The following is a 72089-nucleotide window of genomic DNA, read 5'->3' as shown; positions in this document are numbered from 1 at the left end:
AGAACTTGGTCTAAATTTGTTTCATAAGCCTGTTTTTTATCCTGAAACTATCTAATATAGCCTATTAACCTATAGGTCTATTATAGTCAGCGCACAAAAATGTTAGAATAAGATTAGTAGCTATTTCCACTTTCTTTCTTAGGTATTTTCGTGTACATTAGCCAAATATTATGTAATAAACACAAAATAACAAAGACTTCTTTGTCTCACAATTGGACTCCTTCATCCTCAATATCATACAGAAAGCTGGGGACAACAGGTGTTTCATAATTACCCAGCCGGTGTCTCATAATTACCATTTTGGAGGGAAATCGTGAGACAGCACAAATTTGACATTTACTCATCAACTTACGAGATGACAGGAAATTTCTTGGCAGCAAATTGTTACTCTATTGGCACCATAAATTGCTGCCTAGGTTAACTGCTTTCAAAACTAATGTGAGCTGAGTAGCGTAGAAAAGTTGTGAAATCTGTCTCATAATTACCATCACTGACCTTATATTTCTTGCATCAACCTATTGAAGCGTAGGAGTAACAGCGCGCGAGAAATTAAAGGCCAGACTCGCTATGTACTACCCATAAAAGACATTCCGCACTCTGTGTAGTAAAGGGTTGCCAATCTAGTTTATTTTAAGCTAAATTTGTAAGTGCCAGAAGCAGACCGCTGTTTCTTGTCACTTTTTTTTTTCAGAAGGGAAAAAAATGTGGTAATTTCAGAACCTGTAAGTAGAAGATGTAATACTAAAGACGACCACAGGAAAGTGAGTGCTTGAAATATATATATCCATTTACTATTCACGCAAATAAGACTCAACATAAGATCCATGCTAATATCAAAAATGCAAAAGTTCGGTTTAATGTAAAAATGTGGCCTATGTGCCTAACACTACTCAGTGAAAAACTAGCTCTCTAGTATTCACTATGGAAGTAGTTCAAATAATCCCCAGAAGAATGAGCGTGCCTGTATGTCCCATCAGTTCTGAAGTAACATCTGGCCTGTTTAATATTTTCGTCTTGGCACTTAGGACTGATTTTATATTCAGGCTACAATTTACAAAATATTAAATCAGTTATATTTTAAGAAACTAACTTCTTTTTATTCTAAGATGCAAAATTTCTACTGATAATCTTAACTACTTATGCTACTCATCAATGGAACATAAGAATAGAACAAAGGATAAGATATTTTAAGTACAACAATGGTCTAGACGTACCCATACCAAATTAAGATGATTATTTCTACATTAATATTTTACACCTACAAACATTGTAAGTAAACACCATGAGTAGCAAATTTGAAGTAAATAACTACCAGCACTATAGAGTTAGTAATTTGCAATATTATAATATGGTACTTCAATTTTCTGAGAAGTTAAGCTTCTTTGCATTCACTTTGCGACCGCTATTAATCAATAACGGAGACAGCGTCCAAATTTTGCATAGTGATAGTGGACATTGATGCTAAGGTTTATGAATAAAGATATACAATGGTGTCTTCGGGAAATAATGGTCCAAAAACACGTCCATGTAATTAACATTGAAAATAATAAATACGTAGCAGATAAGAAGTGGCAGCACTCCCTTTAATTTTTGTGGCCTGCCACAACACGGCATTTGTGTTACAGAACGCCCATGATTCCACTACAAGTTTTATTGGGTAATCTGTTAACTTCATGAGATGAGATTTTATTTTATTTATTTTTTCGTACGTCTACCCAATATCTTTTTTATACGAGGAAGGCCAAAAAAGGTCTTACCTTTGCCATGATAGAGATGAGATAGGGATCTGCAAGTTGGTCCACGATTGCATCCTTCTTTACATATTCATCTCGTATTATCTTATAGTTTTCATCTATGGATCAGTCCGTTAATACCAGCGGCATAAAAGTATGCGGAGTTGGAGGAAAAAGAAGTTTTCACCGTGTTAGTGACCTTCGCAAAACGCCTATCACCCATATATTTCTTCATATTTGGATAGAAGTAGTAATCAGCCGGAGACATATTGGGTGAATATGGTGAATGAGGCAAAGGTTCGTCGGCACATTGGCGCACAAATGTTTCTGCTGCTCGATGTACCGTTCTTTGGCGCTAGCATCAATACATCTTTCAAGAGCAAATCCCGTCTCTTTACTTTGATAGCTTCCTTTAATCTCTGAAGTAGATTTCTGTGATTGTAGCCACTTTCTGTAAGAAATTAGTCATGATTACACCTTTATGATCCCAAACCACGTACAAGAGTTGCTGGATATGTAGTGCAACTTAGTGTTTCGGGGTGTATGTTTTCATGTTTTACTCATGTCTTTGGTTTCAGAAGAAAATAAAAATACACTTAGTCATTAATCTGTTTACAGGAGCATCCTTGTGGTATAGGTTCAAAATGTTTTGTGCACATTAAACACGTTGCTGTTTTTGAGAATGTGTCAATAATCGGGTAATCCATCTTGCTGCCACTTTGCTCATATACAGAATGTTATGTAGGAACTTGCATATAATGATATCCTGCAGAATGGGGACTTGGAACATGTGATCACTGCTACAATGCGGAAAACTGAAGTGCCTGAAGAAAGAAATCCAAAGAATGAAGATAGATGTACTAGACATCACCGAAGTTCGGTTGGGTCTGTGGATGGAAGACTTTAGAATGATTATTTTGGAGCTGTAAGCGGAATGGCAGGACTTGGCTTTCTCATAAACATGAAAATGAGACATGAAGTAATAGAAATTGGACATTTAACGAAAGAGTAGCAATGGTCAAGCTAAGAGCAGAATCAAGAAACATGACATAATACGAGTGTACATGCCCACAACAAGCTACGCAGATAATGAAGTAGAAAAAATGTAGGAGCAACTAGAAGCTGCTAAGCTGCTAGACAAGGACAACCTAATCATCATGGAAGACTGGAGTGCGGTAGTCGGCAAAGAGAAAGAAGACTAGGGAAGTTTGGACTAGAGAAAAAAATGCAGGGGCACGCGGTAAATATAATTCTGCAAAAGCCATAATCTTACCGTAACGAGCACACTCTTCAACCAGCCATGTCGAAGGTTTATGTGGACCAAACCAGAAGATATTAAATGGACTACATATTGGTTCGACAAGTATTCAAAAATCAAGTGAAGAACAGCAAGAGCTGCCCAGCAGCAGATGTGGATTCAGACCATAATTTAGTTCTAGTGAAGAGTTAGTTGAGGTTAAAGAAAAGAATATCAATGGCACACAGAAGATGGAACATAAATTAAGAAGAGACATTAACCTACAGAAAGAATTCCAAGAAGCAACGGATAAAAAGAAACCCTTGGAGCATGCCACCGAAACAAAATGGAAAGTAATGAAGAGAGGGAACAAAAAATGCTGACGAATGTATAGGGAAAAACGTAAATTACAGTATAAAGTTTGGATAACCGACAAACTAATAGAACTAATGAAGTAAAGAAGGCAGTACAAAACCATAAAGAAAGAAGATGAATATAAGAAGTGCAGAAATCATATTAATAGGGAAGTAAAAAAAAAAAAAAAAAGCAAGAGAAGACTGAATACACAAACTGTGTAAAGATGTTGAAGAAAACTTGATAAAAGGTAATACAAGAACGGCGTACAGAGAAGTAAGGAAACAGAGGGGAAACAATCAGACATATATTGGACAAAGACGGGAGAACACTAATACAAGAAGATGGAAGAAATATATAGAAGAGATTCATAGAAGGGACATACTGAACGAAATAGCGGTAGAGAAAAATGAAGTAGACGAAAATGAGTAGGCACATCGATTTGACAATGTGAAGTCGACAACGCACAGAACAAAATGGGAAAGCTCCAGGAGTAAATGAAATACGGTCCGATATGCTAATGGGAAAGCTCCAGGAGTAAATGAAATACGGTCCGATATGCTCACAATTTTGGAAAAGACAAGAAGAAGAGTTTATTTCATCTTATTAACGAAATGTATTGAACCGGAAAAGTGCCAAGAGACTTCGAGAAAAGTGTGATGATCTCTATACCGAAGAAGAACGGAATAATAAAATGCGGAGAACATCGAACACTCAGCATACTGTCATATGCCTCAATTATGTTGTGTAGAATTATCGCAAAAAACTTGCAGAAGAAAGCAGAAGGTATAGTGATCTTTATTATGAACTAATTTGGAGAACATTCATTTTATTTTGTGCAGTGGACTTAAAGTGATTTCATCTCATTTTCTGTCGTTTTACATTATAGTAAATTCTTTGTTCACGTTTAATCGTTATCCGTGAGAATTACTGTGATCATGTTTTCTCACGAACTCTACTAATACGGCATGATAAAGCTCCAACCGATGAGAGTATATGTGCAAACGAAATGAGTAAAAATTTGTATGTTATGAGGGGTCTGAGACTTCATTGTGCGCCTGGGTTCTAGACTCATGGGCGGGACTTTGTCTGAAAAGAATGATGCGGCACCGGTAGTGTCAAACATGGACACGATTTAGTGAGATCTGCAATTACCTTGTGCTCAAGTATTTAAGGAGTAATTGGACTTGTATCACGTTTGTATTTACGTGCTACGCAATAACGCTTATTTTTTTTATTTTTTATTAACCAAGAACAACATAAGTATGTAGATGTATAACTTGTTAAATATACTCAAATTAAATTGCGGATGCATTCGATTCATTGATTCCTTCGTCGTCTCTTGTGTGCATAGTCTACTTAATAGTTTCTTTACACTATACTTTCTATAATAGAATGAATTGCTGAAATACATCGTTCTCAATATAACCTATACTATAGTGGTTTATTGTGGTTGTTTGTGGTGAGCTTGGAACAAAACTCCATTTTGTTTGAATCACATCACGGATTGCAGGAAAACAGCATTTGTGTATAGATAGCTTTGTATCCATTCAGGTTGACATTAGCGAAGCTGTCAGTGCACGAGTGTTGAACGGATTCCCAGTTCGATTCCCGAGCGTGGTTATCACGTTGGTTTCTTTTGTCATGCGTACTAATCATTCTAAAGAAAGACTATCGGAGGTTCACTTTGGATTCAGAATAGGATTCCACAAATTTTTGTAAACTGTTTTCCTCTCTCATAAATGTTTATATATTTCCCTCACAAAAGTTTAATTTTTCGCCTTTTTCGTAACCTCATTAGTTTAGTTAGAGCACTAAAGATAGGGCACTAACTTCATATAAAATGCGTCGGTCTAGAAAACATGCGTGATCATATGTATATATATTTTTTAATTGGTCTACGCAATACAGAATTATAGGTGAACATACAGTATTGCATACATACAACTATCAACCGTTGAGGAGTGTCAGGGTCCAACTCGAAAGACTGTCATTAGATCATAATGACATTTATATGGAACCTGCGAGTAAGTATACTCTTTAAAGTTAGAAAAGGATAATCAAAACCAGTAGATTTGTGTTGAAATTATGCGTGAGCATGCACACCATGAAATCGGTTAATTATGATATTAACACTATCAACAGTTGAGAAGTTTCGTGGTCTAGCTCAGATGACTATCATCAGATTCGAATTAAATTTATATTAAATCACCACGAGAACATACTTTTTCAAATAAAAAGTTAAACCAACAAAATTAGCTGACCTACACAGAGCGGCAATTTCAAATCGAGACTGATTTTTTTTCTCAACATGTGGCGCAACCGTGCAACTGAGCTGTGAAGTAAACAAAAGAGGAGTAACTGATACTAAGTACATTGATCTTTACTGACAGTTAGGCTAGTTTTAGTCGGAAGCATTTATCGTAGTAAAAATCGTATCATCGATATCCTACCGTGTAAAGTAGCAAATACTATAGCATTTCCCATACCATGGCATTTCTTGTCGATAGAACCTGGTCTATTTCGTAGCATTTCTGGTCCAATTGCAGCGCCGTGATAGGTTAAAAGGAAGCGAAAGATTTTGTGCCAAATATCCATGCACTTTATTTTGTGTGGGAAATTGAATTGTAGTAGAGATGCTATTATTATGCTGATTGAAAAATACGAGTATCCTTGTTTGTACAAAGTTAAAAGTCCTTTCTATCATAATAAGGATATGCGACAAAGGGCTTTAGAAGAAATAGCGACTGAAATCTGTTTTTAGTTTCGGAGCTATTATTGCGCTCTTCTCCAGTGATTTGTTTGCTATGTCACGACAAGATGCTTATCAAAATGCTACCGTGTAAAAGCACCATATACTTTTGATGCCATAGAATATTATACGAGATTTTTGACAGCACATCTGCTAGGAGAAATGTTAAGGTAAATGCTTCCGTCTAAAACTAGCCTTACGTGTGTTGGTGTGGTGAGTATAGACTACGTCATGAGTTAAACGTGGAACAAAGACCGAACATCAAGTTTTGTGCGCGTCTGGGTAAGACTGCTACAGAAACTTGCCAAATGTTGCAACAAGTGTATGGGACCACTTATTATTTGCATGACACAGGCGTTTCAGGGAGGAATGGGAGTCAACTGAAGACGTTGAACATCCGAGTGCAACAAGCACCGTGACAACACAAAAATTGGTGGAGAAAGGGAGCACACTGATCACAGAAAACAGAAATGCGACACTGCGAATCCTTGCTGAGGAGTTGGGCGTGTATAAAGAAACTGTGCGGCAAATATTAACTCACGATCTCAACCCAGAGGAAGGTCTGTGTCCATTTCGTACCTCGTTCCTTAAACGACTAACAAAGGGACAGAGTTGATCACTGCAAAGAACTTATTGCTACATCCAATAGAAACCCCAACTTCCTCCTGAACATCGTTACTGGGAATAAGACATGAGGTTTTGTATATGACCCATCGACAAAACATCAGATTGCAGAGTGGAAATCCTAACTTACCACAAATTGCGCCAGTCAAAATCCAAAATCAAAGTTTTGAACTTTTTTTTAATGTTAGTAATGGTATTGTGCATAAAGAATTGGTCCCTACAGGACAAACAGTAAATGCCTCATTTTACCATGAGGTACTGAAGAGGTACTCAACGTATCACATGTGTGAAGCCCAAGTATCGGGGTGATGTTCAGTGACGTCTGCTCCATGACAAATGTTTCGTCACAAGGCTGTGATTGCGCAAGACTTTTTGTTCCAAAAGGGGATCTGTTTTGTCCCACCCTCTCTATTTACCAGATCTGACCCTGTGCGATTATTTTCTATTTCCTAAACTCAGGTCTCCACTCAAAAGTTCGTACTTTGATGACGTAACGGCCGGGCTATGACAAGGGTTTTCAACAGCATTCCACAAAAGGACTTCCAGCAATCCTTCTATGCACTGATGGGCAGGGCACAACGATGTATGAATGCAGGAGAGTCGTACTTGAATGATCCAAGGTAAGAGACTTTCTGTGTTCACCCTCTGTTTTCCTACTAATCCCAAATAATCTTATTACTTCAAAGTTACCTTCATTATCGAATACGAATACCTGTTTTCCTTGACATTAAAGAAGTTTTCAACAATTTCCCTGACAAAAATCAAATTATCTGACTTTCCAGGTCTGTAGGAATCATACAGAAGGAAAAGAGGAACAAGAAAAGCAATATACTGAGCTTAAATTTAATTGTTGCTTTCATAGATATTGAGAAACCATTTGATAATGTGAATTTGACTATCGTGTTAAGGACACTGAAGAATCTGAAGATGGACTGTAGGGACAGAATAATAAAATATCAACTACGGAAGAACCAAACAGCCGTCATAGGAAGAGAACAGAAATATTTAATTTGGTTTGATTTGTTTAGCCGTCTCTTTCAACAGCGAGGCTATATGACATGTGGACCTACAGATTAACATGGGATCCGAACCCCATGAGCTCCCGCCTGAACAGTTAATATTTAAAATACGAAATTTTCAGAAAACAAACTGAATTGAATGTCACAAACTTGATTCACAGATCAAACTTTTCACAAACTATTCATAACTTTTTTGAGATATCAAAATCTCTTTCGGGTCAAATAGACGCAGACAGAACAGCAGAATTAAAGGAAATTATATTTTTACCTCAAAATAATGAAAAAAAAAATCAATCATTGAATATTGTCACAATCATCTAATCTTGGAGGCTGCTATGTTGACTATTTCGCTTGGGACTGATGAATATGTACGAACACACCGAAAGCATTTAGTCCAGAAGGTTGTTTGGTTTATATCGGACCGATTTTGAAGGTATTTACCTTACAAGAAACCTCGTCATCACAGATATTATTTTATTGGATTCCCAGAACTGTGGATTATCCTCGACATCCAAGTTTCCATTGGAGCAAACTCCAGCGAAGCACGGGTAAGAGAATTTGTTTCCATTCCTTCTTGCAAGATTTTGGAAGACAAGCGAGGGTGTGCGGATGTTAGTGTTGGAGTCATCTTTTCAAAACTAAAACCGCAGAAAATTATAGCTATGAATGCTTCCTATTTTCTTAAAGCTTCAAATTTGATTCCTAATATCCTAATCTTGATCACACAAAATCAGGGAAGAAATCATTTTACTTCATCAATCTTTAGTATTATATGCATGGATCAAGCTGACACCACAATGGAGATCACACATGAAGCACCCGAAACGTGACGACAAGCCTGGAAAATAAGGAAATGTCAGGAAACTTGAAAAAACAAGGAAAAGTCAGGAAATTATGCTAACGGTCAGGAATTTCTATTTGAAACGAAAATTTTAAGACGATTTCAGATGTGGTTGAATACTTGCTATTTGATTGGTAATTTCAAACTTATTTTCTGCAGCTGTGCACATAATCTTTTGATTTTCGCTTGTGCAGTGGAATGTTATATTGGTGAATCATCTACAAAAGCCAGTTGGATCAAAGAGTAAATTCATTTTCGACGTACGCCATCGTTTTTTTCTTTTTCGGGCTCTACTAGTTTCGATTTTATTGCAGTTACCTTTCCTGTATTAAGTGAAGGTAGTTTATTACACAAATGAAAGGATTCTGGAATACGGTTACTCGTATTTGAGCTTCTGTTTTTCCATTGTAATTTTTAATTCGCGAAGAGGTTTACTTCGTAAGTTTTAAATATGGATATGCACTCGTTCAAAATTCAGTGGATAGCAGGACTAGTTCACCAGACTCTTGATCCTTAAATATGGAATACGTCTACGATAGCAAAGTATACTTCTACTTCGTGCTTATAATGCAATATTTGTTAATTATATATATGTAGGCGTATATTTAATAATTCTCCATCAATAGTTATACATTTGTCACGATTTATTAAGGATATGTCTCAGAAGTTTATATATATATATATATATATATATATATATATATATATATATATATAGTTTATTCTTATTTTAACATTATTCTGATTTTAACAATGATGTAGCAGTTTGTGATCAATATTTATGGTACATAATTCATAATTCAAATGAAGTTTTTCTCTCTCTCTCTCTCTCTAATCATCCTTTGAGCCAAATTTTTGTAGTTTTATAAAACAAGATTATTTCAGACAAGACGTGTGGAAAATATAGTTTGCAACCGGCATCTCAAAAGATAGACAAAAACTGTTCTGGGATTGCATGCCGTTTCATGAACACCCCTAGTAACACATCTCTTCAAAATATGTAACAGACTGGATTTCTTTATTTAGCAAATGCAATGAAATGAAAGAAAAGAGGGAGGGTTAGAATTTGTGATCCTAGTTATCGTAAAATAGCATTCATTTCTTTCCGGTACATTGTGAAAGTAAAAATGTTTCATAATATGCAATTCCTGTTTAATGTTGACATCTTCATACCTTTACTGTAGAAACAAATCGTAAATGGAATCTCCATCATGTTCGTACGTTGCTGTTCTCTACTTTCTTTATCGCCAAAATCATTGGGTTTTGGAACTAGGGATGCAAACATATTCTTTCTTGCTAACGGTTCATTTTCACATGTTGCCTAACGGAAATGATCCAAGTGATCGATTTTGTTTAAGATGATATGCGGGTTTGAAATATTCCAAATGTAGCAATCGGAGAATGAGTGTACACGCTTTATTGTCGTCTATTAAACGCGCGATAATGTTTAATTCTTTCCGGGTTTTAGCTCAGTATTTTCATTTCTTCTCTCAGAAACTTGACAATGCTGAAACACCTAGACCAGCGTTTCCCAACCTTTTTCAACTTGCGGCACACTACAGGTGTAACTTGAATTCTTGCGGCACACCCATATATATATATAACTACCATATAACCACCCATATAGCCACCCATATATTACTATTATTATTTGTAAATATAAAATACCGTGGTATTTTTCTGTGATTACTGATCTCCTTCTTACAGAGTAGAAAGCTCGATCACGGGTTTTCCCCCATGGTAAATCATTATGCTTATTTTTCATTCTAATTTTAAAATAGAAAACAATTGCAATGAAATATAGGACTCGGGTTTTCAAAAAATCCACTTTCTCTTTCGAAAACTGTATCTAACCTTTCACTAAATAACGAGCAAATAAGTCTCCTGTACTTTTAAAACACAAATGTAGGTAATTTGTATGCATGTTTGCTTTGTTGAATTTATTGAATGATGTGTTAAAATTTCAAGTTACGAAATAGTCTGCAACAATAAAGAATCAATAATGGTTATGACAATGATAAATACGTTTTTCAACATTAGGAATGTACAGAAAAGTAACACAGTATGAAACTTAAAATTGTAGATTTATAGTAGAAGTTCATAGTAATGTGAAATACAAATATACATTTTCCCCTATGTCTTACAATTTGGTACCTATAGAATTAATAATTTGTTTCGATTTCCTCGCGGCACACCAGGGGACCATTCGCGGCACACCGGTTGGGAAACGCTGACCTAGACTATACAAAAACTGGCTGGCAAAACGGAAGTAGCTGATACAAATTCATTTAATGCAGTGGGTCGGGCTGTTGTACGAGGTAAAAGAAAAATATTTTGTACAATTGTCCAGAACAAGCTTTTATTTACGACAGCATATTGCTGTATATAAAGGCGGAGGAGAACGGAGGGAGGGGGTATAGTAACAGCTTTCTGATAAATTTATTGTGCATTTCTTAAACATCACTGCTGGTTTAGCGTGGTGGTTCAATAAGAAACAAGATCGAAAGTGAAGAAGTGTTGTAATTGTGATGTTCGGTGTATCCTGTATAGATAGCAAGTATGTCAGTTTCCAAGTATTCCAAGACCACGTTTAATCCTTCCTGGTTGTTAGATAATTTTTGATCATGGATTCGAGAAATATCAGACGATAAATTTTCTGCTTGCTCTAACAACTGCACTCTTTTCACTGAGTCATTCGGGAGGCAAGCGTTAAGAAGTTACGTGAAAGGCAAAAGTTCCATCCATATGAATATCAGGAACAGTTAGCGCCTTTGTGAATCAAAAAAACAAGTCAGTACCTTCTAGCTTGGAGTGTCGTCCTATTTGTACCTCATCTATACAGAATTTAGAGGTTTCTGGTGATATTTCGTGCTCAAGTGTGGATTCTACTATGCAAGTGAATTCGAATTTGGGGACGGAATAAAGTAGTTTATAGGGGGTTCTTACAAGAAACGGACACGAACGTGTCATCCGGACATCCGAATCAATCTTAGTCCATTCGATAAACACAACAAAGATATGTTCATACACAAAAAATTAGGTACCATGAACAACGGAGTAAGTCCCTGAGGCCCATTAACCCTGCTAGTATAAAGAAAATCGTAGACTCGCAATGAAATAGTTATTGCATGAACACTGTTCATTGGAAAGTCATGGTTTATAGTTAATTCTCTTCAGCATGAAACAAGCTTTTCAGAGGTACTATGTATTAGGGCCCATAACACACTTGAACTGGGGAAATTGGTAGAATGTCAGGAATATTCCCTCCAAAAATCCCTCGCATCAACTTTGGCCCCCACTCGAAAAAATTCTATACGGGATAAATGAGTGTACCCAGTTTTGTTTTAATAGACGGAATAGGTGTGAGGGGAAAGGTTATATACCAATACGCTCTATACATACAAAACCGAACCTATGATCTGACCAATAAAGAGAACAATCAAGAGTTGTTCACTTTTATTTTTATTTGCAAAACGAGACAATTGAAGAGAGAAACCAATGTGACATGAATAGCATACCCAAATATTCTGATATAAGTTCTTTATCAAAACAAACCTGAAATTTGGCGCTGCTCTGTTTTAGAACCGAAGAAAACCTAGAAGATTGAAAAAAGGATTTTCCTGTTTAAAATGAGGCAGCTTCAAGCTAGAAAAAAAGCTATTTTTAAGGGTTCAAAATGTGAGTTTTTTTTTTTTTTTAATATAGCCTCGCTGCTGAAAGGGGCGTTAAACTTTTTTTTTTTTATTATTATTATAAGTAAAAGATCAGGCATTTACTGAAAGGATCTCGCCATTCCATCCGGTAAGACGTATGTTACCGGAAACTTAGGGTTGCCGATTACTATTCAATGTACACCATGCAGCAACACACATTTCGTTCGGAATACTGTTCCGACTGTGACCGTTGTCATTGGTAAGAAACAATTTATTCTTCGAAATATATATATATATTTTTTTTCAGTTAGCTGGGGCTTTTCGAATCGCTGTCCTCTATCTGTTTCTATCATGTGTCATACGCTGTGACATCACACTGCACCGTTTCGTTCTTAACATAATCTTTCCTTTTCTTTAGCCGGCCTCGGGCTCGATTCCCATTCTGTTCTGGAGCATCCACTAGGTGAGCTTCATATTCCAAAGGTCTTCTTACATGATCAAACTTTCTCAGTCTACTTTCTTGCAGTTTTTCTACTACAGGTCTCACCTTTACTGTTCCTCGTTTCATTTCATTCTTAATTTTGTCCTTCCGCGTCACTCCATACATTCAACACATCATCTTCATCTCGACAACACGCAACCTCTATTCCTCTCTCCTCTTCGTCATCCAACACTCCGCTCCCTATAAATGGCAGATTTCACTACTGTGTTTTGTAAACTTTTTTGTTTTAAATATAAATTGGAGGGAAGCGGCAGGAGTATTGGGTGACTAGGGTACTAATGCCCCTTAAAGGAAAAGTTTACAAAACATAGTAAGACTTGCCTTATTATATGGCGCGAGATGTTGGAGGACGAAGGGAGAGAAATAGAAGTTGCATGCTGCAGAGATGAAGATGCTGCGGTGGGTGTGTGAAGTGACGCGGAACGAAAAAATTAATGAAGTAATCTGGGGAACAGTAAAAGTGAGCCCAGTAGTAGAAAACCTGCAAGAAAGTACACTGAGATTGTTTAATCATGTAAGAAGGAGACCTTTGGAATACGTAGCTCACCGAGTGGATGCTATAGAACTGAAAGCAAAACGAGCTCGAGGCCGGCCAAAAAGAAGTGGTGAGATTGTGTTAAGAACAATATGGCAGTGTAGTGTCACAGCGTATATGACACAAAATAGTAACAAATGCAGGACAGCGATCCGAAAAGCCAACCCTAGCTAACTGAAAAGGCTTAAAAGAATATTAATTTCTTCTTAAGAATCTCTAAATATTTTGAAGATGATTCATAAATAATATGTTTTAGGAAAGAAATATTGAAAATAAGAGTGTCTGATTATATTTTGATAAAGAAATCTTCGGGGAAGAACACTTTTACACAAGATCGGCAACACATTTTGATCAAGTTGTGTTCCTTTCACTTGAGGAAGAGGAAAAGGAATTTCCGCCCCGACCCGGGAGGAGCACTACTGAAGGCGAATCTGAGACATTTTGCTATTATTATTATTATTAATTTTCATCTCCTTTATTCTGTTACGTTGTCTACTTTTCACACTTCTTAAAATTGTGAGTTCAGTAATTTCAGAAATAATTTCCTGACTTTCAGTAGTAGTTCGGTAACTTTCAGTAGTAGACCAGTAAATTTAGTAGCAGTTTGTAACTTTTAGTAGTAGTTTTTGGTAATTTTAGCAGTAGTTTGGTAAAGTTTAGTAGTAGTAGTACTTTCAAATTAGAGAAGAACCCCGACAGAAAATCCTGGTCCTCCAAGTGGGAATTGACGACAGGTAGGCACCTGGTTGTGAAAACATTTACCAAAACAAATACTAATCGAGAAAGATAAGGAACAAATTGGTTCCACTAATCTTTCGTTAATTGTCCGTCGAATGCTGAAACTTCACTGGACCTCAAGCACATACATACAATATTAATAAAAAAGATAAACAGGTTCCGTAGAATTTTCTCAAAGTTGGAATCCCTCTCTCAGACCTGATAATTTTTTTTTTTCCCTCAGGAAAAGGCACCTGGGAATCAGAAAGCATTTCCAGATGCGTCTATGATCCCTGCGCCCCATTCAATCAACTTTTACTCATGTATGTTACCAAAGTTACTATTTTGTGAAATTCTAAAGCTTAATACCAGTGGTTTCCCGTTGCAGGAGAGATTTGTTTCGGATGCATAATAATATATATAAGTGATAGTTCCTGTTGTAATTGTGGCAATAAATCTAGATATTGGAATACGCCTATCACGCAACTAGTTGCATTTTTTAACATATGTGTTGGCAACACTACTTGCAATCAAGTCGAAAGGATAAGCTGTCTGCTGGCCAGGTATACAAGAGACTTTCTCAACTTATATACATCCATCTTTTTTCGGTGAATGTCTCATTGTGAATTTTTCCTCTCATATACGACGACATTTTCAACATGTGACAGAAGTTACAAATTAAAGTTTCGGGAAGATGTTTAATTACTTGCTTTGTGCAGGAATTTTTATTAGGAGTGTGTTCTGTAATTTCATAACAAAATACGTTGTATTTGTGTTTTATAGTATTCATTGTTCTAGTTGATTAGGGAAAAATATATTATTTATGTATCATTGTTGTCATGTTTCCTTGGTGTTGGTTTTTCCATCAACATGAAAAAGTTTATGTGGCTAATTACATAGCAGAGAAAACCGGGAAAAGTCTCAGAGTTCTTTCCTGCAATTTTTGTAGCCACCCTAAGGACGTATTTCCAGAATTATTTGTTCCCGGTTGATTTCAAACATATAAGCTACATATGAAACTTATAATGGTTACACTTTACGTTGACTCATAAATATGTATTATAATGAAAGAGAAAACTGCAATTTTTCTTGAAATTTCCGAAAGATCTTTAAAGAGGAAATGGATCAAATATAACTAAGGTAAGAGAACGTATTTATATGAAAATAAAGTGGAACACACAACAGCTTATCCTTTCTTTAGCTAGCAGACGTATTGTTTGGACCAGACAAATGAGTTTTGTAACCTTGCTCTCAGGTTAAAAGCAAAAGTGACCTCGTTACTTGACTCATCCATAGACCGAAAGACGACTCACTCTGTGTCAACAATTGGTATAAAATCTTCGTGGCGATAGGTTTTAGTGTCGGATCGTCACAGGTGATACAAAATAAATCTTTCTGTGGTATTCTGCCGATAGTCGTCAGTGAGTATGACCAGGCCAAGATACACTACCAACTGTCAAAAGAATGGAGTATGAGAACGAAGTTCATGTTGTGCATGGATGTTCTGTTCTTTTGTTCTGGAAACTCATTCTAGACGGTTGTGCTGTGGAAGGGAACTTTTATGTTGAACAATTACAGCGAGTCCCTTTTGTTATGCGACAGAAATACCTGGCTTCGATCAACAGAAAGACGGTTCTGTTTCAAGTCGATACGGACATTTACTCAAACTCTACGAACTGTAAGGATTTTAATAAGTATAACATTCCATATGTGCGTAACAGACATTGTTCCTTCGTATTCTCATTAGTCTTCCTCGCATTTTTTCTACAGGGACGACAATTTGAAGCATTAATGAAGTAAGAAAATGGGGTGCGCGAGATTTTGGCCTCTAAATTCGCTGAATGGTATCGCTGTAAGATCGTGCCTCTCATGGAACATTGGCAGAGGATAATCGAACCATACACCTTATTTTGAAAAATAAGGTAAGCCTTCACGCTTTTTACATAGTACCATTCTTTAACACCAAGTAAAGAAACATATCTATAACTCACCTTCGTATATATTGAACCACTTGCTTTTTCCAAGAAGTTATCCACGAGAACTACCTACCAACACACTACTTTTAACGTAACCTCAGTAACAATTAATGTGCTCTTATTTATATATATCTATAAAACATTTAATGGTATATAACTGGAAAACACTAACAAACATTTTAAAAACAAGATAGGTCAATTTTATATTACAAACAACTGCTTAATACATGGGTAATCCCTGCCAATTGTTTCGAAAGAATTAAACACCTTTCGTTACACAAAACCCAATCAGATTTAAAAGCTTAAAAAATGTACTAATAATGATTACCATAAAGGATAAATAATACTCAAACTATACTGAACAATCTTACTTAAATTATATAATACAACATACCACAGAACTATTGGATTTGACGTAAAGTAATTACAAACACATAAAAACAACTTGAAATGTAGCCACACTTCACAATACTTGATATACAAGTAGAATGTCAATAGAAATAATTAATAGCGAAAGAATTGTTTACGAAATGCAATAACATGTATGAATACTTGGTTAAAAAGACAGCGACAGAGATACAGACAGGCAGACTCCTGAACAACAGAGTCGCAAGAGTTTGAAATGCCAGGTTATGAACAAACAAACATGTATAAAGGTGAATAGGATTCTTTACAAGACTCGGTAACCCTGTGTGAAAATGTAATTCTAATGAATTATATACAAGAAAAAAAGTCAACATTTTGAAAAGAAAAATAACTTCCACATTTAAATTAGTTTTGATCACTGTTTAATATTTTTTTTATGTATTTCTTTGATTGTTGTTGTTGTCCCCTGTCTGTGTTTGCAATTGAGTCATATCTTGTGATATGATGCATGATTAGTTGTGCTCTGTTATAAACTTAAGAATTTACAACAAAAATAGTAACAAAACAATTCAACCTTTCCATAATATAATAATTATTAAATTCATATATAATGTTAGAATTAACATACTTAGCTCTATTATATTAATATAAGCGAATTAGGACGACTCAAAACTCAGGAATGAAATACAGCTTTACCACTAATAACAACATGTGGTAGTAGGAAAGTACTAAAGATACTTTATGCGCCTGAGGGGGGATTTGTCACCACACTAATTTTTATAAGAAATATTCCAAATACTTTATAATTTCTTTTTACAATTTAAATCTAAAAATTAAACTTTGAAACCTAAGGAATCGCGTGAGTGATTTATTAATCATCTGTGGTAATTTATCTCTTTACATAAATTTTGTAAAAGCTTACTTGTAGCAACGCTTAACACGGGATGTTGGATGAACAGAAAGAACAATTGCTGTCTATATATATATATATTGTGCCGCATAATATATATATGATTTTAAAACTAACGCATTGAAGTTTGCTACACAAAATCACAGAAATGCGATGCAAACGAGAGACTGATAATATAATGTGATACATCAATTACAGATGGGCCATAATTCATGAAGGGACTGCAACAATATTTTCCATGAGAATAAGATTAATGTGAGTGTTACTTATGATCGCCATAGTAGAAATATGGGGTAAATGTTCTTACCACCATTTTATTCTCCTCTTATTTTTCAGATTACATAGTTAAAGTATACAACCAGGTGCAAGAAAGCAAAATTCAGTTGCGCAGAGAACGAATATTATTGAATTGTATTTTGAATACCAGATGTTGACTGTCTTAACACAAAGAGCGTATCGTCACCAGTTTCGTGTCAGGTATGCACCTTCTGACTCAATGATTCGTCGTTTGATTGGACGTCTCAGAGAGCATGGTTCCGTACTTGATTTGCCACAATCGGAGAAATCACGCTCGACAAGAACACATGCAACAATTGAACGGATTTGGAAAAGTGTCGAAGCACCGGAGGTTTCTATCACAAGAGATTGAGTCAAATGACAGTGCGTCATATTTTAAAATATGATTAGCACCTGTCTATCTACAAAGTGCAATTGGTGCAACAACTGCAACAAACAAATTTCGGGCAACGCTCAGATTTGCTACGCGCATTCAGAAGTTGGTCCACGAGAACGCAGATTTTCTTGCCAATTTAATTATGAGTGACTTCCACCTCCATGGATACGTAAACAAACAAAATTGTAGAATCCATAGTTATCCACCAACGTCCGCCACCCTGTGAAGTGTACGGTATGGTTTGGTATTACGTCCCAGAGAATCACTAAGCCTTAATTCTTCGAAGATGACAATAGCAATGCAATACTCATCACCGGGCGAAGATTCCCAGGAAGTTTTGTGCCCTACAGTACAGAACATGCCAGACGTTTGGTTGCATCAAGATGAGCTAGAGTGCACACATTCAAAGATACAATCGCACTTCTGCGATCCATTTTTGAGCATCGAATCAAATCACGAAATGTAGACATTCCTTAGCTACCACGATCGCCAAATCTACCCGCACCATATTTTTAGATTTGGGGCCACCTCAAAGAACGGATATATAACAATAAACCTCAAAAAATACACTAGATCAAGAACATCTGCACGGAAATCCAAGCAGCAAGAGGAAGCAGTAGCACAGAAACTGCAGCAACTTTGAGAAATGTAATGACGAATTTTGTGGCAAGAGCTTATGTGTGCGAACTACATCATGGGAGACATTTATGTGAAATTATTTTTCACACGTACGTAACAAATCTCCCATATGTAATATATGTTATACCTAGGGATGGGCAAAACCGTTTTTTTATAAAAACCGGAAACCGGTTTCTACAAAAAAACCGAAATTTCGGTTTTCTCCAAAACCGGTTTCGGTTTTCTTCAAAACCGGTTCGGTTTTCACCGAAACTGGTTTCGGGCAAAACTTTTGGAAAACACACAAAACTATTTCTGTAGAAACGGATTCGGTTTTCGGAGAACAACGAAACACTATTCTGGTCAGAAATAGACAAATTTTGGAAAAAACCGGAACCGGTTTTGAAGAAAACCAAAACTGGATCCGGTGAAAAACTGAACCGGTTTTGGAGAAAACCGATATTCGGTTTCGGTGAAAACCGAATCGGCTTTGAAGAAAACCGAAAGCGGTTTTGGAGAAAACAGAAACCGGTTTTTTGAACATTTTCAAAACCCGGTTTCGGTTTTTCTAAAAAACGAAAAACCGTTTTTTTGTGACCACCACTAGTTATACCAGCATTTCACTACATATTGCTAACATGCGCGAGGAGTTATGCTGTTTTGAAACCCCTTTGTGACTTATGACCTATCATGTATAATTTATTACCAAATTGAGCAATCTTTGAGATAAAAAATTCCTATATAATTGTCTTTTATGATAGAAGAGTTTTCTTTCGATCTCACATACAAGTAAGAGTCAATAATAAATGTTCCCTCGAAACCCCGAAGTGTTTGCCTTTTATGTTCTCAGTAACACAAACTAATCCACTACAGACTCTTAGAACAGACAACAAGGAGATCATATGCATTTTGACATTTTATTGCATCTAAAAATAAAGCGCCTCAGAGATACAAGACCCGAGTTTACTCTTCAGAAGATAAATCAAAACCGGAAATCAACTAGTACTTTTTCTTTTCTTTTTTTTTTAAATTATCCTGCTATGTTTCTGTAGTTGTTTCAAGCTCTGGGAAATGACACATCTAGCTGTTCCATGATTGGTCTAAAAATATTCCTTTTACCACGCTCTCTCATATTTTTTTATTCAAATGGTGAAAGAAAAATAGTGATTGATTTAGAACGGTTAAAAATGAAGAAAGGATCTGGATCTGAGTAGTATTTAACTACACTATGAGCTAGGAAATGAACATTTGTGTATGAAATGCAGTTACTGTGCTTTTGTCGGAAAAACGAAGGTAAACTTCGTGAACTATGTAATTTCAATTCTTCGTTCCTTGACGCAATTATGGATTCAGCACTTAAAAGTTACATACAGACACATTCAAAACCAGCGACCAGCTTAGACAATGACTAAGTTAGTAGCTTTGAAAAAGAATATTTTCTTACCATACTTGTATGATATACAATAAACAGAAAATAAATATCAAGTCCACATAAAACAATAAAATATATATAAAAATATTTTCCCTTCCTAGAGAAAATGTTATACAAAACAGATATACAATATTTTTCCATAGAAAAACCCAATTATTCATTCTGATACTACTTTATTCATTATGAATCCTGTTTGCTGCAAATATTTCAAAAGACAGTTGTATGTAAATAAAATAACAATCTAAATAACTTATTCTGCAGTAATAAATTAACAAGAAAAAAAAGAACTGTTCTCATCAAATAATGTTTTGTAATGGAAATATAAACGCCTTAGAATACACATTTAAAAAAAATCGTACATATTTCGAAGGCATAATATGTCATTTAACCTACCTATTGATAGCCAGAGTTGGCAAATCTGCTTTTTATTTTTTAAAAAAGCAGTTTTTGGTTTAAATTAACTTTTCGGTTCAAACAGATTTCCTTTACTTATTCAGATTACATGTGGATACAAATAAGTTTGTTTGGCGTTAACGTCCTTACAGTCAACGAGGTTATGAAGAACGATACCTACAGCTTATATATAGGGTTGCCAGATCTGACCTTTTCCCGTAAATTTTACGTTATACGTTTTCATTTTCCCCGTAAAAATACTCTTCCGATTTTTTAATAAGCAAAAGAAATCATAGTCCTGGACATTTTCAAAATGTATTTATACGATTAGCGCGATTTTATTTTTTATTTACTTTTTTTTTAATTAGAGTAAAGACTTCTTACACACTATTAACAATCCAACCGAACGACGTAACTTAGTATTCAGACAGGAAATACAACAGGTTGTGTTTTTACTTCCCATCTAGCCGGCACATCAACCTTATGATTAATAATAATAATTTGGTTTTAGCATTTTAGCCTTCGTCTGTCAACCTTATCTCGATCATACCGCAATTTCGATAGATCATAATATATTGATTTCCAGAAACGACATTCAAGAGGAAGTTAGGGTCTCTATTGGCGGTGGCATCAGTTCTTTGCAGTCATCAACCCTGTCTCTTTGTTGGTCAACTGTTAAAGGACGAGGCATAAAACAGACACAGACCTTCCTCTTTTTGAGATCGTGCGTTATTATTTGCGCACAGTTTCTTTATTCACGAGCAACTCCGCAGCATTGTCTCATTTCGGCTTTCCGTCATCAGTGTCCTCAATTTTTCTATCAATTCCTATGTTCTCACTGTCCTTGCTGCACCCGATGTTCGTCGTCTTCAACGGACTCCTGTCCCTCCCTGAAACGCATGTGCCAAGCAAATACACGCGCACGGGATAGACACGTGGCCCCAAACATTTGTTGCAACATTTGATAAATTTCTGTAGCAGTCTTACCCAGACGCGCACAAAATTTGATGTTCGCTCTTTGTTCCATGTTGAACTGACGACGCAGCTTAGCAACACCTGTCTACACTCGCCACGCCTACACATTTAACTGTCAGTCAAGATCAACTGTTTGCAGCACAGCTGTGCCACATGTTGACAAAAAAAATCAGTCTCGGTGTCAAAGATCTTTTCTCATACATTGAAGTTTCCTAAGTTTGTAATGTATGAGAAAACATATTCTAGATGGTTTGATATATGAAGAAATTTCACCATGAAGTTTACAAGATTTGTGGCAGTTTTGCTATTATTATTATTATTATTATTATTATTATTATTATTATTTTAAATCAATTGCTTTAAAAAAATTGGTTTAAACCAGCCAACTCTGTTGACAGATATTCCAGAAATTCTTGTCCGATATCTCCATACTTCAAGCCAAATACATTACACTCTATTCTATCACACTTTTTACATATTGCTATGAATCTTGGTCCATCCTACATATTACTCGAACTTTGAGCCAATGTATTGAGTTATATCGTGTACATCGTTCTATTGAAAGTCATAAAGACTTTCATGACTACCAACTAGAACTCGTACGGACACTTTCTACATCATAAACTTTTCAATCATCATTACACATACTTATGAAATCCAACTAATTACTTTGCATTTTTTGTTTACTTCATTTCTAAACATGTACAAAATTCCTAAGCAGGGACCATATTGCGACCTATCCATACAAAGGTAAGTAAAAGGTACAAACAATCGATTCCTAATGGTATTCGTTACATTCTTCGTCATTCTTATAACTATTATTGTCAATACCACTCGCTTCATATGACAATTTGCAATAAGTTATCCATAAAAACTAATTTATGTTCTGTGGCTAACGCGCAATAATATCATGTTTTGTGTTTTGTTAGTTCCTTCTTTAATAAAGTTGTACATTAGTCTTCCTTGCTTTCAATGCTTTTGAGAAGTTTAGAAACTCTGGAGTTAACACGCATAACTAACAACATACTTAGAACAACAGATGGAATAGTTACAAACAATCCAAGACCTTCAAAAATAAATTTTGGAGCAAATATTTTCCACACCATTAAATGCCGGCAGTGAACTGCAGCAGCTAACATACAGGAAAACACCTGAAATGAGAACATAAAAATAAAAAAGTTGATTATTTCCTAATTATATTAAGACTAGGAGAATGCTAATCTGTTCCTACCTCGAATGCCGGCAGGGGGTCATTCTGACCCATACCTTTCTTTGATTCATTTACGGTCTCTACATCGTGATTGTTTATGTTTAAAGAATTACTTGGTTAGTATAAGAAGAAGAAGAGAACGAAGAATGGGAAGCTATCACATTTCAGAACATAAACTGATTTTATTTCAAACTTAGCTACGCTCATATTCTAATTTAGTTACTTTATCATTTGTTATTATATATTCATAATACTTAGCTTCAGAGCACTTTTTCACGAAAAAATAAATCTAGCCTAATTATCTTCTCTACTTTGCTGTTTTTTCTGTACATAAAGAAGCTTTTTATTTTCAAAATAGCACATTTCTTTTCTAGCATAGATATTTTTTAGAATAGAACAAACATAATTTTATATCTACATTATTTGCATTTTACTATTATTTCCTTATAAGATTGAAGCATGCATCCATTTTCTTTCACATACGAGACAATGCATTGAATAGCTTTTAGAGATAAAATATTTTACATAAAGTGCAAAATAGTAATGATTTGTTGGTGTATTCTGGCATCCATTATTATATTTAGTCTCTTCCCTTCGTTCCTCCTGGGAAAAATAATGTAGTATTCCCATTTCCTTTCCACATCTCCATGCCCTTAACCACCTAAGAGTTCATCCGCCTTTAAGGACATTTTCCCTTCCTAAGGTCAAGACGGTGCCCTGATTTGTACCCGCTCATCCGCTCTCTGAGGAAGCCGTTGGCACTTTGTAGAAGTTGACACCTTATCCCAGGATTCAATCAGTCCCCTGCCACCTAACGCATTGCCCGCTTTCACCTACGAGGAGGTGTAGGTTGAGATTTTCCCTCCAATCAAATGAGACTCGAAGGCATTAATCAAACTCGGGGGTGTGAAAACCCGATTTTTTTTTCAAGAATAAAACAGCCCAGTGGGTTTTATTGGGCAAAACTGGGTTTTATTAAATTTTGTACGTACACTTAAATCCATATTTCTACTTAAAATACCATTTAAGTATTCATGTTCCATTGTTTCTATGAAACTATGGAAATCCACTGTGGGGTCACGGTGGCTTACCTCTGGCACGGATTCTTGGTACAGTCCAAGCTCCCACTAAGTGGGATTTGTGGTGGTTAGACACCGTGTACATGGGTTTTCTCGGGATTCTCCCGTATCCTCCCACTTTCGTCATGCTACAATCATAATCCATTTCATCATCACAGTCACCTCTTGACTCTGTACATAATCATCAGTCATTGAACCACACTTAATTAAAAAAGTGTCGCATATGTGAGTCTCTCAAGCCCCATCCGCGTTTTGATGCACACACTTGCGATTTCTAGAAAGAAGTAGACAATTTTGTAGAGTAACAAAGAGCTGGGTAATTCTATATAATATAAAACAGGAACAAAATCCCTCATTACACCAAGGGTTCAACACCCCCCCTTCACCCCCGAGCCAGTTATCCTGACTTAAGATTCCTTCAGTTTTCCTCAAAACACGCCAGGAAAGTACTGGGATATTACCTGAAGTTTAGAAGCCAGAGGTAAAAAACGGCTTATTAAATACATTTTTGTTAATAAAGTAAAAAGAGTTTTTTTGGAAGAACTGAAATGTTGAAATATTTTTTCTAAATTCTCATTTCCAGTTGTCAATTTACTTTCTTACAATAGATTTATGAATAAATGTCCTTTGTAACATACGATAATCATACTCTACATCACAAACTCTACTAAATACGCCTGAAGAATTCGGGAGTTTCACGATATGACTACCGTTAGTGTTGAGAAGATAGAGTATATCTTTAGTAATTTCCTGTTTCTACGTGAAGTATTAGCAATGTAATTAACTGATACATGGAGAAAAATATTATTTGTTTGCACTAAGACACGAGTATGCATTACAAAACAAACGGAATGTAGTCACATTGCTTTTTTATTCCAGACTAGTAGAAATGTTCGTTCCTTGCAAGCGGAAAATTAGGTTCATGGAAAATATTTTAGCCTCCTCTTCCCCCCCCCCCTTAGGATAGGCATGTCAATGAAAGTGTAGTCATAAAAACTCCATAAATATTCTATTTTTGGCATAGATTTTGAACCCTCTTTTTCCTTATGATACATCCTTTAAGCAAAGTTACATAATAAAATTCGTTTGAGGTAAGTACTAACTATGTTCGAAAACTCATTTCAAACTGTTCAACTATTTCCCTGTGATGCGGTCACAAACAACAGGCAACATCGCTTTCAATGTGGAGAAAAAAAAAAAAAAAAAGATTGCGGAAAATGACCCCTTGAAATGGGAATGCTCAAAAACGCTGGGATACAGGTCCACTTATTTTTAATGATGAGTTTGTATGCCAAGTTTCATCTTGCCGTTTTTTCCCGTCTCATTAGTCATGCGTCCACAGAGAGGAAACAAAAGACCACACCGCACGCCTCTGCTAAGCGATTGGGAGTTAGTCTGACCATCGACCTCCTATAATACAGGCACGTTGCGCACATACAGCAGTCATAGTTCGTTCAGTATCGAAGAGAAATAGAGATATCAAAGTACTTTGCTCGAGTGTGTTTGCTGTATGACTTTAAAGTGGGCATGTCAGGCATTTATGTATTAAGTGTGCCGCACATGTCAGGCATTTGAGGAGAAAGTCGTGAACGAACGCACCGCCAGGCATTGGTTCCAGAAATTCCGTCCGGGAGATGTGAGATTTTCGGATGGACCTTGCAGTGGACGACCACATGTGTTGGATGACGAGAACCCTGAAAAGAGCCATCGAGGAGGACAGTGGTCTAACGTGTGATGAACTTGCTGAAAGGTTCCATGTTTCCGCTGAAACAGTCAGACTGCACCTGCATGGGATAGGGAAATCATACAAGTTAAGCATGTAGGTACCCCACACACTGTCTGCCGACAAACAAGTAACAAGTGGTAGCCTGTTTGTTCTTGCTCATTCGGCACCTAAACGCACTCATCTTTGATCGCTTGCTCAATGACGAAAAGTAGGTCCTCTATCACACACCCACGCGTACCAGACATTGGGTGTCGCCACGTGACCCTGTTCCTCACACCTCAAGACCACCTATGCACCCATGAAAGGTTATGCTCTCTGTATGGTGAAATTGTCGACCATGGTGCATTACGGCGAGCTCCTTTCACCCGGTCAGATCATCACTGCTGACCTCTATTCTCATGGGTGCACCGTGCATTGCTGCAGAAGGAGCCACCATCGGTGAATCGCAAGGGTGTGTTGTTCCTACACGATAATGCCAGGTTATATGTGGTAAACAGGACTCGGGAGATCCTTCAGCAACATGGCTGAGAGAGACTGCCATGCACCAAATTCACCGGAACTTGCGCCAACAGATTACCAACCGTACAGTTTAATCTTCCCTTTCAGCACCAATGAGACTATTACTCAAAGTGCACGTGAACCAGTACTTGGGTTTTATCCGAGAACTTCTACCTTCACTAGAGATCGAACCCGGGCCTCCACGTTTTATTCTTTTTGCCACGTATCAGGCTCTACTGAGACAATTGATACGTTCAGTCAAAACAAAGAATTCATAGAGAATAAGGAGCGGCTAACAATAAAACACATCAACCACCAGCCCGAGAATTTAGATGATATTTTAGTAAAACACAAATGCTTTGCTTACACATACATATGCAATTACTGTTAACGGCAAAAAGTATGAAGGATAATAAGAACAATGTAGGTAAAGAAAGGAATTGCGCATTAAAAATCACGCTGATCTATATAATCTATTACAATATTTATCACACATTATTGGAATAATCGGAGATAAACACTACTTAATACTACTACTAATAATATATATACGTACCCTGATGGCATGAAATATTAAATATTTCAAGCAAACATCAAATAAGCTGTAATTAAAGTGGTCTTCTTTTTCGTACAATAAGATTTCACCTCTTTTGTAATCATCTTTTAAGTTATCTTTTGTTATCAGTTTTGGAAACATGACCATTAACGTGAACGGCACAATAACAATACAAGGCAGTAGAAGGCCTGCGCTAATATGAGATCCAAACGTATTGATTCCAATCAAGATAGCTGGAACGATGTGCGTTGAAAACTCTCCTCCTGTGCCCACAAAGGCAGCATCCCATTGGATTGAAGGAAACGTGGGCTGATGACTCGTTCCATAGAAAAAGTATAAGGCCAAGAAACCCCAGCAGATGGTAGCAGACCATGGTATATTAAGAAGTTGTTCTAGACAGAAAAAGAATAATAACGATAATAAACTTAAGTAATAGACCTTTTCGTAAGGAGAAATTTACATTACTAGTTAAAAGATAAGACAACAAGCGTTTTCCTGCTCGTGTTGATTTTTGCATATAAAAGCTGAATATTAATTCATTTAATAATAATAATAATAATAATAATAATAATAATAATAATAATAATAATAATAATAATAATAATAATAATAATAATGAAGAAGAAGAAGAAGAAGAAGAATCGGGCAAAGTACCATTTGGAAAATACAAATTTATGTTGAACTGGCAACACTTGTTAATTTGGAGACGTTGTGGAGTATGCCAAACATTTCTCCCGGGTACTTTTTTTTTTTTTTTTTAATTACACTAGTCAATAAGATTTTGGCACAGTCAGAACTTTTCACCTAGAATTAAAATATGTAATCAGTTCTTCTCCATCACCCACTATTTTCCCGTGATACCCACGTGACCCTGAAAAATGTTTTTTTTTTTTTTTTCAGAAATTTAATATTTACCTGCAGATAATCACATGTAACTTCCACGGTAATTATAATATATGCACGGTTTATACTGCATTGGATTCGCAATGAAACACACTTTACAATTATGTATACCGTGTCGCCATTTTTATATGAGAGAAATTCTAGAGAGATTTTGTTGGAAATTCCCTCCGAAAAGTAGTTTATAAGATTTTTGTTGTTGTTGTTGTTGTTGTCTCATGTCACTATTCATATAGTGATACAGAAACGGGAATTGCACCAAAACATAGATTTAAGTCTGCTTAATAAATACCGGTATTAATTTCAGTGAATCACGTTATTCTATCTAGAGATATCAATAGTTGTTTCTATTTACATGTTTAAATGCAAGGCGTTCAGTAAAGATAGAAAACAAACATTGATGTATTGTCGACAGTGTACACGGACACGCAGGTACAAACACAAATACACAGAAGCACACATAAGGCACGCATACTTTCTGTGGAAAATTAGTTGATTTTTACGATTTTGATCTCCCAATAATGAATAAAAAATCTGGAGAGAACAACGAAAAAATTAAATTGCTGAATTCCATTATCATTTTCAAGACAAGACAGTTAGTGTTGCGTGGTGAGGCACTGAGTTAGATTGCGTTCTGTGCTGCTTTGTGATTTATGAAGTGTAGGTTCGTGTGTGTGATACCGTATAGGATACAAGATGCCGAAGTAGTGTGTACATCACCCGGACAATTTCTGTTATGTATGTGAGGAATTGGCATTTAAATCGCGACGTTGACGTTTCACTCCACTTGTGATGAAGTGTTATCATTTATATTTTGGTAGCAGCGTAGGAAACCAACGTAAGAACTGAGCTCTTCCCTACTTTGTTGTACGTCGTGAAACGTTTGACTGGGTGGGAAAATGGTGTCCGGAACATGAACTTCGGCGTACCCATGGTCTGGAGGGAACAAAAAGATCATTCTTCAGACTGCTACTTTTGTATGACACAGATGAAAGAAATAACCAGTAAATCTAAGCACACAATGCAGTACCTCAATTTGCTATCAGCAATTAGGCCAGTTCTACACAATGCAGAATTACCAGTATCACAACCTCCAGCTCATCTTACTGTAGATGAAGATTACGTACTTGAGGCAACCACTGAAGTACAACATGAAGAGGAAGATGATCCTACACATGTAGGAAGTACACCTACATTCGAGGTCCATCCGATAACTCAGGGTGAACTAAATGACTTCGTTCGAGATTTAAAATTCTCCAAAATAGAGGCAGAACTTCTTGCTTCTAGACTGAAATGCTAAAATCTGGTCCACTGTGACACTAAAGTGTGTGTTTTCGGAAACCTTCATGCAGTTTCAGAACTACTACTCTAAAGAAAATGATTTAGTTTATTGTAACAATGTTTATACTGCCATGGATACACTCGGATATGAAAATGTAAGTATAGAGTGGAGATTGTTTATTGACTCTTCAAAAACTAGTTTGAAGACAGTCCTTTTGCACAGTGGCAACGAATTTCCTTCAGTGCCTTTGACTTATGCAACTAACGTGAAGGAAATTTATGAAAACATCAAAATATTGTTAGAAAGAATTCAGTACGAGAAATACACGTGGATCGTTTGCTGTGATTTGAGTCATTTCTTTGTTAATTCAAAAGTTTTTTTTTTTTTTTTTTTTCAGGAAACCATAAAGCCTCAAACTACCGTGAAATTTAAAGTTCATTACCTAGACTCCTACCTGGATCTCGTTGCCACTAGTGATAAAAGTGGGTAACGTTTTCATCAGGACATTTCCGTCATGCAGAAGAAGTACCAAGGACAGTGGAATTCACAAATGCTAGCAGGTTAGTGTTGGACACTCAAGAGAAAATCTTTCAGTTTTACATACCACGGTTATGCCTGCTAGGCTAAAGGAGACGGTGTTGATGAAAAATGAACGAAATGGTGGAATGAAGAAAGTGGGAGGAAACGGGAGAACGCCGAGAAAACCCATGCACACGGTGTTTGTCTACCACAAAGTTCACTTGGCGCGAGCTGGGATCAATCCAGGACCCCATGCACCAGAGGTGAACGCTCTATCACTGAGCCACCGCGGTGCCTGACGCTCAAGAAAGATGTTCCAGAAGCCAAACACACAAGACAGTAATCGACAACTAAAACATTTTAGTTAATGTTAGTGTTCATTTGTTAACACTTAAAACTTCTTTGGTCAAGTATATATGTGGCAAGCTTAGTTTAATTTAGTTTCCTTTAGCAATAGAAATAACTACTTATATCTCTAGATAAAATAATGTGATTCACATGAAATTAACACGATTTATTGAGTAGACATATATGTATATTTTGGTCCAATTCACGTTTCTGTATCACTATATGAATAGTGATATGAGACAAAAAATTCTTATAAACTACTATTTGGAAGAAATTTCCAACAAAATCCCTCTAGAATTTTCCTCATAAAAAATGCCAACACGGTGTATACACCATTGTAAAATGTTTCATTGCAAATCCAATGAGATATAAACTGTGCTTATATTGTAATTACCGTAGAAGTTGCATGTGATTATCTGCACGTAAATAACGAATTTCTGAAAATAACCCATTTTTCAAGGTCACGTAGGTGTCACGGGGAAAATCGTGGGTGGTGGAGACTCTACGTGAAAAGTTCTATTAGAATCAGATATTTTCTCCCATGTGCAAGAGATATTTTTAGTAGTGTTATTATTATTCACAACACAACTAAGTTACAACTGTGTTTTAACATAGGGGACCCACTTTCGTACATTTAAGAAGGCCGAAAAACTGCCTTCTATAATTTCAATAATTAATTAATCAATTATTGATATGAAAGGCAGTTTTCAGGATCTGAGAAGTTTCTACATATGGGTCCAAATTATATTTATACACCTCACTGATCTGGCTAATGTTTAAATGTGATCATGGTGAGAACTCTGACAACAATTTTAAAATTGCAGTGTAAAATATGACCGGACTCCAGGACTAAGAAGATAGTGAGAGTTTACAGCGATTGGTTTCTTTTTTGATATTTTGGGTTAAGTATTTATTTTCCTTTTAAAAAAATTATAAACATTTATTTTATAATCACTGAAGAAGATGCATGTGTAATTAAGTATGTAATTTTGTTTTTGCAGAAAAGTGAGTGATCAGATTGGGTTTCAACTACTAACAGCCCTCAATGTCTCTAAAAATTATTTAAAAAATTGACGTATCAACTGTAAAAGAATCAGTAACCTTCTCCAACTTTTCAATAGCCTTTATATATTCTTATAATTACTCATACAGTAAATTAATGAGGTAGATGCTTTACACGTTACTTTGGAACAATTTCTAAACTGATATTATTCACAACAGGTAGACAAAAGTAAATAAAGCTAACTATTCTTTGATAGAAAGTGGCAGCGTATGAATTTCAATAAACTGAAAAACTGAAAAACTGTTTTTAATAAGCTGCATAATGAAACTTCGGACAATTACTTTTGTAAGTTTGTTACTATTATTAAGGGTTTGTATTCAATTATGGAAGTCAAAACCACCTCGAAAAATACAAAACAATATTACGCCTTCTCAAACGTGCGACATGAATGCGTTTCTTGTAATCTTGGAAACCATTAATAATACAAAGAAATTACACAGAAAATTTTGATTGTTAAGAAAAAACAAAAAGGTTAATAGTGAAGTTTATATTTGAAGGGTAAGGGGAAAAAAGAAGGAATGTCAAAAAACTGCATTTTCGAGAAAACTGCTATTTAATATTGAAAACGCGTAAGAAGAATAGGGTTAATTACATCTTTTGCCCCTTTTTACATGGACATTTTTTCATCTACGTATGCATGGCATATACAGTCAAATAGTACCAAGAGTCACCAATAGATAGGACAAAGCACCCGAAAAAGCACATACATAGACATTCATTGTTTTTTCCCCCTTACCCTTCATTTCATCTGTTGGAGTGAAGTTTATCTGCCACAACCTTAACTATTATGGTATAGAATTGTAGCGCACTTTCAGATAGGAACGTAACTTACTGTTAGACAAAAGAAGTTATGCATGGAAAAGTCAATCTAATACGATGTATAAAACGGATGTGTAAAAAATTTGGATGCTAAAAAGCCTGGGCATGTTTAGTACAACAGAATCGATAGAAAAATATGAATATAACGATCGTCGCCACGAAAACAATGAAAAACGGATCTACTACATATTACAAGTGAGCGGTGGCAGAATAACTTGCTAATAATTACAAAACGAAAAAGGTACACAAAGGCAACTCTCACTACAGTTAACTATAATGTACTTACCTACATTAGTATTGCAATCCAAACGTGTGATTGCAAATATTGAGGCAAGTGTTACACTGGAAACGAACATAAGAACCGCTGATGGTGCCAGCACATCACCCAACAAAAGTGTCACTAACAACACAAACATCACACTAATAATTAGCAATGCAGCACTGTAAGCTGTAGCTAACCCGTAAACAACAGGATACTGCTTCTGTCCACGGTTTTGATTATGCATTGATTCTTTCAGTTGATTGAATATATGAGGGATTATGTTCTCTTGTCCGTAATAAATTGTTACATCGTCTTTTTGTTTAGGAACTACAAAAACACACAAAGGACTTATAAAAACACTCCCCACGGTAAGAGTCACAAAGCCGTATATAATCCAAGCTACAAGCTGCTGATGCCACACTTCCAGGTTTGATTTCATATACTTAGGAAGTCCAAGAAGTGCCCAAAATACACAAATACACACCACTATTACTGTAGGCATGTATCTAGTCAATGTAACCGTAGCCGAAAAACCGACAAGATTTCCACAACTTCTGAGCCACATTCGACATATTGTCACAAATAATGCTAAAGAAATTAAGGTTACAACATACTGCACATTCCCGAATCGTCCGTGAGATGTAGAAAACGATGATTTTTGTGTCACAGAAGAATCACACCATGATTGCTCTTCCCGGCACCTCCAGTAGTAATGAGATAATCGTAAAAATACATTAAATACAATAACAAGAAAAAGTAACTTCAATTTTCTAGGAGATGATTGCACTGACCACCACTTGTGTTTATTTTTCAGTAAATCTTTCTCAGGTTTAAAATTAAATACATGAAGCACTGTTGCAGTAGTAAGAAAATATGACAACACACTAGATTCTTCCACCACGTAACTATTGGAAAATACACCACACGCTGAAATCAACACTAAAGTTCTAATTGCAACACTAAACCAATCTTGCCTAACTCGTTCATGAATATGATGCATAATTTCTTTACAGTTTTGTAAAAAAATCAAAGAAAGTATACCTAAAGAAACTGAATTGGTGAAAATATAACTTGTTGTTTCATAATTACTAATAATGTCTGACTTGTAAAGAATTACATTTACTCCTACAATGAGCAACATGATTGCGTTAACGCCAATCAACAATTTTGTGCTTATTAAGTCAAGTAGTTTAGTTCTAGGTATTCCTTCAATAAGAACAAAAGAGAAAAGAATAGCTGAACCCATAAAAATTAATCCCCATGACATCACTGAAGAATCGAACTTCACCCATACTTCATTACACATTTCCTTAACTTTCAACATATATTTCCGTGCTGCAACAGAACTCTCTCTGAAACCTTGTTCCGTTGATACGTTGTTCATTTGAAGTTGAATATCTTCATATAGACGTCCAACTTCATGCAGTGTAGTTACAGGTAATTGCCCACTAGTCTTTGAATATTCCTGTATATAGTTGTGCACCTGCTTGATATTATTATACATAGCACCTAATCCGTACCTCCAGTCTTCACCACTTGTCTCTGAGGATGGAAGTGATTCTACTATTAGGGTGCCAAGGTTAGAAAACGGTATGGGAACTCCAAGAATAGTAGCTAAAGTAGGCACTAAATCTACTTGATAAACAGTATCAGCGGACTGACCAAGTCTTCTCGACAAAAGAGGTTTGGGGAAGTAGACGAACATGGCAGCTGTCACCTCTGCTTCACTATCTCCTCCATGATCACCTTCAAGTAAACAAGAAATAAATTCACTATTTCAGACTTCCAAAAAATTAAAAGTTACTAACTTTTACGATCTTAATAAATTTGAGGAAACTAATAGCTTTATAATAATAATAATAATAATAATAATAATAATAATAATAATAATAATAAGATATCTAATGTATTTGTTACAACTCTCTTCATTTCCAACAAGTACCGATCCAGACTTAAAAGTGAAAATATCCGCAACTTAATGATTTTTTAAAACAAACAATACATATATTAATGAGAAAATTTACGCCCATCTCAAGTTGAAATATACATTACACTAGAGATGCAAAAAAGCCGGCTTTTTGAATCGATGGTTTTTTGCACATAAAAAGCCCGCTTTTTTGGGAAAAAAACGAGAATTTTGGAAATTTTGGCTTTTTTCATTTTCATGATTTTTCTATTTTAATAGCTTTCTTATAGTATACTCTAAAGTTAAATAAGATTTCATGACCTAAATACTATATTTCGCTCTGGAATTCACCATCATGATGGATGGAGCACATGTTTTATGAATTAAAGTAAACATACAGTACGTAGTATTTGAGGGCAATTGTAGAGGATATTTAACTTCATTTTAACTTCTGAGTTATCGACATTTTTTTTTCTTGCCTACGTCGTTTCTTTTTAGTCATTCATGTTTCATTTCTTAGAGATTAGTAGCGCTACTCTAGCTTCTAGCACATAAGTTAAACTTGTTTTTTCAATATATCCGTCAGAGCGTAAGTTTGTCAGTATATCTGTCAGAGTGTACTTCCACATTTTTGTTATACTGTAGCTGTGCAATGATTTAGCAATAATCTTCCGGATACAACCTTGAATACAGTTTTATAGAAATAATCAGTAGCGGATTCAGAAAAGTATTTTGGGAGGTGTTTCTCTGCTTAATATTTGTTTTTTCTAAAATTTCCTAATTTTTATTTGGGAGGAGCTTGAAGTTTATGAGTATAGGCATAATTAATATTTAGTTTTGTTTGTATTCAGCAATAATCTTCCGGATACAACCTTGAAGACCATATTATACTGATAATCAGTGATGGATTTAGAAAAGTGTTTTGGGAGCGTTTTTCCATATTAATGTTTAGCTTTTTTAAAATACCTAATTTTTATCTGAGGAGAGCTCGAAGATTATGAGTAAGGGCATAACAAATATTTCGATTGTTTTAGAAATTCCGTTATTTCGGGGTGCAGGCTTCAATCTGTAAAACATCCCCATCCTAACCCCCTTCACAAATCCGTCACTGCTGGTAATTAGTAATAACAACGATTTAAAAACGATAAAGGAAGTCGGCCAGGATTCACAGTACACGCACTATCTCTACATTCACAGATGGAATTAAGAAAAACTTTTGTCAAAATGCTCGAAATCGGGGTTGAATCCAATAGAAGTGCAAAAACTAACCACTAACTCATGGTTGTTGTGCAGTTGTGCTTAACTTAAATATATAATATATTCTCTCTATCTATGGCTTATGGAATCCGAAGGTTCAATGCCGCGTTCACAATAGCTCTCCACTGACTTCTATCCTTAGCCAACTGGATCCAGTTTTTACTTTGTATTCCTATTTCTGCGAGATCCATCTTAATATTGTCCTCCCATCTGCTCCTAGGTTTTCCTAATGGACGTTTTCCGATTGGATATCCAGTTAAAACTTTGAAAGTGTTCCTACCTTCTTCCATTCTGGTTGCATGACCTGCCCACCTGAGCCTCCTAGACATGATGACCGTAACGATGTTTGGTAAACCGTATAAATTATGCAGTTCTTCGTTATCAAGTTTCCCCCATTCCCATTCCTCTTGTGTCCGAATATTCGTTTCAGGATTTTATTTTCAAATACTTTCAGTCTGCGTTCTTCCCTTATAGAAAGCGACCATATCTCACAACCATACAGAACAACAGGCATGATTATTGTTTTATATATTTTAAGCTTTAAATTCCTCGACAGAATTCGCGACGACAAACTATTTTGAACTGAATAATAACACGAATTTCCTGATTTCAGTCGACATTTAATTTCTTTCTGGATATGATTTTGGTCTGGTAATATTGATCCTAGAGATTTGAAAGTATCCACTTTGTCGAAAGTATTATTTGATACAATATTTTAACACATCCACAATTTACCGTATTACGATCCCGGTGAACCTTCATGTATTTAGTTTTCTCTGCATTTACTTCTAAACCAATGTCGCTGCAAGCATTTAGTAAGGCCTATGCATTTCTTTCTATTGTTTCTTTCTATTGTTGTTAAATTTACATCATCAGCATACGCCATATCGTGGTGAATACTATCCAGCTCTAGGGTCTGGTTGCTATCTTTAATTTTCCTTATAGCGTACTCCGGAACAGTGCTGAATAATAATGGCGATAACGCATCTCCTTGTTTCAAACCATTCTCGACTTTGAAGCTCATCGACAAGAATTTTTCTACTCGGACTTTACTCTGGGATTCATTTAAACACATTTTAATTAATCTAACTAGCTTTTTCGGTATTCCGAATTCTGTAAGAATTGTACAATACTTCCCTCCTATTGGAGTCGTAAATTATTTTAAAATCAATAAACAGCTGATGTACTGGGTAACATATTCTCATTTCTTTTCGAGTATTTATCGAATAGTAAACATCTGGTCGATAGTTGATAGATTTCCCTAAATCCACACTAATAACCTTCAATAATTTCATCTGCGTATGTAATCAATCTTGTTAATATAATATTAAGAGAAATGCCTCGCTATATTACAAAAAGTTTTGTCGTCTTTCTTGTGAATTGAAACAGTAATTGATTCTTTCCAAACTTCTTAAATGTATTCCTTTTTTTTTTCTTTTTTTTTAAAGTTGAATTTCTGTCGTTAAAAATTCAGAAACCTTCAGGACTGGGTACACCGTGATGGCGGTTATAAGCCTAGGAAACCACATGATCAAATGAACGGCCTATTACGCATATGATCCATGAACAGAAAATTCGGTACTTGCCCGATTCTAAACAAGCTTAAGGAACATTCAGTGCATTATAGAATTCGGAATTTTACCGATTTTGCAGACCCGATGTTACCTTATACATCGTATAATGTAACATGGCCCGGAAGTTTTGGGCAACCAGTGTATATATGAATTTAATATTTATTAAAATTTTATTTTTAATATATAATTAATCAATGACTTGATTTGAAGTAGACCGCAAAATTTGCGTTAAGTTCCTTGAACTAATGATTTTAGTATATTTAGAGGGAAATATATGGTAATATGTTTACATTGAACAATTATTTGTATATTTAGCTAAAATATAATATTATTTTAGGAAATAAGGTAATTTCTGGTCGTTTTTAATCCTTTCCAGTCAATTTTCATTCATATTTTTGGCTTAGGGGATCTTCGAAAGAATTCAAAATTTTTATTTCAAAAATCTTCTTTAAAATTTTATATTTGTAAAGTCAGCCATAGTAGCTTCTTGAAGCATCTCTTTGTTTAACCTAAATTATCTGTGATTGGATCTTCCGCAATCACAGGTGTGGTTGAGATTTTTCGGCTTCTTTGATCTTGAGAGAAACTCCTATCATCGTATAGTTACGTCACAATGAACCTCCAATTAGGGATCTTCTTCCCATTGTCTTTGTCTTTTACCGGAAGCAGTGTTAAGTGATGGACGTAGAGTGATCTTCGTCGCCATAAAAGCGTGGAAAATTAGAGATTTAAAGTATCTACACCCAATTCACGATGTATTTGAGGCTCTCTATCTGTGAAACAGTGGAATAGCGCAGTGAAAGGTTGCTGTGCTCAATGGACATAGGATTTTCTGCAGTGAGAGCAAATCTTTTACGTCAGACCGAGAGTAGTTTGGGGGAAAGCCATCTACTCCTTGTTAATTCATGGATGTCAGATCCGAAGATTTTATTTTTTGTACACTGAAGTAGGCTCTCAATCCTCGAGAGCTGGTGTAAAATAACAACAACCATCAGACGTAGGAGAGAAGTATTTATTATTATTTTTCCATGGAACATATCAAGTAAGTTGTAAAAAAAAAAATAAATAAATAAATAAATAAAAAAAATAAAGCATCAAAATTTCTGTTGTTTTTGGCCAAAAGAACCTCTAAATTTCGAACCTTTTCGGATTAGACATGTTTATATGTGGTGTTGTGATGCCTTATAATATGTGCTAAACGCTGCGTAGTTTTCCCTAAGTTATACAATATATAAAATCTGCGATGTGACATAAATCACTCGTTCAATGGAGGGGGGAAAATTGTTCTTTTGGAGTTTCAGTGTGGATGTTTGTTACCAACAGTCCATGAAATGTGTGTACTTTCGAGTACATACATTTCACCCCAAAATTATATTTTGAATATGTAATTGTCGTATATTTTTTTATTATTATTATTATTATTATTATTCCGTACTGCTATATTACAGAACAAAATCCATTCTCTGGTTTGTGCTTACCTTCACTGTAGTTTGAATACGATGAGACAAATATATACAAAGTTTCGGCTCACATTGATAATAAGGGTGCTTGCATAGCTATTGGTAATGGGAGATGCTCGTCAACAACAACACGTTCGTTATGTATTTTGAAATTCCTTTCACCAGAAACCAGAAATTCGAATTTTAAGCACATAGTTTAAGACTTTTTTTTTCCAATATACAAAATTAAAGCTGAATGGTCGACGTCCCATACGTCCTCGGTAGAATGGCGGGGTGTGTGCTATATTATTAATCTGTTGAATAAAGTAATTTTTATATGTTTTAGGTTAAGTTAGATAGTTAGGCTAGGGACTAGGTTAAGTGTACTTTCTTTTCATGTAGATTTATTTAGTGTATGTATTGTCTCAAAAGAAATGTTTTGTTGTGGAATCAAAGTGGATGAGGTCTGAGCTCATACAAGGGAGGTCACCTTGTTGGTATAAATCCTCCGCGCTGACCCTACCTCCACAACGGTATCTAAAGGAGAAAATACTAAGAAAAGAAAGTAAAGTATGTAGCACACAGCCGTAATGAGTAGCACATGTGTAGTGCAAGGCTTATGTGATTTTGTAGTAAATGTCCTTATTTTCATTTTTTTTTTTTTTTTTTTTTTTTTTTGACTAAACCAAACGTATGTAGAATTGTTCATGATATGTGAAGAGAGTATGTAATGCAATGATAAATTTACCCATTCAGCTATGTCAAGAATTTTCCTCAATTTCCAACCTTTACGATTTTTTTTTTTAAATGTATTCTCCTGTTATGTCTTATCATACAGAAAGTTAGTGTAAATAAAGCGTGCGAGTCGAAACAAAATCTTTCATTGTCCAGTGCAAAGCTAATTATTTTAAAACGACGTAGTATAGTAACTTCAATAGTATTGTTAGTACTCAGAAAGTAGAGTGTTTAAAGCAGTACGTGAACAGTGTGACGAAAGTATATTATAGCATCTTGAGACGTATAGAATCGTTTTCACTTAGTGTGACCGGGGTTGGAATCAAAGACCTGCCAGGAAATTTCACTTCGTTAATAATATCAGCAAAATTCATTTTTTGGCATTTAGTTTTCTTTTTCGAAATTCCATTCCGTTGCGCGGTTTAGATCCAATTTGAGATTTTTTTTTCTATTTTTTATCTGGGTTAGTAAACACACACATTTAGATTTTCGAAGCACTCACCGTCAGTTTCACTCTTGGGTCAGTGTCTTGTTCTGTCGGATTGTGGTTTGTAACCTTATCTCGCGATGGGATGCAGGCTATGAACTGCGGATCGGGATACTGGGCTGCGAGTGAGAATGAAGGAGGCTTAGAAATCTTTATATTTAGGGTCAACTTGAGTTCTATTTTCCGGAGATGATTGGTGTAGTGGATGGGTCAGTGAGTGTTGATAGCTTACCCGTCTGGGCCCGGTGTGTTCGCGTTCAGCAGTCGGTGATACATTCACGCAGCCATAGTCTCGAGGAAAGGGAACATCATACAGAAACACAATATCAGTATCATCATCATTATTTTAATTTTTATTTTTACATTTTTATTTTTTTTTTATGACTTTTTTTTTTGGTAAAATTGGCGTTCCACAGCCAGGATCTGTTATTTCAATCTTTCGCGAGTGCTAAGTGAATCGTATTGAAAGAGCAGTGTAATGTAATGGGGACTGTTGTGACAAACGACTCCTTGAACGATGTGTAGTCACTCTTGAGTTTGTATATGTGTAACTTGGGGAAAACAATTTATATGAAATGGAGATGTCTGCTGGTAGCAGGTCAAGTACTGAATCCCGTAGCCCGGATGAATATGTGTGTTGTAGTGAGGAAATACAGGGCTTCACTGTGTATTGTGACGGTTGTTCTGGATGGGTGCATGCACAGTGCTATGATATAACCGATGAGCAGGTAGAAGAATTAAAGAAGTGTAGTGAGCCATGGTATTGTAAAACGTGTGTGGCCAAAAAGCTGACTGTGCGCTCGCTTTCCAAGTCACAGGAAAGTGAAAGTGAACCGAACACCGCGACGCACGACTCGGGAGAGAAACTCTTACACAACGGTGGAGAGAATGTTGGAACTGCAGGTTCACCTGCATCCGTGACAGACCTTGCAAAAATGTTAGAACGTTTTAGTCAAACCTAAACTTTAACTTTGGACCAAAAATTTGAAAAGGTTGACAGTATTATGGACCAAAAATTTGAAAAGGTTGACAGTATTATGAACCAAAGATTTGAAAAGGTAGATAATAATTTGTACGCGATGAATCAAAAATTTGATTTGTTAAAGTCGGAAATGGTGCAAATTGTAAATGAAAAGCTGGAAAATGTAAACAAGGACGTATCGGACCTCCGGAACGAAGTTCGCGATTTGTATACTTCGGTGGGGGAATTTCAGGATACGATAACAGCGCGGGTAGACACCGTTGAGGAGAATCTCCGGTTGTCAGTAGAAAAGCAAAATCGCAGATGTGATCAGCTCTCTAAAGAACTATCGCATCTCGAGTCGAGCACCCGGAAATCTTATAACGTACTCGAGGCTAAGATCCAAACTTTGGTGAAGGATCGGGAGCAAAATAAACCAGGTCTTGTCGGTCGCAAGCGGTCATGTGACTTTGTTGGTTGTGAGGGGGTTGACTCTGACGAAACAGACTCTGACACCCGAGTGGATGTACCAGTCTCTTCGGTTGGGGAGACTCGTACTGTCCCAACGGTGACAGTCTCTGTCTGTCAGCCGACCAGAGTTCACGCTAAGAATGTCTGGCCGTTTGACTTAAATTCGCATTCGTTGGTTACGAACAATTCCAGTCCCACCTATGGGGATATCATGAGTGGTCAGGTTGCCTCTAGGGCTTTAAATCCATTATTGACGTGGTCTCAGGCTTCGGTCTCGACTTCCAATGTATGTAGCTTAAGTAATGTAGTGTCCAGTACTGTTGCAGATAGGACTCCTTCGTTTGTTGGAATTCCGGAGGGAGTATGTAGTCACACAGTGGTATCGATGCCAAGCAACTTACCTTTTGGACCAAATTATACCTCTTATTCGAATTTTGGACAAAATTATTCTAATGCAAAGAGCCCTGTGATTGGCTGCAACTCTCCCCTGAATCCCGGCAGATATGAGGGATGTTCTGGTAATAGGGCGTTAAATTTAAGGCTGTCGGAGCTAAATCACTTACCGAACTTCGCAGGAGAATATGGTTTGGCCAGGTCTTTTCTAGAAAACTTAGAACAGGCGTTTAAGATAATCTCCGCGTCAGAATACGAACGCATGGTTTTGGTACCGTGTTGTTTGTCGGCTGGGGCCAAGACCTGGTACCAAACGGTCTGTAAAGACATCAACAGTTATGCTGACTTTGTGCGTCTATTTAAGGAGCACTACTTCTCGGCCAAGATGGAACGCCTGCAGAAGAAATTCATACAAGGAATGAAATTTGACCGGTCCAAGTATAACCGGCTAACTGACTTTGCCTGGAAGGTCATAGCCGAATACTATGCTGTGGCACAACATCCAGATGAGACAGAACTCATTGAGACTGTCCTAGATTGTCTGCCGGCTGGAGATGCTAAATTGTTGCGAGCCGTGGAGCCCAAGAATATCCAGCATCTGATTGTTAAGATAGCCGAAATAGAAGGTCATCCGGAACCTATGGAACCAGTAACAGATAAGAAATTTAAGCGTCTGCACATTCGGCAGGCCAAGATTGAAAAAAAAAACCGAAAAGAACGGAAAGTCTCAACAGACAAAAGACACTTCGTCGCAGACGGAGGAGGACGAAGGAAAGAAGAATGGTGATGCCAAGGGAAATGGAAATGGCAATCGATTCTTGGGGAACCGAGGTCGAAGAAGAAATTTTCAGGCCAGAAGACCCTGGCACAACAACAACCGAAGGCAAAACTGGGGGAACGGAAACCAGAATGTTCCATATGTTTCCAATCCTAACTATCAATCGGGAGCAATGAACTTTGGATGTCATCGAGGTGCATCCCAACAGTGCGCGCCGAGTTCGAACCACATACCGGGAGCGCAAGCCTATCCGGGATACATGCCGAATTTGCCTCCTGGAGGAGGAGTGGCAACTCCCACATCCACTCCTTCCCCAGCGGTGAACATGGCTATGTCCACTGGTTGGCCTTCACCGTATACGACGTTCATGCCGCCGATGGCGCAGTCATCTGAAGCGAATGGGAATAGTTCGGGAAATGCATGTCGCAGCCCTCATTAGGGGAGACTGTGGACTGCGATATGAATTCCTCGACTCCCCAAAAAGGAGAAAGTTCGGTAACGGAACATCAAAATTTTTGTTTGGCATCAACCTGTCCAGTAGTTAATCTCGAACCTCAAAATTCAAAATTAGATGTTTTGGTAACTTCCGGAATTCGGGGAAACAAATCGGGCACGCCTCTGTTCTCGGTTCGTTTCGTGATAGACGAGAGGGAGTGTGACTCCAGTGCGGAAAGGAGTGTTCTTTTATCCTATCCCTCACCCACTCTAACTTGTTCGGTAGGAGAGTTATCTTTGGTTTGTATCCTAGATTCTGGAGCGGATACGAATTTGCTCTCGGGAGATGCTTGGAGACGAATAAAAGAGATCTATCCTTCTGCCAAACTTCGACCGAAAACTAATATCTCTTTAAAAGGTTTTGCGGGAGACGAATCATTCCAAGTTAAAGGTTTCCAGATCTTAAACTTCACTATCCAAGGTTGCATTTTCGAAGTCCCAGTCTATGTTGTTCAGAAATTAAAAGCACACTGTATCTTAGGATTCCCATTTTTCGTTCGATACAACCTTTCTCTAAATTGTAAGTCTAAAGAAATTTCGCTTGAATCAGACTCGGGACAGATCATTTCTATTGACATGGAACAGCAGCATTGTTGCCAGGTTACTGTCGCAGAATTAACTTCAGATAAAGAGGACGACTCTTTATTTCAACCCTCGGTTACGAAGGAGGAACTTCGGGACTTTGTTTCTCAGAGAACCGATCTCGATTCGGATTCTCAGGAGAGGTTGTTTTCATTATTAGTTCGATTCAGGTGTCTCTTCACAGAGAATCCCCGTGTCATAAAGGTCGAGCCGTATAGAATACAGCTTTCCGACGACGTCCCGGTGGTAGGAAAGTTGTATCCTGTACCCATTCATCTTCAAAAAGAGTTTGAGGAGGTCTTAGATAAGTGGGTAAAACTTGGGATTATCGTTGAAGGTCCTTCACCTTACAGATGCCCTGTACATATTGTGCGTAAGGCGTCTGGAGAGCTAAGGCCCGTGATTGATCTGCGTGGTATCAACGAGCGTGTGATTACACCAAAGATTCAGGTCGAGCCGATCTCCGATCTAATCGCGCGAGTCAGTGGTGCAACCATTTTCACCTCGTTGGACTGTACGCAATCATATCATAGTGTCCCGATCCATCCGGACTCTTACAAATATGTTAGTTTTGTTTACAAAGGACGTCAGTATCAAATGACTCGTTTAACAATGGGTTTGAAATCATCACCAGCGGTTTTCCAGTCTGTCATGCACACCTTCTTTGGATTAGAAACCTTCAAAAATCTTCTTATAGTTTACCTAGACGACGTTCTTTGTTTTTCATCTTCCATAGACGAACATTTCCAGCATTTAGAAAAGGTTTTCAACACTCTTCGTTCGGCTAATCTTTCTCTCAATTTTCGGAAATGCAACTTCTTCAAATTCGAAATTCCTTTTCTTGGCCATCTTGTTTCAGGATCTTCTGTACAAATAAATCCTAAAAGTAATGAGGCCATCCGTCACTTTCCCCTTCCACGAACTAAGAAGGCTTTACGGAGATGTCTCGTGGGATGGCGAAAGCGACATTTCCAAAACTTCGCAGGTTTAACTGCTCCATTTTACGATCTTCTTAAGAAGGACCGGAAGATAGAATACTCTTCGGAGTTATTAGAAAAGTTCGATCATCTAAAAGAACTTCTAAGTAGTCCTCCTGCTCTTGCTCAACCTGATTTCAATTTGGATTTTCATCTGTTCAATGATGCCTCTGCGGAGTCATTGGCTGGCTACGTGGCTCAATTTCCCCTGGGACAGGATGACCCGGAGGTTATTGCGTACGCGAGTCGGCGAATAAAGCCGCATGAGGCCTCCTTATCAGTTTTCCAGTTAGAGTTGGCAGCTGTCCTTTTCCTTTGCGAGAAGTTCTCCTACTTCATTTTAGGTCGACGGACTACGATCCACTGTGACAATGCTGCAGTCACATATGCTTTCAGTTTGAAAAATCTCGATGCTCTGAAGAAAAGAGGAGAGAGCTGTTGGGAGGTTGAACAGAAACGAAACATAGTCGTAAAGAAAAAAAAAGAAAGAGAATCGTAGGTTAAATTTAGATTAAGGTAATTTTTGTTTGTTTTGTGTCTTATTTTGTGTCCAATTTTCCTTTTTTCGTATAGAGTAGTTATAAATTCTTTGTTAGGATTAAGGTCTCTGAAAAATTTTCAAAACATTTCCTATATTGATTGCATTACATTAGTGTATTTTATGATTAAAATGTTAGGTTAGAAAAAAAAAAGGAGCTTAACTTAGGACTTCTAAGTTAGATATTTTTTTTTCTTCCGAAGCTCCCGGAGGATGTTACCTTATACATCGTATAATGTAACATGGCCCGGAAGTTTTGGGCAACCAGTGTATATATGAATTTAATATTTATTAAAATTTTATTTTTAATATATAATTAATCAATGACTTGATTTGAAGTAGACCGCAAAATTTGCGTTAAGTTCCTTGAACTAATGATTTTAGTATATTTAGAGGGAAATATATGGTAATATGTTTACATTGAACAATTATTTGTATATTTAGCTAAAATATAATATTATTTTAGGAAATAAGGTAATTTCTGGTCGTTTTTAATCCTTTCCAGTCAATTTTCATTCATATTTTTGGCTTAGGGGATCTTCGAAAGAATTCAAAATTTTTATTTCAAAAATCTTCTTTAAAATTTTATATTTGTAAAGTCAGCCATAGTAGCTTCTTGAAGCATCTCTTTGTTTAACCTAAATTATCTGTGATTGGATCTTCCGCAATCACAGGTGTGGTTGAGATTTTTCGGCTTCTTTGATCTTGAGAGAAACTCCTATCATCGTATAGTTACGTCACAATGAACCTCCAATTAGGGATCTTCTTCCCATTGTCTTTGTCTTTTACCGGAAGCAGTGTTAAGTGATGGACGTAGAGTGATCTTCGTCGCCATAAAAGCGTGGAAAATTAGAGATTTAAAGTATCTACACCCAATTCACGATGTATTTGAGGCTCTCTATCTGTGAAACAGTGGAATAGCGCAGTGAAAGGTTGCTGTGCTCAATGGACATAGGATTTTCTGCAGTGAGAGCAAATCTTTTACGTCAGACCGAGAGTAGTTTGGGGGAAAGCCATCTACTCCTTGTTAATTCATGGATGTCAGATCCGAAGATTTTATTTTTTGTACACTGAAGTAGGCTCTCAATCCTCGAGAGCTGGTGTAAAATAACAACAACCATCAGACGTAGGAGAGAAGTATTTATTATTATTTTTCCATGGAACATATCAAGTAAGTTGTAAAAAAAAAAATAAATAAATAAATAAATAAAAAAAATAAAGCATCAAAATTTCTGTTGTTTTTGGCCAAAAGAACCTCTAAATTTCGAACCTTTTCGGATTAGACATGTTTATATGTGGTGTTGTGATGCCTTATAATATGTGCTAAACGCTGCGTAGTTTTCCCTAAGTTATACAATATATAAAATCTGCGATGTGACATAAATCACTCGTTCAATGGAGGGGGGAAAATTGTTCTTTTGGAGTTTCAGTGTGGATGTTTGTTACCAACAGTCCATGAAATGTGTGTACTTTCGAGTACATACATTTCACCCCAAAATTATATTTTGAATATGTAATTGTCGTATATTTTTTATTATTATTATTATTAGTATTCCGTACTGCTATATTACAGAACAAAATCCATTCTCTGGTTTGTGCTTACCTTCACTGTAGTTTGAATACGATGAGACAAATATATACAAAGTTTCGGCTCACATTGATAATAAGGGTGCTTGCATAGCTATTGGTAATGGGAGATGCTCGTCAACAACAACACGTTCGTTATGTATTTTGAAATTCCTTTCACCAGAAACCAGAAATTCGAATTTTAAGCACATAGTTTAAGACTTTTTTTTTTCCAATATACAAAATTAAAGCTGAATGGTCGACGTCCCATACGTCCTCGGTAGAATGGCGGGGTGTGTGCTATATTATTAATCTGTTGAATAAAGTGATTTTTATATGTTTTAGGTTAAGTTAGATAGTTAGGCTAGGGACTAGGTTAAGTGTACTTTCTTTTCATGTAGATTTATTTAGTGTATGTATTGTCTCAAAAGAAATGTTTTGTTGTGGAATCAAAGTGGATGAGGTCTGAGCTCATACAAGGGAGGTCACCTTGTTGGTATAAATCCTCCGCGCTGACCCTACCTCCACAACGGTATCTAAAGGAGAAAATACTAAGAAAAGAAAGTAAAGTATGTAGCACACAGCCGTAATGAGTAGCATATGTGTAGTGCAAGGCTTATGTGATTTTGTAGTAAATGTCCTTATTTTCATTTTTTTTTTTTTTTTTTTTTTTTTTTTTTTTTTTTGACTAAACCAAACGTATGTAGAATTGTTCATGATATGTGAAGAGAGTATGTAATGCAATGATAAATTTACCCATTCAGCTATGTCAAGAATTTTCCTCAATTTCCAACCTTTACGATTTTTTTTTTTAAATGTATTCTCCTGTTATGTCTTATCATACAGAAAGTTAGTGTAAATAAAGCGTGCGAGTCGAAACAAAATCTTTCATTGTCCAGTGCAAAGCTAATTATTTTAAAACGACGTAGTATAGTAACTTCAATAGTATTGTTAGTACTCAGAAAGTAGAGTGTTTAAAGCAGTACGTGAACAGTGTGACGAAAGTATATTATAGCATCTTGAGACGTATAGAATCGTTTTCACTTAGTGTGACCGGGGTTGGAATCAAAGACCTGCCAGGAAATTTCACTTCGTTAATAATATCAGCAAAATTCATTTTTTGGCATTTAGTTTTCTTTTTCGAAATTCCATTCCGTTGCGCGGTTTAGATCCAATTTGAGATTATTTTTTTTTCTATTTTTTATCTGGGTTAGTAAACACACACATTTAGATTTTCGAAGCACTCACCGTCAGTTTCACTCTTGGGTCAGTGTCTTGTTCTGTCGGATTGTGGTTTGTAACCTTATCTCGCGATGGGATGCAGGCTATGAACTGCGGATCGGGATACTGGGCTGCGAGTGAGAATGAAGGAGGCTTAGAAATCTTTATATTTAGGGTCAACTTGAGTTCTATTTTCCGGAGATGATTGGTGTAGTGGATGGGTCAGTGAGTGTTGATAGCTTACCCGTCTGGGCCCGGTGTGTTCGCGTTCAGCAGTCGGTGATACATTCACGCAGCCATAGTCTCGAGGAAAGGGAACATCATACAGAAACACAATATCAGTATCATCATCATTATTTTAATTTTTATTTTTATTTTTACATTTTTTTTTTCATTTTTATTTTATATGACTTTTTTTTTGTAAAACCGAAGCACCTGATAGGTGGCGACAGATTATTACGTATATGATCAATGAATGAAAAATTTGTTCGAAATATCCATACAATTTATATGAAAGTTAAAAGTTAAAAGTTTCAAGAATGTGCAGAACCACCCGAAACCAAGCTCTTGATGTGCAGCCTTTAAGCTTATCATATAAATGTATTTCTCTCATGTTTTATTTTGTTTCAAAAAGAGTGTGTGTGATATTTTGAAGTAAAAATACTACATACAATTTTGCTAGTTATTTGTGTATCATTTTTTAAAATAAAAGTACTTACTTTTGTATATAAGAGGTTAGAAAATTATTGCATCTATTGGTTAATCCTTAGGAATTCATAATGTAAATATCTTAAGAATTAAAAAAAAAAAAAAAAAAAACTTTTTCGAAATTCATAGTTTATTTTAGGTTTTATATTATTACCTATACCAACTACTAATTAAATGAGTTTTTGTGCTGTATTGAAGCGAAACAAAGTCTGCTTTATCAATTTAAAGTAAATTTTTTTAAAAAGCCCAAAATTTCCCAAGCAAAAAAGCGAAGGAGAAAAAAACGAGTTTTTTTTTTTTTCGAGTCCTTGCATCTCTACATTACACTCATTCTTTCACGTTTCTTTAAAGAAACGTCCGTCATCCTCGTGAAATCGTGTACCTATATTTAATTCTGAGATGTTTGTAAATCTTAATTTTACTCATAGAGTATTTTTTTAAAACATGCGAAAGCATCTGAAAATTAATACAGATCAATTCATCTCTATCTAGCCTCTGGTTTTGAGTTTTCATGCTAAGGCACTGTCTACGTATTGACTGACATGCACTCCACGTCATACAAACTCATGGTTGCGCTCTGTGCTTCCACGTAACAGGAATAATATGATACCTCTGGATGGCTTCATGAACGAACAATTTATGACTCACTCTGGTAATTTATTAAACTAAAAAGACCTAAATTAAATTTGGACTTATGAAGCATACATAATAGGTGGTTGTCTCTCATTTAGTGTAAGATCTGAAAGATACACTCACGAAAGAAACAAAAACCAAGAAATTAAAAGCTGAAACTGTCGCCGTTCTGACATCTGATTAAGAGATGGAAGTTAATATACATTTTTACTTCCTCTCTGCATAATTTTTTAAACTATGTTTCGTTTTGTGTGCAATGTCCTCATACATATTTTATTTTGCCCACTCCTATATCTTCTTGCAACATGAGAATATTTATCGAAGATCAATAAATATTTGTGTGTGAGAATGAAAGTGAAGGGTAACATTGTAAGTCCTTTCTTTGATAGTTTAACTGTATTCTTGTTTATGAATATTAAAATCGTTATTGACTGTTACGAAACTGAACGCAATAAAGCAAAATCTGAGAGCGAATGGCAGACTGTAGTAACAGTAGTCGTATTGTGTACTGATGTAACTTCTCTAATGAACGTTACACAAGAACAGAGAATGATCCCATCAAGAACTGGCAAACTCACATTCCTTTAAAGAATTACATAAAACTTATGATACTGTCATCCGTGTAGTTGCACCAAAAATATGAAACCTATGTCCTTATCAGTGTGCTGTTTCAGTTTGAAGGTATAGGAGTGCCATGTTGGCGCTACTAAAATGCAATGGAAAGTGAACCATTATTCACAAAGATACATCTTGATTCTTTTCTACGCACATTTTTCGTACAACCGAATAGTCAAACAAACAGTATCGGGGAACCGTTTAACCACAGCTAAAGTTGTCATGGCCAAGCAAACACAAATGGCGACCACGCAGAAACGTTCGACAATAAAAGGGGTCCAGAGATTAAATCTGGCGCAATCCACTGTGAGTCACAACTTCAACGGGTTCATATAAATTCCTCAGGTAACACACTGCTGAACATAACACAAACTGTAGGAATGGGTCATTACATGTGAAATCAATCAAGCCCAAATCTCATTGTGTCAGATTTGATGAAACATGGTGTAAATGTACGCCCTATGAGAGGTGATCATGCACCAAATTGTAGCCTTGTATCCCCTGTAGTTTCAGAGTATAGGGTAGTAAAAAAAATGGACAAATTCGATGTTTTTGTTAGAACCATGTTAGATTCAATTGGTCATATCTTTCGTAAATATAGCTAGAGTGAAAAATAAAATACCATTTTGAAGAGAAAAAAAATAGGCTTCAAGATATGCCAGGAACATTTGTTTTAAAATCAAATATTTTGTGGGAAAATTTTGGATTAGTGATATCTCATAAAGTGCCCATTTGATTTCCTTGAAATTGGGTATCAAGGTAGCCCCGTATGTCCGACATAAGTGTGCCAAATGTCAACTTGGGCCAAGAATGGGCCTGGAATTTACAATGATTTTCGTGTGACCCTGTCGGGAGAGAGATCTGGGGTGCCAATGTGGCAACCTGCCAATTTGTCAATACTGGAGAAATAAGGTGTAAGAAATATTTAGCTATTACTGACTTGAAAGTGATCAATTGTCAGTGATGCCTGTATTGAAGCAGTCCACTGGCTTCTTCCATTTCTTTGTTGCTGAGCGTGTATGTACGGCCAGTTGCAGTTATGGGATCAACAAGAGAGATGATGTCACAAGCAGGCAGTGAGAGCAATCTGTTATATCTGGATATACAGTGTTTGAAGTGAAAAAAAAGCAAAGGCGGTATGTTTTATTTTGATTTTGACTCGACATACCGGCTATCTAAATGTTGAAATGCAGTGAGGGTATGTTGCCGAAAAGATTGCATTTCTATTTACATAATAACTAAAAATCATTGGAGAGTTTCTCTGTAGTACGGGAGGAAGGATCATGGAAAGACTGATCCCCCGCCCACAACTCTTTGAAAAAGTTTTTTTAAAAAATCCCCTTATGTCGCACTATAGAGAATTATTTACGAAAATGCTCAAAACTGAGTTTTTTATTAATTACCTGCAGAAAAACCGCCGGACTCCCCCCCCCCCCTTACTGAGGGGTATTCCAAATCCCCGAAGATCCGCGCATGCTCAAAACAAGAAATTTATATGCATTAAGGCAAGAAGACACACACATACATAAGAAAGAAACAATTCAATAGGACACATCAAACTATAAACGAAATGAACTTCTGTGAAGAAAGAAAAAAAAAAGTAGGAAAAAGTTAACAAAAATGTCGGTGTTGCCAACTTTAAAATTATTTCTACATAAGAAATAAAATCTTTTTACGATCAAAGCTTTTTTTACGGTCAATTACTGTGTATAAAAATTGATTTATCAAAGGTATTTAGCATCTACTCTCCAGTGAGGGTATGTCTTGATCACTAAAAACCAGAGGCGGGATGCCTTCATTACGGAAAAAAGCAGAGGTGGTATAACGTACCACCGCATACCATCTCACTTCGATCACTGTGGATATACAAAGGAAAGTGCTGGTCCATAAGGTCTCAGAAAACAACTTTGCTGTTTCATGTGTCTCTTCGACTTGCAGAACACAAGCAAGCCACCAGAAGCCACCATAGGTGCAAGTAACAAAGCAAGCCCCTGATTCTATCAATGGTAATGCCAGCTTGTGAACCATCTGCTGCAATTACTAACTCTTCTTTAAAGTCTGGTTTAGAAGAATATAGCCTCATTGTGATCTTTCTTTAAGACACAGAAACCACAGAGTGAAATGTATGGGTTCCAGGAATCTGTCGAGCTGCATTAAATCTGTTCTTTACGAAGGTGGTTTCCTCTTCATGTTCCCCTTCTGTGCAGTACGCATAAACCAGTTTAGAATCCTTGCTGTCACTCGTGTCCCAGTTGTACAAATGGCGTGGAGTCATGATCTGATTTTGTGTATGGTCTTTCAAGGCTTGTTTTTGCAGCACTCCTTTTCAATGCACCTCCAATACCATCATCACACACTCCCTTGCCATATGAGGTTCCAAAGAAATGCTATTCACAATACCACACGATAGTCGTGAGAATGCATACAAATGTTAATGAAGTTTTCCCGGTTCTTGCACTGAGATGCAAATCCATCAGAGAAGTAATACTTTTTTCACACATTGGGAAACTTGTCTTTCAGGATTTGCACCGAAGATGGAATATTCCAAAGGTCCCCACAGGAGTACTGAATTACAGATTGCACCAGAAAAACATTACTGCTAGTTCAGTTACACCTTACTTCACCAGTACTGACAAACTGGCAAGTTGCCACATCGGCACTCCAGGTGTCTCTCCCGACACAATCACACGAAAATCATTGTAGGCTCCAGGCCCGTTCTTGGTCCAAGTTGATACTTGGCACACTTATGCCGGACATATGGAACTACCCTGGTACCCAATTTCAAGGAAATCAAATGGGTACTTTCTGAGATATCACTAATCCAAAATTTTAGCAGGATTTCCCTAAAAATTATATTTGATTTACAAATAAAAATATTCCTTACATATCTTGTAACCTATTCTTTCCTCTTCAAAATGGTATATTATTTTTCTCTCTAGCTTAACATTTACGGGAGATATGACCAATTGAGGCTAACACGGTTCTACAGAAAACATCAAATTCGTCCTGTACTTTTTACACCAAGTTTCATCAAATTTTGAGACGACGTTTTTTTTTTTTTCTGAAAATTTGATTGATTTCACCTGAAATGGCACGAATGATGAGACAGGGTCAAGATAGAAGATAGAAACACAGGAAAAGACCCGATCACAGAAATGTCATTGTAGACAATTTTGATTTGTGTGTTATAAGAAATGCTGTGAATGAAATGTACGTGTCAGATCACATTGGACCACCGTGTGATAAGCTTTTAAATGTAGTGCGGGAAAAAAAAAAATCCCTTGGAAAATAGACTCACTGCGCAAGGTATTGAGACAGTGTGATTTCATTTGGAAGAAATGTAACAATAAAAGAAAGATGTTGATTGAAAGACCAGATATTGTAACGTGGAGGAGTAAATATTTAAGAGCTGTCAAGAGATATCGGAGAGAAAATCGCGGTCTGATATATCTTGATGAAACTGGAGTCGACAACAACATTGCAACAAAGAAGTGTTGGCAGTCAGACGATGTCGTAGGGGTCCATGCGAATGCTAGTTCTGCATATCGACTCACAGTTGTGCATGCGGGAAGCATTAATGGATTTGTGCCGAACGCGTGTCTTATATATAAGGCAGGTAGTAGTACAGGTGATTATACAGGTTGTCTACTAAAATTCCAAAATGAAATTTCGTGACCTTTTCTTTCCCAAATCATAAAATTTAGTAACATTCTCAAGAGCGAATTTGGGTACGAATTGGACCGAATTTTTATGCATGCGATAGAAGCGTGCTTTGCTTGCGATTTGGTAGCGTCTAAAGCCGACGACAGGATTTTTTAGCGGCGAATTTTGACGTTTTATAGTACAAAATTTTCCAGTCTATACTTATATTTGTACAGATAACAAAATCGTGACCTAAAAGTTAAATTTCGTGACTTTTTCTTGACGTTCATGACCGTTTTCTCATTTCGTGACTTTTTCATGACTTTCGTGACCGATAGACACCCTGTTATCACGATCAAATGAATGGTGAGAATTTCCAGAAGTGGGTTAGAGAAAAACTTATCCCAAATATTCCTCCTCGGTCTGTCAAAGTAATGGATAACGCTCCTTACCATTCAGTAGAAGCAGAAAAAGTTCCTTCGGGCTATAGCTTGAAAACCGATATGCTCTCCTGGCTAAAATGCCGACAAATTAGCTGTGATGAAACTATGAGGAAGGCTGAATTAAACGCTATAATTCAAGCCAACAAGCCTCGTGAGAAAACGTATCGTGTGGACAAATTACTTGAAGAACATGGCCACATAGTGCTTTGTCTTCCCCCGTACGCGTGTGATTTGAACCCGATAGAACTTTCGTGGGTCAAGGTGAAAAAATATATATGTGATTATAACACGACAGGGTCACTTTCATTCACAGCACTCCAGGAACTTACCTCAACTGCAATATCATCATGCACTTCAGAAGATTGGAAGGGTTTCTGTCAGCATGTCGAAAAGATAGAAAAACAGTATTGGGAGAGCGACGGCTTGATGGAAAATGAGGTAGAAAAAAATTGATTTCGTTTGGAGAAACAGAAGATAGTAACAGTGAGCCGTCAGATGATTCGGAGGTTGCCTTCGAGGATGAAACAGATAACAGTGATGAACTAGCACAACCATTATCACAGTAAAGGGTAAGTACCCTATTCATTTCGTTTTGGCTCTAATTTTTGTTATACTACCTACAATGTCAGGCGTTGCAAGGATATTCCTTGCTAAAACATGAAGGTGGACATTAAGGATAAGCACAAGACAGGATTTGAGGCTGTTTCGACTCCAAAATATGTCGTGAAAGTGATATCTCGTCTCAAAAAGTAAATATGTTTCTATTGAAAGCACTCTGTCATGATTTTTTTTTTTTTTTTTTTTTTTTTTCTTAAACGAAAATTCTGTCTCGTTTCGTTTCGAGCAAAACCCTAGTGGATGTTACTTAAACGGAATCGCAGGTATCACTATTCATCTCAGCGACTCCGAAAAAGCTGTGGAATCGACAGTATCATCGGTCGTTTTCGGTTGTTTGTACGCATATCCCCTCTCCTCCCCTCCCCTATATATATATATATATATATATATATATATATATATATATATAGCCGCGGATACATCATATGATCAAGGGGGGCAGACTGTATCTAGTCTTCAAATTATCCAGTGAAGGGTAAAATAAACTGCCATTTATGTCGTGTAAATTTTGAGGTAAAGGGAGAGCATACTATAGCCTCTATAGTCCCCTTGGATCTGCCCATATGTGTATATATATATACATATATACGATATCAATCACTTATATTTGTAAAATACATATTTAAATACAGAACTTGTACGTTGCCCGCAAGAAAAGGGATGTATTAATTAGATAGCATGAGAACTCGCATACGAAACGACTTGCCGAAACCCCCCGTGCAAAAAGTGGGCAAGCCCATACCTACGTCACACTACTTCTGCTAGGGTTCTTACCAAGGTTGGCTGGTTTAAACCAGCTGTTTTTTTTTTTTTTAAACCAACTGGTTTAAACCAAACAAAAAAAAAAAAAAAAAAAAAAAACGAAAAATTCTTTAAATCGTGTGAACTTCATGGTGACGTTTCCACATACCAAACCATCCGCATTACGTTTATCTACTTTTCACCTTTTAATCAAGGGGTCCCGTGTTCAATTCTCGGTCGAACCATAACCCAACTTTCAAGTATATACCAAGTAGCGACTCGAGGTGTCCCTCTAAGCGAAAGTCTTCTCCATGATAACCTTGGTATTTCATAAGGATGTTAAGCCTAACATACGAAATGAAACCAAATTATATATTTCTACTTGAATGAACGCCTGTTGTTTTATAAAGAAGCCAAGGTTGCTTAAATATACTGATAGAAATTGGCAAAAATTTATCAACTGCCTACGTAGCTTCCAACATCAGCTTGGATTTGACTTGATTTTTATTTTATTGAATGATATCTACATACCAACTTTGTAATTTAATACCTCAGTTTTAGCGTAGTGATTATGATACGTTGACCTTAAAATTTTACATACAAATACATTTAAAGTAACCAGGATTTTCCCAATAGCTAAGGCGGGAGTTTCTCGATTTGTATATAATTCTGTATAATGTTTTTACTTATGTAACTGTTTATCTTTTTGTCCTTCTAAAATGACTCTTGACAATTATATTAACAAATAGGCCTATGTAAAGATCAGTACAACGTATTTTTATCAGGAGTCCTTCGTGAGTAAGTCGGCAATCGCATTTGTGACCAATTAGTCCCGGTTTCGTGTCCAAATGGACAATTTCTTTTGGATGTAAGCCGAGAAACGGTTTGGATTCCGCTTTAAGCTTATGTGACTCCTCCCTTGCTACAATAGCTGTACTTGTACTTGCTACAATAGTAGTATTTCACATTTTAAACTTCGAACTTTTCTACCGCAACCTCGATATTGATTAAAACGATTGGTCTATTATAACAATGAATCAATTTTCCGCATTGTACAATCAGCGACAAAAGTTTTACGTTTGATGAAATTAGTTTCGTAAATAACTCCAGAATGTACGGCTAATTTGAGTAGTTTTCAGTAAATTAAAAAAAATAATTTTTTGTACGCTCCAGCCATACAACCATTTCCACAATAAATTTTACCAAAAGGAAAGAATTTTTGTAGCTTACTGACACAACATTTATTAAGGTGAATAAAATAATCAATCAATCAGTCCGACTCACCTGTTTTTGTCATTCCATGATCGCCAACAACAAAAAGGATTGTGTCATTATCCATTGTGTCAACAACATTTCTGAAAATAATAAAATTAAACGTTGTAAGACAAATACAGTAATTCAAAAGAATTTTACGATAGAAATAAATGAAGTACCTACTAATAAATTATTATTCGCGAAAATTAATTCAAGCCAATACGACTGAACATAGAGAGCAATCTTATTAACTGGTTAATTTTATCGGTGTGTTCGGTACTTTTCTTAGTACTATGCAAATAAATATTAATATCAATTTCAAATGGAGCACTATCGACGGAACTATACTGATGCATGATTATGATTATAATTATGAAAATTAACTGAGGAATGCGTCTAAATACGTATTTACTAATGCCGAAATTTTTAATGGGAGCGTCCACCTTCATCAGTGACTTATTTTCTTACATAAGCACAAGTACGGTTCTTTCAATCACATCTCACGGCTTTTACCATATAATAAAACATCATTTTATGAATGGTTAGTTTATCTATAACATCCTGAAAACAAAATACATAAACAATACTATGATAAAAATTACATGATAGATATAATTATATAATTTTAATATAGTATACTAATATTTTCTTTTTCTTGTAACTCAATAAAAGCAACCTTGAACAGTTTCGTAAATTAGCCCTTTCACACTTTCGAAATATTCATTAAATTAATTAACATTTGCTTTCATTCAGTGTAAATGTTTGAGCACCCTGCAATTATGAAGTTATAACAACGAACCAGTTTCCTAGTCTTGAAGAGAAGACCTACAAATAATTATTAGATTACTGAATAACATTCTATACATGATATCTCAATTATTTTCTTTTTCTTTCTTTATTTTTTAAATATGTTTTTCATTACTTCTAAATTATTCGCTAAAATTAATGGGTAGTGAAATGATGGGAAAGGTAGTGCCGGCCTCTAACACTTTCGCTACTGGTAACATTTTAAAAAACTCTGGTGTCCATTACAAGATTTGCTTTCGGTATTAGGCGAAGGAATTAGATTTTAACGTTGCGTTTTAATTTGTTAAAATACTTAATGACTCAATTCAATTTGCTACTTACAGTCTTTTTCTTTTCTTTCTTTTCTTTTTTTTTTTTAATATAAGTTTTACGTTCCAAGATCTTGTCATAATTTAGGCTAAAAAACAATACGAAATGAATGATGAAACGACAATATATAATATCAGTGTTCTGATCAGGATTCCAACACGACAGACAGGTTTCGCGGTTACCAGCCTAACAGCTTATATCCCTCGACCATGCCAGTTTACAGTTATCATTAACTAACACTTACCTACTGTCTGCCTTGGGAATCCTAAAAGGAACGGTAATATTCCAAGTGTGAATTCGGCAACCAATTATACAACATTCTACAGCTAAAGATTTATAAAGATATTCGGTTTCACAGTTTTTTTTCTTTTTTTAACGTTTTATTTCACTTTACTTTTTTTAACAGAAAACACTTGAGTTAGCCACAAGTTCGAGGCCTGAGTTTTTCATTAGTGTCTAGCTGTTGGAGGCAATACGATGGGTTATCAAAATTATACTAGGAATATAACTATCCTTTTAGGATTCTCAGGACCCATCAATGGTGAGTATTAGCACAATGTGCAAGATTGTATTTGTGTTAAAGTATTTACAGCTATTGTGTACATCCTTTCCCAACTCTCCTTAAGGGCAGAAAAACTGGTGAAAACAGTAGGTCTACTTAATGTTATTACCATACAGATGGTAGGTACAATCCAATATGCAATCAAAAAGGACATGTCATTTTCAAGCAGAAAGTAAATACTATTCAGCTAGATATACGTTGCCAACATTCTAATACATAAATAACACCCACATAAAAACAATACTAATAGTTAGGAAATTTAAAAAAGCTAAAAGGTGCGTTACTAAAATTGTATGGCCTGATGTTTGAAATACTTTACAGCAATCAAAAAATGATAGCAAGGTATCTACAACTAATTATATTTAGCGGTCTTTTCTTTTCTTTTCTTACCGTGATTGATATTGAAAACTACGAGTGACCCAGTGGAATTAAAATTTATGAATCGCCATAGTTTGTTAATTGAGAGTGAGAGATGGGCTGTGGAAAGTGCTCAGAGTATGCTGCTGACTGATCTAAAGTCTCCTCCATTTGTTGGAAAGAAGCATCAACTTGAATCACTAAAAATTTCAAAATACCTAAATCTTTAAACTTTAAATATATTATTTTGCAAGATAACGCCAAGTTTCAGATCTCAATCTTCAGATTTCTTATAATTTGGATAATTCTAAATAATGAAACCTTTCACTTTTAACTTCCCACGATTATGTCTTTTAGGCTACCGTAAAGGAGACAAATGATTAAGGGAAGTGAATGCTGATGGAAGAATTAGTGTAATGAGGATGTGGGAAGAAATGGTAGTACTTCGAGAAAACCCACGGACACGATACTGTCTACCACAAACTTACTTGGCCGGGGACCGAACCAGGGACCCCACGCATCAGCCAACCGTTCCCCCAATTCTAAACAATGAACTATGCGATTATTATATAGGCTAAACTCATACGCCAAATAAACCTTTTTTATCAATCCACTCGTTTAGTTCGGTTATAGGCTGTAAAATGAGATTTTGCGAAATGTGACCCTCAAGCGGAACTTTGATTTTTTTTCTTTGTAATTTATCTCCGAAGCTACTAAGCGTACAGCCTTAAATTTTATATAAATATTTTCCTTGGGTTCTTGGTGTAGATAGGATGGCATTTTCAGAAATGTGACTCTTAAGGGGAAGAAGTGCTTTTTTTAAAGATCTGTGAAACTAGTTTGGGTATAAAGCTCTGAATTTTGATTTAATTTTAGCGTCCCTTTCAGCAGCGAGGCTATATGAGACGTGGACTTACAGCTTAACGTCAGATCTGAATGAACCATGTGAACTCCAGCTGGGAATCGAACCCGGGTCTCTCATGTCAAAGGTCCTGAAGTTTTGTACACATAGTTCTAGGCTGTAGATGAGCTTTTGCGGAATGTGAACCTCTCAAGGAGAGCTTAAATGATTTCTGGCATTCACAGGATCTCCGAAACTTTTAAGTGCAAAGTTTTCAAACTTTGTATGAATATTTTCCGTGAATCCTTGGGTTTAGATAAGGCAGGCCTTTACGAAATGTGACCCCTAAGGGAGAAAAGGGAGGGAGATGTGAATGATTTTTTTGGTATGCATCATATCTCCAAAACTATTAGGCATAAAGCTTTAAACATTTTTGTACATATTTTGATTACGTCAAAGAGTAATCTACACCCCAACATCCCCCTAAAACCCCTCCAAATTTCTTTACACACACCCCTGGATGGAAAAGGAATACTCCCTAAAGTCCAATTGTATCAATCAGTATCACAAAGGTTATATATTACATCAAGTTAAAAAGATTTAGCGTTTAGGAAAGAAGGGAATATTCTTATTTATTTATTTCACTTCAAAATACGAAGCGACCTCGTTCTCATGTACGGCTTGGAGAACCACATGACCTCATTGTTTTGAGCGGTGTTTCGATCACAACAATGGACAAAACAGACCTGCTCATACCTACCCTCCTGGGATCCGCGGTCGTTTCCGAGAAAAGAGATTGATGGACAGATGCAGATGACTGAAATTGGAAACGTCTTGAGCGGTTATTCACCTACCTCTTTCTCAATAAGGAAAAAAGTGACAATATAGTAATAAGCCTATGCCAGATTCAGTTGGTAAGTGCTACTCTGCAAGTGGTGTATCAACGGACGGAAATTAGAAAGGTGTAGTCAAAACGTTTTTAGAAATGAAGAGATCGATCGAAGTAAGAATTATATATATTTTAAACTGAGTCTAGTGTTATGCAGGAACATATTTGTCGCTAGCTTAATTTTTTGTAAAGTATATTTTTATTCACGTAAATTCATTGAGCGGATTATTAAAATTACGCTGCATTAAAAAAAGACAAAACAGAAAAATATAAAATATTTGTAAATTGAAAAACTGGATTTCTGGAAGACAATTAAATCAATGAATAATTTTCTTATGAAAGATATTCAGAGCCAATAACAGCCAGGAAGGGGCAGGAGCGGAGATTAAGAGATCAAATAATATTACAACAAATAATTAACAACATGATTAGAATATTAAAATAATGAAATTGCAACTATGTACAGTATTAATTACTAAATGAATGTGATTTTAGCATGGGACGAGGGATTTTTTTCCCAATTAATATTTTGAAAAAAAAAAAATCACCTACTAAAACTTGCTGGGGTGAATAAATTGAAATAATGGCAGAATGTTGCAAAATAATTACAATAATTCGTATGTAATCAATTCATATGTAATTACTGGGTAAAATAGTGGTGGTTAATTCCTAGTAGAGTGAAATCTCTGTTAACGGGCATCTCTCAATACTGGACACCTTTATAAGAGGACAAACTTTTTTATTCTTCCATGCCATAACTATGTGTGGTGTAGTGTTATGAGAGAGAACCCTTCCTTTTAGGGACACCTCTCATTTACGGACAAATAATCGTGTTCCACCGATGTCCGTTTTGAGAGGTTTCACTGTATTACTTAGTTTAATAATAATAATAAATGCTCAAATGTGTGAACTTCCTTTATTGAACCTACCACTGCGAAGAGCTGATATTATTATTATTATTAGTAGTAGTAGTAGTAGTAGTAGTATTGCAATAGTTGCGTAACAAAAGATACAATTTTCTTTGAGTTTGTTTAAAAACGTATATTACTATTCTGAGAGTAACCCCTTTTTATTTTGAACACCCCCCCCAAGCCAAAATTTCTGGCGTACTTACTGGATTACGTAAAAGACTGTAGATAGGACAATATCTTGTGAATGTGACCCTACGAGTGGAAGAGGGACTGGCTTTCTTTTCTTTCTTTTTTTCATTCATTCACCAGTTCTCTGAAACTATTAGGCGTGAAGCGTTAGACTTACATGTATACTCTGTTCACTATCCTCTTATACAGTTTCAGAAACTCAAAGGCATGGTCCCTCCCCCCCCCCTCCCAAAAAAAAACCTGCAAAATAGCACTCAAATAACGTCAGCGGACAACTCTCCCATTGGCAAAACCGATCCATCAATGCTTGTACGACGTTGCCTTATGTCTTTTCAAATTGTCAAGAAAGGGATGGTCAGTGACTATTTTTCCTTCTTCCTTTTTTTCGATCATTTTTTTTAAAAATCACAACACACTTTTCTTTTACTTTCCCGTAACTTAGATAAAGTAAACATTTTCCTGGAAACGTCTCCCTTGAACACTGATTAAATACTATACCAATAGAATATAAGCGTTATATAAATAGTAACTATTGACTGTAGCAAAACCTAAGGAACGTACTGTAATAGACGCTCTCCAATTTTGATAGACACTGAAGCCTATTGTGTAACACAGTTTGAATACTATTACCAATATAATAAGAAATATGTCTGATATAGTGGTGTTCACGAGTCGACACGAGAAATAGGGTTTCCTTACCTAAATTTTGTAAGTCACATCTCGTCTCTCTTCTCGTTTTTTTTTTTTTTTTTTTTTTTTTTTCTAGTTTCGATCATCGAAAAAGATGTCCTCGTCCCGTTTCATTTTGTAAATTCACATACAAAATTTATGATCTCATTCTTTAGATTTTCAAACTATGCTATGCATAAGTGTCGGAAGTCTTACAGAACGGGTTCGTCCGTCCGTTTGTCTGTCGTCAGTTATCACAGCCAAAACAATAGGAGATATCGAGATGCGGATTTTGCAATCTATTCAGCACCCCAGAAACAGGTTCTGTCTTCTCCATTAACCCTCTATTCAAACCAGAAGTAATTACAAATAATCATTTCGGGTTTCAATATATATCGCCATTGAACAAAAATAGTAATCGACAGCGAGGAACATTTTTCTGCAATCGATTCATGGTCTCAGGAGTATTATATATATATAATCACAACCTGCAACACTCTATCGAAACCGGAAGTAGTTCAATCTATAGTACTTCTGGTTTCAATACTGATTTTCATAGAGCAAGAACTGGAAAAGATATTGAGAAGCACTTCTTTTGCAATCTATTCAGCATCCCAAGAATAGATTCTATACCCTCCCTTAATCCTCTATTCAAACTGAAAATTATCCAAATTAACGATCTTTGGTTTCAACATTTTGCCACTGAACAAAAACAGTAAGGAATAGTGCGAAATGTTTTATAAATATAGACTCAGGAACAGGTTCTTTCTTTGATATTATTCCTCTATTACATCCAGTAGTTGTAGATGTAGCCGACTACTTCGAAGTTTTAAGTACCGGTATTGTATTCGGATGGTTTGGAAGTATTACATAGTTTCAACTGTGAAACAACATTCACTTGTCTTAATTTCATCTAAAAGTTACCAGAATCCTTAAGCGTAGCGAGAGGTTCATTAAGGGAATGATATAACACTCAAACCATATTTATCATTGGAGAATATGGCGTAAGACTTGCATATCTTTATAAAAATGATAAATGTTCTACACTGTGTTCGTACAATCATTCTATCAACTTATGAATTTATGTTATGATTCAAGTATCAATAAAACAAAGTTTGAGAACTAAGACTGGGATAAACTAGAATTGCCCACCAGAGTCGTGAAATTTATCGTCCCGTCTCGATTCTAGTCTCAAAATGACATGAGAATGGTCATTTTTCTAATCTCATCTCGAATTTAAAAGATATTTCTGATCTCGGGAGCAACACTAGTCTAATACTATATATCCTAGCAATAAAATACGCTTAATTAGCCGTGTAGGAAAGATGTAGAATTAAAGCAACACTAGGAAAAACTCTAGGAACTAGTGAAAAAATATAAAATAAAAAGTTCCAATAGCATTTGGCTGAAATATAAATTAGAAATGAACATCTGCGTGAATTCATGTTATTGTGCTTTTGTTATAATTATGAAGGTTTATTTCCTGGTCTGCACAATTCCAATTGCTTGTTTCTTAAAGTCATTACAGATTCACTAGTTAATAAAAGAGTCATATGGGCTCATTTAAAACCTACTTAGGGAATCTGTAGGACAAACATAATACTTAAATATGTATAATAATTATTATTATCAATCGCTAACCACTTCTCTATATATTAGCAATTTTGCAACCATTTCCTCGTATACAAAATTCTTAGGTATTATGTTTTAATGGTTGTTAAGAAGAAGACCTCTAGAAATAACACAAAAGGGAAAATGTGGCAACAACAGATCTGTCAGCCTCACTGACTTTCCTTCGACCAGCCATAAAAAAGCCCCCATACTGAGTTTGGTGACATCCTACACCACCCGCGGTGTGTCGGCATTGGACAGCAACTGTATAGCGGACGTACTATAAATATTTTTGTTAGGTCCTAGGTTGTAAATAAGACGAGGTTTTGCGAAATGTGACCCCAGAGAGTGGAAGGGGGACTTGAAATATATTAGTATGCACCATATCTCCGAAATTACTGAATACAGAACTTTGAAATTTTGCTGCAGGTAAGACGGTGTTTTGCAAAATGCAACCTTTAATGGGAGCGAAGAGGAACTTGAATGCTTTTTCTGGGCTTTCATTAGATCTCCGAAACTATTAGGGGTGAAGCCTTGAAATTTAATGTATTTTTCTTCGGTCTTAGGTTGATACGATGGGACTTTGATAAATGCAGTCCCTAAACGGGGGGAGAAAAATGGATGACAAGGTTCTAGAACACAGGCCCTCCTTTCCATTCAGCTGTAATAAAGATAAAAAACAGTGTACCCTGCGGGGCTCTAACCTGCCTTCACTCGCTTACGCTCGTTTGGCTATATAATGTGAATTAAATGTTAAACTTCGGTATAGAAAGGTACGAACCTTGTTACTAACCTTTATCAGGGGACCTGTGTTCTAGAACCTCCCGCTGCTTATACTATGGATCCGTATAGTAAAACTGCACACCTAATAGCATAATCTAAAGTAACTTAATGTAATCCAACCAAATATAACCGAATTTTAGTACATTTTTCGATTTTTAAATTGGTCCGGCGATACATTAGTAATGCCTTCTCCGCCATTATTTTTTTTTTAAGCGCTCGGTATACAGTCGCAAATTTTGTATACTAATTATATATTTAGTGCGCAGTAAATCTTACGCAAGAAGTTGATTTTGCTAAGTTCCAAAATTGCGGAAAGGTATCAAACGAAAAGCCCTTTAGAAAAGCAGTTTTATGAGAATTTATGTAACTAAAGTAAAATTAAACCTGCATCAACAAATATTTTCAAAGCAGAAAAGGCTTGTACATGTTTCTCAAAACTTTCCAATAAAGGTATGCATTCGGTACGAATGACAGATATTCTGCAAGTAATCAATAAATCACAAGCGTACTTACTTCAGGATTTTGTTCATTTCCCTCAACTTCCGACTCATTTCTGGGTGGTTTGGTCCATACCTATGCCCACAATGGTCAATACCTAAAAAATGTGCTATAAGCAATCTCCAGTCCTTATTCCGAATTTCCGAAAATAAATTCTGTGTTACTCCTCTGTCTACTGTATCCAAATCCCATACATTAAATGATGAGTATCCATATTCACGTCGAAATCTGCCTGGATACAACCCTTTCCATGTATCATCTCCCATAAAAACTATTCTTCCATCAGCATTTCTTACTTGATCTACTAAATTATCTTCATTAATTTCGTAAGTAGCAAAATTTGATCCAACATCTATGAAAGTCGGTAAGCTTCCTGTAGTCATTCCCTTAAGTCGCTGCATTGTAGTAGTTGGAGGATCTGCAATAAATTTATATAGCCTTGTACTGTTTGGTTTATTCTTCAGCAACCAATGGATGGTAGTAAATTTATTTTGATACGGAAACTCCTCTGTTTTCTTCACATTGTCGCTCCATTCCACAAATTCGTATTTTAGAGCATCAACCACGATTAGTATAACTCTGGCACGGGAAGATGGGCAATTAAATGAAGCTTTTACTTCACTCATTGTATCTCGATTTTCAACTTTTTCACTAGTCTTAAAACTTTTGTTCACATCTGCTATACTCGGTTCTTTTGATTCAGTTTCTAATTCACATTTTGAAGTTTTTGGGGTCACTTCTCTTTTTAGCAAAAACCCTTGTGTAAACAGCAATATAGCGGAAACAAACAAATAGCTTATCCAACACAGAAGAAACAAATACCTCCAGCAAGCCATATCGATTACTAATTTTTTAATATTTCATGAGTTGATTCATTTTTAAATATTCATTCACGAATATCACATTTCAAATATTTCTCATGCCTCCCTTTCGCGTACAACTATCTTTCTGCTAGCATGTTCGCCACACCCCTTTCAACTGTTAACAGTAAACACTGAATATTTGATTGATATTACCAAAACTAGCCATAAATCCCAATCAAATATAAATCTTCCTGAAAATAAAGAAAATATAAACTCCTGTGATTGTACGTTTTATCATAATTTAATAATTAAATTAATTAATCTTGGTTCTCCTCCTAGAACCCCAAAACAAGAGCGCTACAAGTAACAATTTTATTTGTTGAGTTCAATTGCATATACTTAAAAAAATAATAAATCGTGCAGAAAGGAAATATCCTATGTTTATGTTAACAAAATGAGTTTCTTTTAACCATAAAACAGTTCATAATATCTTCAACATTAGTATCTATCGTGCAGGGTAAGTTTTAAAAGCCACACGAAATAATTATTATAAGATTTAAATTATTTCCTTAATATGTCTTTTACCGTCGCAGAGAAATACATCAGACGGTATAACATTACACAGCTGAAATTAAGAAAATTAATCAAAGCATGGCTATAAATAAAGTGGATTTTCCTGACGGCTCATTCTGTATCATTATCTGTTAATTCAACGAAGAGTTTGCGATTGGGTTTGTTACCTTATGCTCAGCATAACGTAACATGGCCCGGTGCTTTTGAGCACCTTGTATATTGGCAGGGAAATTTTAAATTTTATTTAGAATGTAAGAGAAACTTTTTATTTTATAGTAGGAAAACCGTAGGTCGAAGATTTTGTGTAATTTTAGTAAAACAAATCGTTTCAATGGATATTATATGAAGATTACATGATTATTAATTATAGGTTGTATATTTTACGTATTTATCCAAGAATATATCATTATTTTAGACAAATAAGTGTATATTCCAGCTTTTTCAATGGTTTTCAGTTTATTCCTATTCATATTTCGGCATAGGGAATCTTCTCAAGAAAGCTAAAAATTTTATTTCGTAAAATCTTCTTCAAAATTCCAAATTAAGAACGTCAGCCATAATTTCTTCTTGGTGTATCTCTTTGTTTCGAAGTAAATTATTTGATTGGATAATCCACAATCACAGCTGCGGCTGAGATTTCGGCTTTCTTTGATCTTCACACAGAAGCCTATCATCCGATAGTTACGTCACGATTATCTTCCAATTAGGGATCATCTTCATGTAATTCTTTGTCTTACGGCGTCAGCCATTTCAGGAGACAGACGTGCAGTGTTCAGCGTCTGCAGAAATTGTGGAATAATTTGTGGTTACGTTAAACTGTGATAAATTCTTCGTTTTGGCGAGTATTAGAAGTTGTCAGCAGAGATAAACGTGCTGTGTTTGGTGTTTTTCAACAAAATTATTAAACCAGTAAGATTCTAACTGTGAAGTGATTTCGTATTGCATAAGGGATACTAGCATGGTAGGTGTCCAGTGTTACGGAATGAGCTCCTTGGCAAATTTTACGTTCTCGGTCAGCCAGAGAACATAGGAGAAGCCGGAGGAGACGGTGACGGAGAGGATACATTGAGTCGTTGTGCAGGCATCGAGGAAGAAGAAGTCAAGCGACGCTCGATGGCTTTTTCTGGATAGGTGCTGCAGGAGTTGGTATCCGAAATTGTTTTGAGACCACAATTTAAGAGTTTCCCAGGAAACTCAAGTGGAGAAAGTCGTCAGGAAATTTTTTTTAATATATCAGTTCAGTCGCTGTTTAAGAAGCAGATTCAAGTAAGTAAGAACTAGTGAAAGTGAAACTCACTCCAGGTATTTGGCATCTTTAACATTTCCTTGTCTCGAGAACAGATATGTGTGATTATATTTTCTGGTGTATGTGTAAAATCCATAACATGAAGTGTTAAGTGCGTAAAGTTTCCCTCAACGCCGCACACATGCAGATTCGGGCGATGTGACATCGTGATTTCATTCGATGGGGGGAGAAAGAAAGCTAGAATCTCAGTACAGAGCGATTGTCGTAACCTCAAGAAAATGTGTGTACCACACACACATTTTCCCCCAGTGAAGAAAGGATGTTTTAGATTCCCCAAAAATCTTGAAAGTATTCATTTTCGGTAACACTGCTCGAAATTAAGTTTTATTTATTTTGGCATGTTTTCTTTGGTTTTGAAACAAAATGATTCTAAACGTTGATTTTTTGTAAGTAAGTGTCAGATTCACGGCTACAGTTAAGTGCAAGGGTACATGAATTTTGCGTACCGGTAACTGAAAACTTTCGGCAATAGGCTAAACCTTCGTAATATTTTAAATCTGATACCCATCAAGTTTAGAAATTGCAGTTTTTTTTATAATTACTAGTAAATACCTTTTTTTCCTTTTTTTAAGAAACTCAATATATTCAGAGCGACACTAATGCAAGTAACCACTGCGTCTTCGATATGAATGTGGTAGCGAAACAAAAACAAAATATAAATGCAAAATAAGGATGGTGCTTTATGAAATATATGTGATTTTTTTATATATATATATATATGCTTGTTTAGGTTAAGTTAGTATAGTTAGAATAGGGATTTAGGTTTAAGTATGTCAATATGTAAGTGAATGTTTACCTGTGCTAGATTGTTTAGTGGGTCCGAGCTGTAAGAGAGGTCGCGAAGAGCGTAAATCCTCTACGCCGGCCACAATCTCTATGCACAGAGAAGTTTAAGCACCAAAGAATATATAAACAAAAGTGAAAGTAGCTAACCACGACAGTAGGCAGTGAAGTATTATTTTCAGTAGGGTATTGTATTTATATTGTGTCCTTTCATTTGTTTTTTTTTTTTGCGTGTCGATTCAATGTCAACGTTCTGAAAGTCAAGAATATTAAATGAATATTAAAGAATATGAATATTTTGGGAATATGAGCAAAAGTAAAGAATGTTTTGGCTCTGAAAGGTATAGAAATCGATCATATTTCTTAGATGGGTATGTCAGTTTAATGTAAAGATTTTCCTGTTATCGAATATTTTGTCCAACACTACATTCATGAATATTTTAAAGAATAAAACTTACTAGCCGTGAAAACATCTTTCTTTTCGAATACAAAATCTAATTATCTTGTAATTTTAAGAAGTGATAGAAATATGGAGTTGATGTTTTTGGTATGCATGCGAAGCATGATCAAAACAAAGAGCAGTACGTACAGAATAAGTTTACTGGGGAAATGAAATAGCTGTGAAATTCAGGGAAGAGACTTTCCTTAGTGTGACCGAGTTGAAAACAACCGAATCTGTAGAAAATTTCTCATTTTATCAGTTTCTATCAAAATCTCAGTTTGGACTTTTTTTTTTTAGTTACAAAATTCTGTTTTCAAGATATTTTTTTTTTAAATTCAGATAGGGCTTTCACAGACAACATTAAGATCTTCATTGTGCTCATTGCCAGCTCCACTCGTAGGTCGATGTCCTGTGTCTGTAGTCGTGGTTCACAACCTATTTCCGGATGGGATGTGGGTGATGAACTGCAGGCCTGGATATCGGACTGTGAGTCGAGATGGAAGAGAGTTTGGAAGCTTTATATTTCGGGCCAGATTTGAGTTCTATTTTCCGTAGATGATTGGCTTGGGTGAGTGTATCAGTGACTGTTGATGACGAGCCCATACGGGCCCAGTAGGTTCGGTGTCACTAGTCAGTGATACATTCAACATAGCATGTAATCTCAAGGAAAGGGAACATCGTACAAAAACACAAATAGTCAATTACAACAATTAATTAATTCATTCAATTCATTTTACTTTATTTATTTATTTATTTATTTACTTTTTTTTAAAAGTTAAAATGGCGACCCATTATCCAGGATTTCTGTTGTTTCAATCCTACGCGAGCGCTAAGGAAAACAAACAATCACAGCAGAGTATTTGTAATGGGGATCATTATGACAATCGCTGCATTGAATGAATCATGGTCACTTCTGGATCTGTATGTGCGTGATGTTGTGGGAAACAAACTTCATGAAAGTGAAAATGTCTGTGGATAGCAGATCGAGTAACGAATCTCGTCATCCGAACGAATATATATGCTGTTCTGACGAAATTGCAGGGTTCAGTGTTTATTGTGACAGTTGCTTTAGATGGGTACATGCCCAATGTTATGGTTTGTCAGAGGAACAAGTTCAGGAATTAGACAAGAGTAGTGAGCCGTGGCTATGTAAGCCTTGCATGGCGAAACAGGTGACAGTGTTGCCACTTCCGAAATCATCGGAAACCGAGAGTGAGGAAGGTGAACGTGTAACGCGGGGTAGCCCGAACGATTCTGACAAGGAGGAAGGAAGTCGAGGAAACGTAGCTTCCGGTTCAAGTGTGCAATTAACGGACTTTGCGGCCATGATGGAACGATTTAGTCAAACTTTAACTTTGACGTTAAATGAAAAATTTGAAAAGGTGGACAATAAATTTCAGGCGATGAGTAATCAGGTTGACCGTAAATTTCAGGATATGAATGAAAAATTCGATAATGTAAAATTCGAAATGTTGCAAATGATTAATGAGAAAGTGGCTCGTGTAAACGAAGACGTAGAGGCTGTTAGGTCGGAAGTTCGCGATTTATATACCTCTGTTGGGAACTATCAGAATAAAATAGACGCGCGGGTAGATGCCGTTGAGGAAGGTCTCCGGTTATCGGTTGAGGCGCAGAATCGACGATGTGAGGACTTGACTAAGGAGTTCTCACATCTCGAACTAAGTACCCAAAGGTCGTGTCAGGCACTTGAAGCCAGGATTCAGACGTTGGAGGAGAAACAAAACCAAAGAAAAGATAAACGGTGTGGACGTAAACGAGCGCGAGACTTTGTTGTCGGCGATGGAATCGAGTCTGACGGGACCGAGTCAGACATCCAAGTGGATGTACCGGTCTCTTCAGTTGGGGAGACTCGTACTATTCCCACGGTGACTGTCTCTGTCTGTCAGCCGACCAACATTCACGGCACAAATGTCCTTCCCTTTGAATTATCTTCACGTACGTTGAACTTAAACAAGTCACATACATCCTGTGTTGAGACAATAGGTTGTCAGGCGTTGTCCAGGAGGTCGAATCCATTGTTAGTTTCATCTCAGGTGTCAGGATCTTCCAATACTAGTTGTCGGTTGAACCATGTGGTGTCCTCTAGTAATGCAGCAGACATGACTCCTTCGTGCGCTGGAGTTCAGGAGGGAATGTGTGGTCACGCGGTGGTATCAATGCCAGACAACTTAACTTCTGGACAAAATTACCAACACTATTCTGTTTTCGGTCAAAATCACTCGGGTGCAAAGAGCCCCGTCGTTGGCCACAATTCTCCCGTGAACCCCAGTAAAAGCGAGGAAGGCTTTGGTAAGCGAACTCTAAATTTAAGACTTTCTGAATTAAATCACTTACCTACATTTTCTGGTGAATATGGTTTGGCGAGATCATTTTTAGAAAATTTGGAACAAACTTTTAAGGTAATTTCGGCATCAGAACACGAACGTCTAACCTTGGTACCTTGTTGCTTAACAGCTGGGGCCAAGACATGGTTTCAGACTGTATGTCAAGACATTAATAGTTATGCGGATTTTGTGCGTCTGTTCCGGGAACACTATTTTTCGGCAAGGATGGAAAGGTTGCAAAAGAAGTTCATTCAAGGAATGAAGTATGATCGAGCGAAGTACAACCGATTGACGGACTTTGCATGGAAAATTGTAGCGGAATATTATGCGGTGGCACAACACCCGGATGAAACCGAACTTATTGAGATAGTCTTGGATTGTTTACCAGCTGGTGATGCCAAGTTGTTGAGGGCTGTTGAGCCGAAAAACATTCAACACCTTATGGTCAAAATAGCCGAGATAGAGGGACATCCGGAGCCGAGTGAACCGGTCACGGACAAGAAGTTTAGACGCTTTCAGGTGCGTCAGGCGAAAGTCGTCAAAAAGATCGAAAAGTCAGGAAAACAAACCACCAAAGATACTTCGTCTCAGACGGAGGAAGACGAAGGCAAGAGGAAGGAAGGAAATTCCAATGGCAAAGGAGATGACCGATTTTCCGGAAGCAGGGGTCGAAGAAGGAACTTTCAGTCTCGAAGACCTTGGCCCAATCAAGGAAGACCGAATTGGGTAAGAGATGGTAATGGAATTCGGAATGCTCCGTATGGGTACAACCAACGCTACTATCCAGCAGCGATGAGTTATGGGTATCAGCGGGGTACATCTCAGACATGCGCGACAAACGCGATGACCTCAGCAGGAGCGCAAGCCTATCCGGGATACGCGCCGAATTTACTTCCTGGAGGGGGAGTGGCGGCTCCCACGTCCACTTCTTCCCCAGGAGTGAACATGGCGATGTCCACTGGATGGCCTCCGCAATATACGACATTCGTACCTACGATGGCTCAGCCACCGGAAACGAACGGGAATAGTTTGGGAAATGCATACCGCAGCCCTCATTAGGGGAGAGTGTGGACTGCGATGTGGATTCCTCAACTCCCCAGAAAGAACAAGATCGGTTAGCGGGTAGTCAAAATTCCAATTTGGTAACAACCTCGTTCGATTTTGATACCAACCCTCCAAATTCAAAATTCAATGTTTTGGCAGCTTCCGAAATTCGGGGATTGTAGAAAACTACATGCCATCTGGAAGGATTCTCAATTGTAGTGAGAATCAGTCCAAATGGAGTAATTTTCTAAAAGCAGCCCAAGATTTGTGCAATCACTCTTGGTGTGATGCTCTCGGATGTACTCCAGCGGAGCGTTTCTTATCGTATTCAGCATCCAAGAGCTTCAAAGAAAACTTCATTTGGCCCAAAGAGACGGTGCAAGTAAAGGAAGACAAGAAATTTGTAGTTTCTATTCCGGCAGCAGAACCGAAGAAAGAGAGAAAGCTGCGGAAACAGCAAGACATCGTCACAGTAGGTTCTTTGGTGATGGTGAAAACTCACCATGTGTCGTCGATACCAAAAAAAGGGTATTCGCTAAGTTTATGCATACCTACGTCGGACCTTACAAAGTGGTATCTCTAACTCGAAATTCAGCGAGATTGCAAACTCTGAAGGGAGAAAACATAGGAGTTCAGAGTTTTGACAATCTAAAATTGTTTCGTTGTTCCGAAGAGAAAAGAAAGGAATTATTAGAAGGATGAAAAAAAAAGAGAAAACTTAGTTTATAGGTTAAGGTTAGGTTAGGATTGATTAGAATGTA

The 72089-nt window shown here is 36.4% G+C and overlaps 1 protein-coding gene across 1 annotated transcript; it reads right to left on the bottom strand.

Moving 5' to 3' along the window:
* Positions 1 to 20862: 20862 nt before the first annotated feature.
* On the bottom strand, positions 20863 to 65026 carry PIG-O (phosphatidylinositol glycan anchor biosynthesis class O). Its single transcript, XM_081747476.1, has 5 exons — positions 64048 to 65026; positions 55637 to 55707; positions 31597 to 33318; positions 26380 to 26771; positions 20863 to 22461 (listed from the first exon to the last, which is right to left on the bottom strand). Exons 1-5 carry the CDS (start codon positions 64866 to 64868, stop codon positions 22264 to 22266), a joined length of 3204 nt encoding a protein of 1067 aa, XP_081603602.1. The 5' UTR covers positions 64869 to 65026; the 3' UTR covers positions 20863 to 22263.
* Positions 65027 to 72089: the final 7063 nt, after the last annotated feature.

This window comes from Thermobia domestica, chromosome 2 (assembly GCF_964235325.1).
Source record: "Thermobia domestica chromosome 2, izTheDome1.hap1.1, whole genome shotgun sequence".
Classification (NCBI taxonomy): domain Eukaryota; kingdom Metazoa; phylum Arthropoda; class Insecta; order Zygentoma; family Lepismatidae; genus Thermobia; species Thermobia domestica.
Note: the sequence above shows the minus strand (reverse complement) of the source record. Positions and strands in the feature narration are given on the sequence as shown.

Excerpts from the sequence above, each read along its gene's own strand:
- PIG-O (XM_081747476.1), bottom strand. The coding sequence starts at position 64,868 with ATGGCTTGCTGGAGGTATTTGTTTCTTCTGTGTTGGATAAGCTATTTG. Across the intron at positions 55,708-64,047 it reads GAAATGAACAAAATCCTGAA|AAATGTTGTTGACACAATGG; the intron begins GTAAGTACGCTT and ends TATTATTTTCAG. Across the intron at positions 33,319-55,636 it reads TCATGGAATGACAAAAACAG|GTGATCATGGAGGAGATAGT; the intron begins GTGAGTCGGACT and ends GTTTACTTGAAG.